We start from the raw sequence: 67321 nt of genomic DNA on the forward strand, positions 1-67321 counted from the left end.
GGGGAGGGTCTGAAGAAGTGCTGCATCTGAGAGGTGGGGTCTGAAGGGGTGGAGTGGGGGAGATGGAGTATCTAAAGGGGAGCGGTCTCTGAGCAGGAGGATGTATTTCAGTTTGGGTCAAAACGGGTGTCTGAGGGATGGAGTTCTGGGGTGGGTGTCTGAGGGGAGTAGATGTCTATAAGGCTCTGGGTGTCTGAGGGGATATCTGGGTGGTGGGTAGTGGGGGATCTGAAAGGGAGGAACTGCCTGGGGGAAAAGGTCTGAGAGAAAGGGTGAGGAGGGGATGGGGTATCTTAGGGGCAGGAGGTATTTGAGGAGGGAGGGGCGTCTGAAGGGGAGGAGTCTGACAGGGAGGGGCTGTCCAAGGAGGGAGGCACAACCCTGGGTGCAAGGGTGTCTGAGGGGCTGTCCCACTGGGGAGGCACAATCCTGGGTGAAGCAGTATCTGAGGGGCTGTGTGAGGGGGTAGGCATAGCCAAGCAGCAGGTCTGAGGGGAGGGGTCTGAGGGCTGACCAGAAGGTTTAAGGATCAGGGTGTTGTGTTGTGGAATCGTGCATGCAGGGTGCTGCTCAGCGGGGGGGGGGGGGGGGGGGGGGGGGTGGGGTGGAGGGCCTGTCCCCTCCCACCCTGTCCAAGAGGCAGCCTTGTGGTCCGAGGCCACTGGATGAAAGCAAGGGCTGCACAGGGCTGGAGGTGCCGCCGCCTGGGGGTCAGCCGGGCAGGCCAGGGCAGGGGGTGGGAGCACGTTTCAGAGCGAGAGAAACCTGGACGGCCAGAGAGACAGACAGAGGGAGACCCAGGGACACAGGGATAGAAACAGAGAGGTCAGACGACAGCCAGCAAGACGGACTGACTGACAGACGGGAGACAGCGGCAGGGACAGGGACCGGCGAGTGTGAGGGCGGCGAGTGTGAGGGAGGGAGGGGTGGCGAAGAGTGAAGAGGGAGCTGGGAGCGGCCATAGGCAGTGATGGAGGCGTGAGAGTGAGAAGGAGGAGGCTGCAGGGGAGGAGAGGCTGGGCGAGGGGCCGGGACAGAAGGGGGCTGAGGGCTGAGGGCTGCCTGTGGGAAGGAGGGGGCGGCAGGGCAACGGGGCAGAGGGCGGCGGGTAGCAGCGACCGGATGGGGGCCGGGCAGAGCGGGATGGCCCGGGCAGCACCCCGCCGCTGACCCGTCTGTTTCTCCTGCCTGCCCCGTCCCGTGTGTCTGTCCCGGCCCCTCTGCAGGGCCGGCTCTGCCATGGACTGTAGCTGCGTCTCCGACCTTCTCTTCGCCCCGCCTGCCCTGCCGGCTCTCTGGACCCCCGGTAACTGGCCCGGACCCCCCATACCTTCCCCCAGTCCTCAGTGAGTTGGCCCCCTACCCTGTTTCTCTCCACGTCTTTTGGATCTTCGTCAGAGTCCCCTGAATGAATAAGACCTCTTAAAGAGAAACTTGCCTAAAAACTTCCCAGCCAGATTTCCCTGCCACCTGCCTGCAGGGAGAGGGTCTTTTAGAGGGTGGTGACAGAGAGAATGTGAGGCCGGAGAGGGACTGAGCTCTGGGGCTCTCTGCCATGCCCATCTCAGCCCTGCTCCCGCTCAGGGTCTGCGGGCAAGGAGACCCAGAGGGGCTGGAGATAGGTACTGTGGACTGAGACTGGGGACTGAAGGGGGCACTGGGCCAGGTGGATAGACAGGACTTCCCAGGTAGGGGGATGTAGGGACAAGACCTGGCCAGCCAGAGCCAGGGAGAGCAGATGGCTTACTTGGAAGTGAATGCTTAGAACTGGGGATGTGGATGGTAAAGCCGCTTGGGTCTCTGAGCCCACGCCCCACAGATGGGCTGTGTGTGTGTGTGTGTGTGTGTGTGACACTCTGACTGCCTGGTCACACGTCAGTGTTTCTGGAAGAAGGGATCACACTGGGTGAGTACGTCGGTGCAGCATCTGGCTGTCTACGTGAGCCTGTGTGCCTGTACGTATATATGTGAGGCTGCCCAGTGTCTCTGACCCAGGCATGTTGCGTGTTTTGGGATACTGAGCATGTCTACTGGTTAGGATTGGGAGGGTGCTGTCCCCGTGGGGCGAGGAAGATGCCCTGTCCTTGCGGGTCTCGTGTGGAGTCTGACATTCTGAACCATGTCTCAGTGGTGCATTTGGGGCCATCTGAGTGGGTGCTCCCCTTGGGCCTCTGTGTTGTGCAGGGCCCAGCCCGGCATCATCCTCTGCCCCAACCCGCATGGCAGGGAGCCCCCCTAGCCCCCTCCCTTCCTGCACTGCTCTCACCTTCTCACAGACCTAGTGTTTGCCTGGGTCTGGCATCTCTGGGGAGGGGAATGGGACTGTGGGGTGTGGCAAAGAAGTGAGCACTGAGGCAAGACCCAGGGCCTGGGGCCTTGTGGATGGGAGATGAGATTTAGGGGTGGGTAAGACCCCCTCCCATTCCACCTCCCATTCCACCCTGCTGCTGGGGTGTTTGGATGATAGGGTGCGGGATCCCCATCTGGGTGGGCGATGTCATGCTGAGGCAGCTGTGGGTGTTACAGAGTCTGACACGTAGTGTCTGTGTGTGTTTGGGAGGTTGTTCTCTCATGGTGTCACCTGTGGGCACCTGTCAGGCCGTGTGTCTGGGTGCCTGAGGTTGTGTGGTGTCTTGAGGCTGCGTTCCCTTTCTCTGTCACATTGTGTTATTTGGGCCTTTGGGGTCCTGTGTGTGTCTGCCTCATGTAGTTGCGTTGTTAGCGGGTCCCAGTTCTGAGGGCCCTGGGGAGATATGTCATTGTTGTGATGGTTGTGCAGTGCTGGGTAGTTTGAAGAACATGGCCTCACGTCTCTGGCAGCTCCATGTGTGGTGTGTCTACCCTCGTGGTCCACTGAGTATGCTGTGTGCCCCAGCAGAAGTGGGGCACTCTGGTGTGTCTGGTCACACAGTGTAGCTAGGTGTCTTGTATGGGTGAACAGATGTTTGTGACATGTTGTCTGCCATGGGTACCTGTGGGTGAGTGCACACACACATGCACACTCATTCTTGACTGCTCTCGGATGGACACAGGGTGGATGTGAGGAGGGGACAGTGGGGAGACACGGGGACATGAGGTAGAAATACACAGATAAGCACAAAGACACAGACGTGCACACAGACCCAGCCTGGACGTGTTGGGGAATGAGGAGAAATGGGGCAAGGGACAGGCAAGAGGAGAGACAGTGAGACAGGGACGTTTCAGGGAGCAGGAGAGACCAGAGACCTCGCTGGGCAGGGCCGGAGTTGGAGCGGAAAAGGGCTGACAGTGTAGAGGGGGGTGCCCCATCCTGCAAGCTGCCTTCCCCTCCTCCCCATGAAGTCAAGGATGTAGGAAACTGGACTCCCCCACCCTCCAACCCTGGGGATGCTGAAGGAAGAGGATCAGGCAGGAAGTACCAAGCCAGGGCCCCCAGATGACGGAGTTCTCTTCCACTATTTGGGCCATTTGGGACTAGACACCAAGTTGGAGGGGGGGGGTCTGGGGGGTGGAAGCTTGGTCTCTAAAGATGTCTGCAGCTGGGTAGCTGCCCGTCCAAGACCTGGAGTCAGAAGGATCGGGTGCCTCTGGTTCCCGAGTCCAAGCAGGACCCAGAGCCTGGACTTGGCATCCTGACCTGGGGCCACTCCCCTGCCTCCGTCCCCAGGGTTTGCCTTCCCGGATTGGGCCTACAAGCCGGAGTCGTCACCTGGCTCGAGGCAGATCCAGCTGTGGCACTTTATCCTGGAGCTGCTGCAGAAGGAGGAGTACCAGGGGGTCATCGCCTGGCAGGGGGACTACGGGGAATTCGTCATCAAGGACCCTGACGAGGTGGCTCGGCTCTGGGGCATCCGAAAGTGCAAGCCCCACATGAATTATGACAAGCTGAGCCGGGCCCTGCGGTGAGAGGGGGCTGGAACCTGGACTCCCACTTCATCCCCTTCTCCCCTCCCCGTCGTGCATCTGGTCCCCTGGGCTCCTGGGTGCTTTCCCTCACCTCGGGGGCCAGAATTCCCTTGAACCCCCAATGCCCAGGGCTCTGCACCTGTATGTACTTGTAACTATTTATGAGTGGAAGGCAGGCAGGAAGGAAGCCCTGGGCTTTGAAGCCAGGATCCCAGCCTCTGCTTCATCCCTTCCTTGCTCTGTGACCCTGGTCAAGGGACTTCTTTGAGCCTCAGTTTCCCCAAATTGTTGTGCTCTGTGCCTGCCACAGAATATGTGCTTAGGAAACCTGAGACCCCATCCCAGGCTCTCCCTTCACCTCCCTAGGTGCCCCCTCCCCCCATCAGCCCCCACTCTCCCTCTCCCCACAGCTATTACTACAACAAGCGGATTCTCCACAAGACCAAGGGGAAGCGGTTCACCTACAAGTTCAACTTCAGCAAAGTCGTGCTTGTCAACTACCCACTGCTGGATGTGGCAGCAGCTGCCACTGGCTCCCCACTCTTGCTGGCCCCCGGCCCCTTTGGGGGCGCCCCCGGGCCAGACGCCCCTCCCCTCACCCCCGAGGTGAGTTCAGATGCAGGGGCCCAAACTGGGGCATCTGGTGCCTTTCTGGGAGGGGGGCCACCAGGCTAAGCAGCGCCACCTCTTTCCGCAGACCCTGCAGACTCTGTTCTCTGCCCCACGTCTGGGAGAACCAGGGCCCCGGACGCACCTGTTTACCCCCGAGACGGACAAGCTACGTTTGGACAGCCCTTTCCCATTCCTGGGCTCTGGTAAGAGCTCGGAGGTGTCAGTGTTGGTGAGTGGGTGGGTCAGGGTCGTGCTGCAGGGTCGTGTTTGAAGGATGAGGATGAGAAAACACTTGGGAGAAGACAGGAAAGAGGCCCAGGGCGAGGCTGCTTGTGCCTGTGCGTGTTTAAAAACCAGAGGATGCTGGTAGGGGTGCCAGGAGAAAGAGGGATCGGCTGAGAGAAGGGCTTTGGGGGTGCTACAGGAAGTGGGGAGACCAGTGGGGGAGGTAGAGATGGTGGGAGGCAGAGGAGGAAAATGCTAGGGGGCCATGTGAGGGTGGGGAGATGCCTGTGGGAAGGATGATGGGAGAATATGGTGGGAGGAGCACCCTTTACTAGTCCCCACGCAGGCGGACTCCCCATGGTGGAGGAGTGACCCACTGGACCCCTACCCCCCACCAGGTGCCACCGGCTATTCCAAGCCCCCTGGACTGCTGGGTCCTTATGGCCGCGCCTTCCCAGAGTACCCCTGGAACTTTAACCCGTATCTCACCGGCCCCTTCCCCAAGCTGCCCCCCTCTCTCTACCCCCCACACTTTTACCCCAATCCTCTAGCCAGTTCCCTGGGCCACTTGCCCTCGGCAGGGGCAGGGGGAGGCCCCACCGCTGCACCCCTGCTGGCTGCCACAGGGGAGGGCCTGGGCCCTGAGCGCCCCTCGGGCCTGGCAGTGGCCCCCCGCCTGGCACTGCCAGGGGCCAGAGGCTCTGAGGCCACGCTGGTCGGGAAGGAGGACAGCGACTCGGAGCTAGAGATTACTGACGTCAGTGGCTGCAGCTCTGACAGCGAGGGAGATGAGGGCCTCCCTGTGCCCCCCAAGGCCAAGGCAGGCAAAGGGGGCACCGGCAGCTGAGCTGTAGGGGCATGATGGATTCTGCCGAGGCAGGCACCAGGCACAGGCCCAGGCAGCCTCTTCCCAACCACCTGGCCTGCCTGCCTCAATGGCTTTTCTGGTTCTGCTCCCAAGGCTCAGGCCCAGCCCTCAGCACCCCCCCAATGCCAGGGTCCCCGGTCTCTGCCCCCAAGTACAGAATGGGGGGTCTCACCTCTCCCTCCTCAGAGGGGCAGGGAGCGTGATGGTCCCCAGCCTCCAGTTTGAGGGGGTCCCCACCTGGCCCCACTCCCAAAGTGCAATATGGCGCCCAGCCTCTCCACCCACCCCTGTGCTGTGACCTACGTGTTTGTGTGGCCGTGTCTCTGACCCCCTGTGCTGGTCTTGGTCCTGACACCCTCCCCACACAGGCCCCCCTGGGGACAGGGAGCTCAGAGCAATAACCCCGCCCCCAGCCCCCACCCAGGAGGGGCCCTTACCCCACCAACCCCCCATGACCCTCAACAGCCACCTCCAGAGTTTACTACAAAAATAAAAGAACAGAAATGAGAGTGGGATGTGGAGCACCCCTCTGTGTTGTGGGTGACCGTGGGGGGCTGGGGGGTGGGAGGGAGGGCGTGTGGGGAGAGACTCCTCAAACCCAATGTGTGTATGTTGGGGGTGCCTGGGAGAGATAAGTATTGAATGAACGAATGAACAACTGGAGAAGGGCAAGGGGTCTAGAGGCCCCGTGGTGGGGCAGACCCAGGAAAGCAATGCCAGGAGAGTCATCAAGGGCTCGGCAGCATATGAGGACCCCCACCCATCCCTTACACACACAGGCCTCTCCATAGATAATATATATTAAAAAATAAATCTCCGATCAGGGTATAAAAACAGAGCAAAGGCACTTGGGGGTGGGGGATGGAGGGATGGCCCCCCAGGCAATACTGAGATGGCCTGGAAAATGGGGGTCACTGTGGTGCCCCCTGGAATGAAGCCCTGAGTCCCCCCAGCAGAAGGCAAGAGGGAGAGAAGACCGGGGCCAGTGAGAGGGTGGGGGAGGCAATGACCCCAGCCAGGACTCTCCCAGGCATGACCCTGGCAGCGGCCCCCTCTTCACAGGCCCTGGGGGTGCAGAGATGCTGAGGCAGCAGTGCTGGTGGGCAGGGAGGCGGCCCCACACATCCTCTCCCCCATTCCCCATTCCTCTTCGTCCTTCTTGTAAAAGGCCTGAGGGGTGTAGAAGGAGGAGGGAGACAGGGAGAGAAAGAGAGAAGCTGACAGAGAGAGAGAGAGAGAAAACACACACACACAGGGACAGAAGGGGCAGAAAAACAGAGAGCCAGAGAAACAGACACAAAGAGAAGGAGACAGGGAGAGACACAGAGAAACAGAGAGAGAGAGAAACAGACAGAGAAGGGAGAGAAAGGGAAGGTAGAGAGAGCAAGAGCACAAGAGCCAGAGAAACAGATGCAAAGGTGGGAGGTGGCAGTGGGAGATTTGGAAAGACAAAAAGAAAGAGGTGAGGCTGTAGAGAGGGGAGCCCCTGAGATGCCCACTCAGGTCCCGCCTCTCCTGGCAGCACCCCACCTTCCCCTCACCCCTACTCACCTGTTGGGGCAGAATCCTCAGGTGCAGCCAGGCTGGGGAGCAGTGTTCCCACCCAGCTGAGATAGGAGGAGTCGAAGGCGGCAAAATTCCTCCTCCATCTCCTGGTGGGGGGAGGGGTCGTCAATGAGAGGGGTCCCCCACTAAGCCAGCCCCCCACAACCCACTCAGGTTGACTCCTTGGTCCCACTTGCCATACCTCCAGCCGCTTCACGGTCTCCTCCAGACTGAGCAGCTTCTCCTGGACCTTCTGGGTCTGCGATAGGCTCAGGGGACCACCACCCGGGACCCCATCCCCTTCTCGGGGAGGCCCTGCCCCGCTGTCTTCCTTCACAGGCAACAGGAGCTGCTTCAAGGACAGCACTGGGGTGGGTAGGTAAGGGGGATGGTCAGGAGAAGCAAGGGGATACAAGAGACGGGGGAGGCGTCCTGGGGCTGGAGATGAGGGCATCAGGCAAGATGAACTTGGGGTTAGGGCAGGCCTGTGCATGGGGTTGGGGACAGGAATAGGGATGTGGATCTAAGGCTGGGTCAGCACTGGCCAGGGCCACAGGGCATGGGAGGGAAGGGGGTGCAAGGGCTGGCACAGCGGATAGGGGTGGGCACAGGAAGAGACTGACTAGGGTCAAGGAGGGAATGGGTCTGCAGAAGAAGAGGGACTGGGGTCTACCCAGGATGGTGGTGCAGTCTGCGTGCCCCTCTTGTCTGTGGACTCTGGATTTGTAGTGAGGACGTTTTCTGTCAGCGGGGCACACAGTGAGTTGAAAACGGGGCACCTTTTTCTAGTTCACACTGAGGCACTTTATGGGCCGAGGGATCTCAGGGTGCAGGGCAGTGGGGGGCTCTTGGGGCACTGGGCGGGCTACCTTTCTGAAGGGCGGTGGCAGCGAGCTGGCCCTCAGGGCCTGGTCTGCAGAAGGGCAGGAGGTCACTGAGGATTCTCTCCATACGGCCTGCATGGGGAAGCAGGGAGGAGGCTCAGCTCCTGCTGGGCTTCCTGTGGACACGGCCCATCCCCTGAAACCCCCACGCCCCTCGGGTCTCACCATCAGGTGGAGGCATCTCTCTGCCACCGTTGCTGTTTTCAGAGCTGCTGAGCAGGGGTTCTCGAGTGCTGGGGAGAGGAAGTGCTGGGTGACCCCACGGCCCGGCCCCAGGGGACAGCAGGGGCAGAGAGACAGAGAGCGGGAGGTGGGAAGGCAGGGAGGTCCGGAGACAGACAGAAGTCAAGGCCTGGAGATGGGAGACAGACGATGGCCGTGGTGGGGTTGGCACATGCACATGGAGACAAGGTTGGGTGCAGGTTCTGGGGATGCCCCCCAACTCCCAGGACCTCCAGGCCCCTGCCTGGCCCCCTTCACCTGCTTGGGCTGGTCCGGGGGGGTTTTGGGCGGGAGGCGGGGGCGGGGACTTTCAGGGATCCAGCGGTCTCCGTGATGAGGGCACACCAGCTGAGGAGACAGGTGGGCCCCTGGGCAGTCAGGGCCCCCAGATCCTACACTGGGGCCTCCTACCCCACACTGCTCCACCTCCTCCCTGACCGCCCTCCAGGGACTCAGGGACATGGCCCTCCTCCTCCACCCCGTGCAGGGAACCCAAGCCCCCTCACTTCTTCCTCTCAGACACTGTCTGTGCCACCAGCTCATATATCTGGGCCTCCTGGTCCCAAGTGAAAATGACGTAGAAGGCTTTGTGATCTGTAGGGGGGCAGGGGGAGAGATGGGACTCAGAGCCAGAGTCGCCCCAATGTGGGCCATTCCCCCAGGTCAGACTGGACGCTGGGATGCCCCCCCCCACAATGGTGGTGCCCTCAGGGCTTACACGACTGGTCCCTGCTGGTTCAATTTATCCTGCTGATACCCCAGGCCCCCCATGTGCCCTCATCCTGAGTCCTCCCTTTCCCCCCTTATCTGATCCGGCAACAAGTCCCATCAGTTCCCCAAACAATCGCATCCTTGAATCACCCCACCTCGTAACCCTGGTGCAACCCCCCTTCATCATCTCATGGATATGTCTGCAAACCCCCCACCCCACTGTTCTGGCTACAACCTACTGTCTCCACAAGGCAGTCTAAGTGTCTTTTCAAAATACTGAACACAGCATGGCAGCTTCCCACCCGGTTTGATATAATGCCCCCGTCCTTGGCCCTTGGCGTGGCCTGCCCCCCCCCCTCCCCGGCCCTCGCCCCACCCACTTGGCTGCCCTGTCCTTCCCTTCGGCGGACACACAGGGCTGCTCCTGGGGCGCAGCGGACTCACCAGTGGCCACCTCTCGGGTCATGGCGGAGGTGAGCCGCAGCACAGGCCGCAGCATGGTCTTGCCATCTGGTGTGGGCGTCAGCGTGCGGCTGTGCGATTTGAGCAGCAGCCGCTCATCCTGGCGCTGGAGCAGCAGCAGCAGGTCATCCAGCAGTAACACATGAACCTCTGTGGTGGACAGCAGGTCTTCAGCCCCGTCCACTGGCCCGTGGCCCCGAACCTCCTCCCGGACCCCCTCCCCACAGCCCGGTGCTCACCCACAGCCTTGTCCTTCGTCACTCGCCATGTCAGCGGGCCCTCATGAACCAACTTTTTCTTGGTGATGTCCAGGTTCTGGGGGCCGGAAGGGACAAGGGTGGGGCTCAGGGACGAGGCAGGGAGGGGCAGAGGGTGAGACTGGCTAGGATCCTGGTCAAGGGCTGCGGTCAGGAATGGGCCCCCAGTGGGGACAAAGGGGTTAGGACTGAGAGGTCATTCTTACTGCCTGGGTCCATTATTAGACTGGCTGTGGCTGCCCCTGCCCCAAATCAGAGAGCTCCCAGGGCAGCAGGGTCAGGGGGGCCAAGGGCAGGTACAGGGCAGGGCAGGTGACTGGGCCCACCTTGAACTCGCTCAGCATGGGGTCGCTGCTCTGACGAAGGTGGGACAAGTCCAGGCGCCGCTGATAATCCTTGAGCCTCTGGAGCAGGGACAGGAGTGTTAGGGGACAAGCCAAGGGCCAGGGCTGACCCTGGTGAGGCTGGGAGGGAGCTGAGAGCCAAGACTAACTTCTAGACACTCAGTGTGCCCTGAGGGGACAAGCCAGGGCTGGGCCCAACACCTGCCCACGTGGTGACCCTGCACGGTGCTCTGGGGCCCAGGCTCACCAGCCAGGCCCAGGCTCACCAGCAGGTCCTCCATGTCGCGCACGGCCTGGTTGACGTGGTGCAGAATTTCCCGGCAGCACTCGGCCGCCCGCTCCACTTTCTTCCGTTCCGCAGGCTCTTCTGTGGGCAAGGGAAGGAAGAGCCCAGTGAATCCCAACCCCAGAGGCTCCTGGGTATCGGGCCAGGTGAGAGAAAAGAGAGCTGAGGCCCAGCAAGACAGGGCAGGCCCCTACCCACCCACCCGCCGGGGCCTGCTGGCACCTGTATTCTGTCCGATGCTTTGGAGGAGCAGGGGGTACTTGGTCAGGCGCTGCATCTCAGTGGGGATCATGTCCTTCAGCTGTAAGCGGCGACACCGTGGACGGCTCTCGGCATCCTGAGGGGACAGCAGCACTGAGGTGGCCAATGCTTTGGGGGAACCTGGATGCCAGTCCTCTCCCAGGAGTCTGGGCCCCCCAGCCTCCTCCTCCCTCAGACCCAAGAATCCAGGCCCACCTGGCCTCACCTGCACAAAGGCACAGAATCGAGGATCCTTGCGCTGTTTGGCTTTGAGCTGCTCTAAGGCAAAAGACTGCCGGCTGCAGAAGCGGGAGGAGATTTTCTGGAACCACGTGCCCTCAGCACCATCAAACTACAGTGAGATTCAGGCCAGGGAGGGTGTCTCAGGTGGGACTAGGAAGAGCAGGGACCCACATGGGGACAGAAGCCTTAAGTAGGAGGACAGGGCTGGGGTCCAGACCCTGGGCATTGAGAGTGGAAAGGGTTAGAGACCTGGCCTCTTGTCCTGAGGGAAGAGGGACTGGGGGCTTGGGTTCTAGGTCCTTGGCTGGGAGGCAGGGCTCGGGGGACTGAGGGGTGGGGATCCTTACCCGGGCCAGCAGCACATCCCCAATCTCCTCAATGAGGTAGCCACTATCCTGTCTCCGCTTCATCAGGCTATCAAGGAATAAGGCTGTGGGGAGCAGTGAGGAAAGAAGTTTGTGGAACTGGAGGGAGTCGGGCTGTAGGCGTGTCCATGACTGATCCCAGTGGACCTGTCCCCCACCACCATCTGCTTGTTGATGTGCCTGTGGTCCCCTCGAACACATGAGCTGTGGGGCCCTGGGACAGCAGACACGTCAACAAGAGCTGTTCACTTGAGTGTGCCTGGAGGCCGGAGGACACCATGGAGGGAGATGGGGCGGCAGTTGGGGAGGGGCGGGGCAGCAATGGGGTGCATAGCACTCACAATGCACCTCGATGAGCTCGTCCAGGCTGGGAAAGATGTTCTGCAGCTCATCCTGCGGGAAGAAGCCACCCTCCGCCATGGGCTGGTAGAAGAGGTCGTGCAGCACCCGAAGCATGCGCACGTGTGCCGCCTCCGTCACCAGCAGCTCTGCAGGCCACCAGGCAGGGAGCACCATTAGGAAGCGCGCAAACTATGGGGGCAGTCTCAAAAGCAGGCTGGGGTAATGAGGAGGGGGATGCAGCCAGAGTTGGTGGTGAACTCTTTCCGGAAGTTGGTGGGAAAAAAACCTCTCTTCTGGGTAGTCGTTTGTCCCTTACGTAACCTGTTGCCATGGAGTCAATTCCGACTCACTGCGACCCCACAGGGCAGAGTAGAACTGTCCCATATGGTTTCCAAGGCTGTAAATCTTTACAGAAGCAGGCTGCCGCATCTTTCTCCTGTGGAGTGGCTGGTTGGTTTGAACCACTGGTCTTTGAGTTAGCAGCTAAGCACTTAACTACTGCACCACTAGGGCTCCTTATCCCTCGCATAGATGCTCAGAATTTCTCGACCCACCACCCTTCTCCTGTTGCCATGGCAGCCAGCTAGGGTGACCCACAGTCCTGATTTGCTCAGCACTTAGGGGTTTCCCAGGACACAGGACTTCCAGTACTAAAACTGCAGAAGTCCTGGGCAAACGGGGACTAGCTGGTTGTCCTACTGCCAGCAACCTCACAGCTGAGCTTGGTCTCTAACCCTACAGAACTTTCTGAGCCTCTGTTTCTGGTACGAAAGTTTCTTCTACAGAGATTGATAACCTCAGATCCAGGGACCACCCCCCAGAGGGTGCATGGATGAGTTCCAGGGTCCCCAGGAGTCCCCTGAGATAAAATGCAGCATTCCATGTCTTGTGTGCATTTTTCTGGAGAGACTACAACACTGTCCAGCGTAGTAGCTGCTACCCACCTGGTGCTCTTTAGATTTAAATTAATTAAAATGAAATGAAATAAAAAATTTAGTTCTCCGTCAAACTTGCGTTTCAAGTGCTCAACAGCGATGTATGGCCAATGTCTACCACGCTGGACAGCACAGACATAGCACATTCCCATCATTCCAGAAAGTTCTACAATGCTGCTTAGGTTTCTATCACACCCTTGGGAGGACCTGCCACCCAAAAAGTATTCATCTACTACCCTAAAAATTGAATGAGGACCTTTCTTACTATTAATTCACCTGTAAATAAGCTACCAAGAAAGTTGTCTATTTTTGTCACTGTCCTCCCCACCACAATTACAAAGCACAGAAAAGAATCAAGACCAGAATGACACACCCATCCACAGAAGCAATCACTGCTAATATTTCCATGTATCTTCCCAAATTTTCCCCTATGGGAATCCTTTTTCCCCTATTAATAACCTCCCAAAATGAGGTCAGGTCAATTCTGACTTATAGGGACCCCGCAGGTCCCGTTAAAATGCTTCTACTCTGTACGCCACACTTCACACAAAACCTTTTATCTCCAAGACAATCTTTTGAGGTACAGGTTATTACTACCCATGCTCCACAAGTAAGGACTGAAGGCTCACACAATAAATACAGTTTTATATACCATTTTCAGCTCTTAAAGCCTAGCACTGTCCCACATTACTAAAAATTCTTTGGAAACGTCACTGTGTGACGGCCACATAACGTTCCATCAAGTGGCTGTAACAGGCTGCCCCCTGTTGGAATTCTCTCTGTGGTAAATAACATGGAGACAAACGTTGGCCTTCGTCTCTGCCTCTGCTAGAGCTGGATGGTGTCCCTGGCCATGGTGGGATGGTGGGGTTGGGGAGGGGCACACTCACCGCTAATGACTTCCTGCCGCTTCACCTGGCTCTTGGGCAGGCTGTGCAGGGTGTCCGGCGGGACCAGTTCCCGCCAGCCAGGGGGCTCCTCTGGCTCCAGCTCTAGTCCCAACCGCCCTGGCTCCCCCTCATCTCCAGGCTCAGGGCTGTGGGACAGAGCCTTGTTAGGGCCCCAGCTTGGGATGTCCAGGGAGGAGCCTTCTACTACTCCTTGGTGTCCAAGCCCTGTCTGTGGTCTCCGCGTTCGATGCCCCAGATCTGGTAGCCCACTTGGTAGACCAGCCCTAAAGCTCTAAAACAGAAGCATCCCACCCACCCCTCTCCTCTTCCAAGGTCTGTGACCACGGTGGGCCCTCAGTGACCTCAGTATCCAATGCCCAGTTCTCTGTGACTCTGGCTCCAGCCCCCCATCCTCCCTGACTCTCCAGGCTGCCTCGGTGGGTGGGGGAAGGAATGACGTACGTGGCTCGTCGGGCAGGGCCAAGCACAGCCGTGGCGGAGCTGGGGTCCATGTCCACGTCGCTCCGGGAGCGGCCCCCACCCCGGCCCTTAGCCCCGAGGCTGCCCCGGGAAGGCCGGCGGCGGTCACTCACCCGCAGGCTCTCCGAGCGCCCCAGACGCCCTGATAGCCTAGACCCCGAGGCCAAGACAGAGCCAGGCAGAGGCCAGAACAGAGACAAGGAGAGACCAAGACAAGGACAGAGATGGGAGAGACCAGGACAGGGACAGAGTCAGGGGAGACAAGGACAGAGATGGGGGGACAGGGACACAGACGGGGGAATAGGGACAGAAATGGGCAGACCAGCACAGGGACAGAGTCAAGGGGAACAGGGACAGAGACAGAGGATGAAGACAGAGACAGGGGAGACCAGGACAAGGACAGGGAGAGTCCAGGACAGAGATCAGACATGCAACAGAAGAGAGAAGAGAGAATCAGAGGAGTGGTGGGATTGTGGGGTGCTGGGGGGTCAGGAAGTATACTGAAATTTGGCTGGGAGAGGGGAGGGGAACCCTGCATGAGGCACAGGCCTGACCCCCTCCCTTCCCTGAGGCAGAGGGACAGAGTGGGGAGTGGAGAGGGAAAGGAGGAGTTAATACTTAGCTCTTCCACTGGGAGGGTGACGTCCCCAACCACCCCTCACAGGGGGTGGAGGGGAGGGGTGGCCCATGGGGAGAGGGGAGGGGCTGGGAGAAATGGGGGAGGGGCTAGCCCTCCACCCCACCCAGGGCCCAGGCACCCACCTCTTCCACCTTCTGGGGAGAGAGGGGCAGAGGGTCAGGGATGGACCCAGGTGGAACCCAACCCATCTCCCCACACCTCCCAGGGGTCCCCAAAGCAGCAGCACAAGGACAGGCAGGGGGCAGAACCTGCCCCCCCAACTGTGAGGGGGACAGGGCCCCCAGGGCATGGAGCACAGAGGGGGAGGGGGGTCATGGGAGGGGGTGCTACATGGAGGGGCAGGAGCAAGATGGGCAGGGGAGAAGGAGAAGGAAGGAAGAAGGGCTGAGAAAGGGAACGAGGAAGAGGGACAGGAGAGAGGAGAAGCGAAGGAGAATGAAGAGGGGGGAAGAGGACTGGAAGGAGGAGAAGGGGAAGAAAAATCAGCCAGAAGGAGAAGGGTAAAAAAGATAAACAGAAAGGAGAGAAAAGAGGCACAGAAGAAAGTTAAGAAAAATGAGCAAAAAACAGAGAAGAAGGAGGGGGAGAAAAGAGGAAGGGAAGGGACGGAGGGAGTGAAAAGGAGGGAGACAGGGAAGAAAGCGGGAAGATGAGAAACCGGGAAGAGAAGGAAGAAGGAACAGGACAAGGAAACCCCAGAGAGAAGCGGAAGAGGAAGACGGCAGAAAGGCAAGAGAGGCAGGCAGAGTGGATGCTCGGGGACAGGCAGATGCAGATGGCAGCGGCACCCCAACACACACCCCCCCAACACTCTTGAGCCCGGCACTGCCCCCCACACCCAGCCCTGGGCACCTCTCTGTGTCAGCACCCTCCTCAGTGCTCTCTGGGGCTGCCGGGGGCTCCAGGTTTGTTGGGCCCTGCAGGGGCAGGTCCCCCAGCTCCAGTGGCGGGTCAACACCTGTGGGGGCCGAGGGAGAGCCCAAGGCTGACTGGAAGGCCCCTATGGCCAGAGACCATCCTGTAAGGACCTTGGTTTCCTCTGCTGTGGAATGTGGAAGCTAAAGCTAAAGCCTGGCAGACACTAAGTGGCTGCTCTAACACTTAACTGGGGACACAGAGACGGAAAGATCTCTGAGAACAAGGCCATGGGCAGCTGGCGGGGATAGGGTGGGGGGGTGGTCCCAACCTGGCCCAGGAAACTCTCACCTGGTTCTCGGTCTGGGCTGTCCCCAGACAGAGGGTGCAGAGAAACTCCGAGGGTGTCTTGCCCAGGAACCCCGACATTTCGGTCTCGAGAAGGCACTGCCAGGCCTCCCTTCCGTTCTGTAGAGCCTTGCTTATCAGCTGGGGGACAGCAAGGGAGAAAGACGGCAGTGAGAGTCCAGCGATACTAATCCCCAAGGCTTGTGCTCCAGCCCCCTTCTCCCCATCCCCCAGGATCAGGAGTCCCCACCCCGCCTCCCACCTCCCTCAGACCCAGGAGTCTAGGCCCCCAGCCCTCGCCTCCCTCAGACCCAGGAGTCCTGGTCCCCAGCCCCCTCTCCCTCAGACCCGGGGGGTCCAGGCCCCCAGGAGGGACACTCTGGTTTCAGGACAATTACCTTCAGCCTCGATTTTGAGGTGTCGAAAATCTGGCACTGAAACAAGAGAGGGCAGGACAGTGAAGTGGGTGGGGCTGGCAAGGGAGCATGCGCAGGCAGAGGCCAGGGCACTTTACCCTGGGGCTCTCCCCGGTTCCAGCGGGCGGCATCCAGGATGCTGCTCAGTCCTTTCTTGGTCTTGGGAGGCTCATCTGGCCGCCGGTTCTGGGGGAGGATCGGGGGGAAGGAGAGGGATGAGAATTTCTGAGACTCAGATGAAGCTGAATTGGACTCTAGGTGTCGGATGTCATGAGGCATCCCATAGGGAGGTCTCTGGAGAAGGACCAGGTTTGGGCGCTCAGGGAAGCACCTTTTTCCGGAAGAAGTTCCTTCCCGATTTCTTGTCCCCGCTCTTGGTTCGCACCCCAAGGTGGCGCATGTACACGCTGATGGCGTTGACCACAGCAGCACTGTGAGGAAGTGATGGTGAGGGCCCTGACACACACACTCACATACACACAGACACACACACTCAGACACACACATTCAAACACACGCATTCACAGACACTGGGACCACGGTTCCCATCAACGTTCAAAGGCACGCACTTACACAGACACGCATACACTACTGCCCCCTAGAGGCAGAGGCCGTGTCCTCATCCTCCTGGTTCACTTCCCACCCCAACCCTACAACCACTTTCTGTGTTTCTGCAGGAAGAGGAGAGGGTTCAAAAGCTCAGGGGCCAGGAACGTTGCTCAAGCCCCCAGGACCCTAGAGTCCAGATCTCCAGCCCCCTCCTCCCTCAGACCCCAAGATTCAACGCCTCTCCCTGCCATCCTCTGCATCCGTCACCTCTTTTCTTCATCGGTAGAGATGGTGGGTCTGTAGAGAGAAGAAAGAAGTTTGTAACGAATTTGCTATGCCTGGAGTCTCAGCCCACCCACTACAAACATCCAGGTTGCTGTCCTCTTAGAGGTGAGGGATAGTGGAGTATGAAAGAACCTAAGACAGGAAGAGGAAGAAAAGGCAGAGGGGAAACTCCAGAAGCAACTATGAAAAACAATTAGGACTGTCATCCAGTGGGGGCGGGAGTTACAAGGACAGGTTCTAAGTGCCAGGTGGGAACACAAGAGCCATGGAACAAACCTGGACACTGGGAGGGAACCCCAAAGCTGAGGAGGAAACCTTAAAGCCAGGATAAACTCAAATGCCAGAGCCGGGGGCCCAAAAGCCAGGGGAAGAGCCGAAACACTAAAAAATGCACCCTGAAGCTGAAGGGGGAGCCAGAAAAGCTCTTGTGCCAGGTCCAGCCCCACTCACTGCATCTCCTCAAGGTGGGTCAGTAGCCGCTCGGCCGTGAGCCGCTCCCGGGCCTCATAGGTGGTGCGGTCCCGTCCAGCCCAGGCCTCCAGATGGGCCAGCTCCTGCTCCCAGGGCGTCATGCCCATGAGCCGCTTAGAGCGGAAGTCCTCCAGCTGCCGGCTGATGGCCGCCTGCTGGCTCTGCACCACCTCCTGCACGAACCGCCGCTGGATGTCCTCAGAGATTAGGTCAGGCCGCGTACGGTCTGCAGGGACATGGGCGCTTGTGTCAGTTCCCTGGGTCCTGGGTCCCCCGTCACTCGGACCACAGTTCCCACCCACTCTTGGGTTCCTGGGTGGCCACTGCCAAGAAGGAATGAATGAATCTCCACTGTCGAGCGGGAGCATGGGAGTGGTGGTATCCCTCCCTGGGGCCTCCCTGCTAGAAATCGCCCCCCCATCCCTCCTCTTACCAAGTTCAAAGGCGACGTTGGCAGGCACTGACACCCGCAGAACCTGCTCAAGAGAGAATGCGGTGAAGAGAATGGGGCTGGCAAGTACCAGGCCTGACTCGAGTTGTAGCCCAGGAAGCGTGATGGGAGTAACAGGTGGAACTGAGGAAGGTCCAGGGTGGCAAAGAGTCTCCCAAGGCCAGGTCCTTCACACTGCCCTCTGCTGGGCGGAATTGGGAGGTGCATGGCAGCTCTCCCGGGCCAAGGGGAGGGCAGGGGCCCTGCGAGGGCATCTTACCGCTGTCTTATCCAGGAAGCTGTGGTAGAAGTCAATAAAGGCCTTCTTGAACTCCTTGGGGCCCAGGGTGCTCAGCATGTCCGCGTGGAGGCAGCAGAGCTGAGGGAGACACAGAGGGTGACCTCTCCTCCTTCCCACCTCCAAACCACAAGTTCCTTTGGAAAGCCTGGGAGTTTTCTCAGCCTCCTGGCTGCCCCATGGCTGAGGGGCTCAAAAGCCACCTCCTCTGGGGAGAGCTCCCCTGACCCTCCCCTCTCCTCCACTCAGAGAGACCCTCGCCTCCCTCAGTGATTCCCTAAGGCCACCATGAGCATTTTCTAATTTTCTTTCCTGTGGTATGGCTCCTTGTGGTTCTGTCTCCTCCGTACTACTATTACTACTGCTGCTACTACTGCTACCACTACTGCTAAACCTACTACTACTGCTGCTACTGCTGGTACTGCTACCACTACTGCTAAACCTACTACTACTGCTGCTAGTACTGCTACTATTACTGGTGCTGCTACTATCACTGCTGCTAGTATTACTACTACTACTACTGCTGCTAGTAATGCTACTATTACTACTGCCACTACTACTACTGCTGCTGCTACTACTACTAAACCTACTACTATTGCTACCACTACTGCTAAACCTACTACTGCTGCTAGTACTGCTGCTACTGCTAGTACTGCTACCACTACTGGTAAACCTACTACTACTGCTGCTAGTACCGCTACTACTGCTGCCGCTGCTACTACTACTGCTGCTGCTAATACTGCTACTATTACTGCTGCTGCTACTACTACTGCTAAATCTACTACTACTGATGGTAAGTAATGCTACTATTATTACTACTGCCACCACTACTACTGCTGCCGCTGCTACTGCCACTACTACTACTGCTGCTGCTCCTACCGCTATTACCACTACTGCTGCTGCTCCTACCGCTAAACCTACTACTACTGCTACCACTACTGCTAAACCTACTACTACTGCTACCACTACTGCTGAACCTACTACTGCTGCTAGTACTGCTGCTACTGCTAGTACTGCTACCACTACTGGTAAACCTACTACTACTGCTGCTAGTACCGCTACTACTGCTGCTGCTGCTACTACTACTGCTAAATCTACTACTACTGATGGTAAGTAATGCTACTATTATTACTACTGCCACCACTACTACTGCTGCCGCTGCTACTGCCGCTACTACTGCTGCTGCTCCTACCGCTATTACCACTACTGCTGCTGCTCCTACCGCTGTTACCACTACTACTGCTGCTGCTCCTACCGCTGTTACCACTACTACTGCTGCTGCTCCTACCGCTGCTACCACTACTGCTGCTGCTCCTACCGCTGCTACCACTACTACTGCTGCTGCTCCTACCGCTGTTACCACTACTACTGCTGCTGCTCCTACCGCTGTTACCACTACTGCTGCTGCTCCTACCGCTGTTACCACTACTACTGCTGCTGCTCCTACCGCTGTTACCACTACTACTGCTGCTGCTGCTACCGCTGTTACCACTACTACTGCTGCTGCTACCGCTGTTACCACTACTACTGCTGCTGCTCCTACCGCTGTTACTACTACTGCTGCTGCTCCTACCGCTGCTACCACTACTGCTGCTGCTCCTACCGCTGTTACCACTACTACTGCTGCTGCTCCTACCGCTGTTACCACTACTACTGCTGCTGCTCCTACCGCTGTTACCACTACTGCTGCTGCTCCTACCGCTGTTACCACTACTACTGCTGCTGCTCCTACCGCTGTTACCACTACTACTGCTGCTGCTCCTACCGCTGTTACCACTACTGCTGCTGCTCCTACCACTGTTACCACTACTACTGCTGCTGCTCCTACCGCTGTTACCACTACTACTGCTGCTGCTCGTACCGCTGTTACCACTACTACTGCTGCTGCTCCTACCGCTGTTACCACTACTACTGCTGCTGCTCCTACCGCTGTTACCACTACTGCTGCTGCTCCTACCGCTGTTACCACTACTACTGCTGCTGCTCCTACCGCTGTTACCACTACTACTGCTGCTGCTCCTACCGCTGTTACCACTACTGCTGCTGCTCCTACCGCTGTTACCACTACTACTGCTGCTGCTCCTACCGCTGTTACCACTACTACTGCTGCTGCTCCTACCGCTGTTACCACTACTGCTGCTGCTCCTACCGCTGTTACCACTACTACTGCTGCTGCTCCTACCGCTGTTACCACTACTACTGCTGCTGCTCCTACCGCTGTTACCACTACTGCTGCTGCTCCTACCGCTGTTACCACTACTACTGCTGCTGCTCCTACCGCTGTTACCACTACTACTGCTGCTGCTGCTACCGCTGTTACCACTACTACTGCTGCTGCTACCGCTGTTACCACTACTACTGCTGCTGCTCCTACCGCTGTTACTACTACTGCTGCTGCTCCTACCGCTGCTACCACTACTGCTGCTGCTCCTACCGCTGTTACCACTACTACTGCTGCTGCTCCTACCGCTGTTACCACTACTACTGCTGCTGCTCCTACCGCTGTTACCACTACTGCTGCTGCTCCTACCGCTGTTACCACTACTACTGCTGCTGCTCCTACCGCTGTTACCACTACTACTGCTGCTGCTCCTACCGCTGTTACCACTACTGCTGCTGCTCCTACCGCTGTTACCACTACTACTGCTGCTGCTCCTACCGCTGTTACCACTACTACTGCTGCTGCTCGTACCGCTGTTACCACTACTACTGCTGCTGCTCCTACCGCTGTTACCACTACTACTGCTGCTGCTCCTACCGCTGTTACCACTACTGCTGCTGCTCCTACCGCTGTTACCACTACTACTGCTGCTGCTCCTACCGCTGTTACCACTACTACTGCTGCTGCTCCTACCGCTGTTACCACTACTACTGCTGCTGCTCCTACCGCTGCTACCACTACTGCTGCTGCTCCTACCGCTGTTACCACTACTACTGCTGCTGCTCCTACCGCTGTTACCACTACTACTGCTGCTGCTCCTACCGCTGTTACCACTACTACTGCTGCTGCTCCTACCGCTGTTACCACTACTACTGCTGCTGCTCCTACCGCTGTTACCACTACTACTGCTGCTGCTCCTACCGCTGCTACCACTACTGCTGCTGCTCCTACCGCTGCTACTACTGCTGCTGCTACTACTGCTGCTACTACCACCACCACTACCTATACTAAGAAGGCTTAGTGTATACCAGGCATCATTCTGAACTACTACATGCTTTAGCCCGTTCAATCACAGGGACTGTCATTATCCCCATTTCAGATGAGGAAACTGAGGCACACAGAGGCCAAGAAGCATGCTCAAGGTGACACAGCTCATAAGTGGCAACGTTGGGGTTTGAATCCAGGCAGCCTGTCTCCACTCCACTGCCTAGAACTACCATTAGCAACTTGTGGGTGTGTTTTGGGGGAGTGGGTTCTAATTCACCTGTGTTACAGACAGGTGTTGGATAGTGGGGGGCTTCGTAAATAAACAGCTGGACAAGTGGGGTTCATTTATTCACTCATCAAGAATTTCCTGAGGTTGCCTGTGTGCCAGACCTGGGCTCGGTAATGCTGGCAGTGGGGACTCCAGCCTGTCACGCTTTGCCGGGGGGCGGGGGGGCTCTTGCCTGGCAAGGGACATGGCCTCAGTATGGCAAGGGCTTGCCTCAGTGGGGGCGGGACTGTTTCTCCACTTGAGACAGGTTCAACAAATTTACATCCAAACTTCCCACCCACACATACACAAAATAAAGCCAAACTCCACAAGAGGTCAGCAAGCAGCAGCCCAGGGGCCACAACAACCTCCAGATGAGACAACAGAGTGGTGTGAGAGCAAATCTCAAACTTCCAAAGGCCATTGTGGGCCATCTCAGGCAAACCCCTGGCCTCTTAGGCCTCGGTTTCCACATCTGTTAAAGAACACTGCAGTCAGCACAATCCCTGGACTGAGTTCCAGAAGCTGGAGTTCTCAAGTTCTAGAAACCCCAAGGCTCAGGTGGGGGACTCCCTGTCCAGAGCATCCATGCAGCAGGGAAGGGGCAGCTCCTTTCCAATAGAGAATTCCAATAAGGAAAGATACTGGCAATTTCCCAGTTTCCAGAAGCTTTAGCGTCTCCTGCCTTCCCGTCCACGTGCCTTTCCTTCTGCATCTCCCAGGCATCCCTCCCCAGTATTCCCACCCATCTCCTTGTTTTCTGGAGGGATGTGCTAAGTATTGGAGCCCTGGTGGTGCAGTGGTTAAGAGCTTGGCTGCTACCCAAAAAGTTGGCAGTTCGAATCATCCAGCTGTTCCCTGGAAACCCGTTGGGGCAGCTCTACTCTGTCCTATAGGGTTGCTATGAGTCGGAATCTGCTCAAAGACAACAGGTGTCGTTTTGATTTTTGGTGCCAAGTATGTAGAGTACGGCACTGTGCCCCAGACTACCCCTGGCTTGTGGCCTGTGCTGGGCAGCACTGGGTCTTCTTTGGATGGGACCCTTTATATACAGACCTCCTGCCCACCAGCTTTGTAACTTCTGAATCACTTTTCCTTCCTGCCTAAATCACCTGCCGAGTTTTCTGGACTCTGCAGGTGTTTCTGGGTGAAGTGGGTCTGCATCCACATCTCCTAGGAATCCTCTGCCTGCTGCAGGAGGCTTTTGCATCATTAATTACGTTCTTTTTCCCTGTGGGCTGCCTCTAGCGGCTTTCTTGTTTCTGGCTCAGGGTCGGCGTCTGGACCTGAGATGGCTAACAACTTTCTCCCAAGAACCAACCCTGCCGAGAAGGCCACATACAGGACTGCGTTCCCCTCCAGAATTCATGGGGAAGGGTGCCATCACAGATGGGTGGTACACGCGGGCATGGCGGGACAGGCGTGGCTGTCAGATTCTCTGCTGCTCATCGTGACCTGCCGTGAGATCTATGTGGGTGCCTACAGTCTTCCCTGGGTGACACAGCAGCCTTTCTGGCTCTTGTCCACAATGCCCTCTATTTCTAGATCCCATGCCAGGCTGTTTTTCCAGACCCTCCGGCTCATCACTGGTCTAGCTCACTGGGCAGCTGTGGGCCTGTCCCAGCTCCACCCTTGCCCGTGCCTACTCAGTCTTGCCCTCACCAGGGGTGCCGGCTCGAACTGCAGGGCCACGTGCTGCAGGAGGGCTATGAGGTGGACTGGGCGCCGCTTCACCTGCTCCAGGCTCTGGAACTGGCTGTTCTGCTCCTCTGCATTCTGGGAGATGGAATTTCGGGGTGAGTAGAATGGGGAGAATGGGAGGGGCCTGGGCTTGATCGTGCCCCAAGGTTAGCACTTCCCAAAGGATGCAAGCTGGGAAGATCCTGGGAGTAGGGGTGCAATGCTGGGCAGCAAAGGCAGGTGTGGGGGGGAATGGGTGAGGTTTAATGCCATATGGTGGGTGATGAAGACAGAAACGGGGATCTGTGCTGTATGGGGGAGCACAGCGGCTGGGGGCAAGGGAGATGAGGTACCAGGAAGAGAAGGAAGATGGGCAGTGGAGGAGGCAGCAGGGAGCATGTAAGGGTGGAGAAGTGGACCTCCAGGTGGAAGGGGATACTAAGGGCTGGAATGAAGGGCTAGGGCCTCAGGGAGCCCATGACAGAAGTTCTCCATGCAACTCAAGCTCACCGTCTCCAGCTCATTCTCAAAATCTTCGTCCTCAGCCCCGATGATGCTGATGGGCACCAGGCCAGGCCGGGGGGGCCCTGGGGCCTGTGGAAGGGGAGGGGTGGCTCAGCCCATAATGCTCCCCACCACGTGTAGCCCCAGCCCCGACCCTTCAGCTGGCATCACTCACCGCCCCTCGGGCCATTTCTTCCGCTGCCTGCATGGGTTCCACACGGCTGAGGGAAGAGGAGGGGCCGTGGTTAGGTGGTGGGAGGAGGCAGCAGCGTGGTTATTCACAGATTCCTGGCCCAGGTGTGAAGGTGAGTAAACAGCCTCCCCCCATCCTGGCCTCCTCCTCCGCAGCTCAATGGGGCCTCTGTGTGGCGACAAAGAGCCCTTCAGAGACCAGGGAGGCAGAGAGTCCAAGCACAGGGAGCCTGGGGGGTGGGGGTGGGGGGGAGCTGGAGGCCCATGGGCCTGGGTCCATGCGAGGGCTGTGTTTGTCTGGGAGCCTATAATTTTGGGTCCCTGATGGACGAGGGGACTTCGACTCCTAGGTGTGAGGGAAGAGGGGGCTGGAGCTGGTTCTTAAGAGGACAGGGCCTGCAGGCAGCAGAGTTGGGAAGGTTAGAGGGGAGGTAAGTGGGAGCCAGTTGGGGTGTGGGGGGCTCTCCTCTGATCAGTGACAGGCTTGGGGCAGGATGTTGCCTCTGAACCCACCAGCCCCACTTCCTGTGGCAGGAAATCACACTGGCAATTCCCCCAACCCCCAACTCCCTCCACATAAGAAAACAAAATTCTAAACCCTTCTCCCTCAGGGATCAGAAATTCTCCCACCAAGAGGTCCTGTCCCTCTCAAGGACCTCATAGCTTCCTGGCAGCCTCAAGTCCCAGAGGCCTCAAGTCCCAGAAAATGAAGTGTCCTCGGGCAGCTTGTCCCCAAGGTGGTGTCTGCCTCCCCCCCCGTCCTCTGTCCCTCTGGCTGTCTCTCCTTTCGCGTCTCCCTAGCTTTCTCTCCCTCAAAGCTGTCTCATGCCTCTGCCCCTCTTCTCCTGGTTTCCTCATATTTTTCTTTCCCTTCCTCCAGGCCTCTCTCATTTTTCCCACCGTCTCTGCCTCTCCTCTCTCCTTCTCTCCACCACAGTCTCTCCCCTCTCAGACAGTACCTGCCTCAGTTGCTTGGTCTCCCTGTCTCTGTGCCTGTCTTCCTACCTTGGGCTTCTGCAGCCACCAACTCCACACCTCTGAATGGCTGTCTCACGTGCTGCCTCTCCTTGTTCCCCTCCAGCTTTCTCCCCCATCTCGTGCTGTCTTTCCCATCTTTTGCCTCCCCTCGAGTTGCAGCCTCACCCTGAGTCTTTCCACTAACATCCTCTATGTCCTTAACTAGTCTGACTAATGCCACAGGCGCCCATGTCAGGCGGGAAGGAGCTGTGGAAAGAGGGTGGGGTAAGTGGGGGGGGGGGTGCCCAAAGCTATTTATAACCCTAGTTGCTTAGACCCACCCTTCTCTCTCTCCCATAGGCCTCCTTCCTAGTAGTCGATAAATGGTCACTGGTTCTAGTTATGGTTATTAAACGACGATCGTTTCTGGAGTATCCAAAGCAATCCTATAGGGTTACCTCAGTAGGTAGTTTTTATTCTTTTCAATACAGTGTACGTGTTCAACACCCAAGCTCGGGTAAATTAAGATTTGAGCATTGTTAAGGTTTCCAGAAATAAATTTGGAAGCCCAGACAGAATAATAATGATGGTTATTTATCATGAGAGCTAAACTTACATGGCATGCACAGTGTGCTAGGTGCGGCTCTAAGCGCTTCTCCCGTTATTAACTCATTTCACCCTCAACTTACAAACACCCCAGGCTATTATTAGGCCCAGTAAGGGTGGGAAAACTTTTGCCAGGCCAACAGCTGCAACTTCTGGGCTGAACAATGTGGCCACCCACGGGACATGGGAGGTCCTTGCTCATCCCACTTAGGGGTGGGGAGGTTCAACGACTTCAATGAGGAAGAGGAGTGGATGCACACTATCTGAGCCACTGCTTGGTACCAGGCCCTGAATCGTGCATTTGACACATATTATCTCCTTTACAGAGCACTGGAGGCGCAGTGGTTAAGCATTTGGTGCTAACCAAAAGGTCGGCAGTTCAAATCCACCAGCTGCTCCTTGGAAACCCTATGGGGCAGCTCTACTCTGTCCTATAGGGTCGCTATGAGTTGGAATCAACTCGACGGCAATGGGTTTATGAGTTTTATCTCCTTTACCCTCATCACAGTAACATAACATTTAATGTGCACTTACGATGTGCCAGGCATAGCATTACAACTTTCTAGAGGTATTAGCTCATTTAATCCTCTCGATGACCCCAGGAAGTAAGTGTTATTATCATTCTCATTTCACAGGGGAGGAAACTGAGGCACAGCTCGTAAGGCACAGAGCCAGGATTCGGACCCAGACGGTCTGCTCCAGAGTTGATGCACTTAATCACCAGCCTATGTTGCTTCATAGCATGGGGACCCCCACCCCACTCTTAGGGAACACAAATCTGAGCAAAGCTCTCAGACACATCAGGTCTCCTATGATGCCTGGGAAAGCCAGGGGCATGTGGAGAGGTGTTCAGGCTGGACTCAGCCACTCCACAGAGGCCTGCAGCTCAGAGGGGACTCTGGGGCCACTGGTTGTTTAGGAAATGGGCGTGAGGAAGACCCACAAAGGTCGGGAAATTATAGTTTGAAGCTGTCAGGTGGTAGGTAGATCTATAGGCAACTGGCAGGGCTGGAGAACAGCAGAGGGGGCGTTGTGTATCTGGCGAGGGTTTAGATTCATAAGGGTGTGGGTCCTACACCAAAGTGGGCATGGATCAGGGACCACATGGACATCTAGGTTCTCTGCAGGGCCAAGGGTCTACAGGATAGTGAACAGATGGTCCAGGGTCTCCAAGGACCTCTGGGAGCCTTACGGAACCTAAAATACAAAGGGCTCACAGTGAGCCTATGGGAGATCATAGAATGTATAAGACCCCAGATTCTACCTGATATTCAATAGGTCTACATCAGGGAATCCCTGGGTGGCACAAACAGTTAAGTGAGCAGTTAACTGAAAGGCTGGTGATTCGAACCCACCCAGAAGTGTACAGAAGAAAGGCCTGGCAATCTGCTTCTGAAAGGTCACAGCGTTGAAAACCCTATGAAGCAGTTCTACTCTGCAACACACGGGGTCGCTGTGAGTAGGGACTGACTCGATGGCAACTGATTTTTGGTTCTGAGTCTAAATTAGTGGTTCTCAACTGGAGGTGATTTTGCCCCCAAGGGGATCTGGAGCCCTGGTGGCACAGTGGTTAAGAGCCACTACGATTTTTTTTTTGGGGGGGGGCGTTTTAGTTTTTCATTTATATTAAGTCTGCAGGGTTTTCTGTTTTGTTTTTTACGACACACAACAAATACTTTAATATAATCTAATAAAATAGTTGAACAATTTTTTTTTTAGATTTACATTTGTATAGAAACAATCTGTGGAACTCCTCAAAACAAAAGTGTCTAAAATAATTGGTTAAAAGCTGCAGTTTCCATTCTCAGCTGAAATATGTCTCCATGCAGTTTCCCTTGGTCCAAAGCTTAAGGCCTTGGGAAGGTGGCCAACCTAACCAAAAGGTTGGCAGTTCCAATCCACCAGCTGCTCCTTGAAACCCTATGGGGCAGTTCTACTCTGTCCTATACGGTTGTTATGAGTCAGAATCGACTCGACGGCAATGGTTTGGGTTATTTTTGTTTGGTTTGGTGACATTTTTGGTTGTCTCAAAAGGAGGTGTGCTAATGACATTTAGCAGGTAGATGCCAGGGATTATGCTAAACATCTTTAAATATACAAGATAGTCCTGTCCCCCTCAACAAAAAACTATCCGGTCCAAATCGTCAACAGTGGGGAGGTTGAGAAGCACTGGTCTGTAGGCAATGGACAAGGCATGGAGCACAGCAGAGGAGGTAGGGTAGGGGCAGGGCAGGTTTAAAAGGTCCATAGGTGCGGGGGTCTTAGAGCAAAGTAGGCACAGATCGGGGACCACATAGGGGCCTGGGTTCTCTGCAGGGTCCAGTGTCTACAGGATATTGAGCGGATGACCCAGGGTCTCCAAGGACCCCTGGGTGCCTTCAAGATCCTAAAATACAGAAGGATCAAGGTGAGTCTATAACAGGCCCTTAAATATGCATAAGGCCCCCGATTCTATTTGACACATGGTGGATCTACAGGAATTCGGGGTTCATACGGGGTCAGGATTCAATAGGGGAAGTAGCCAGTCTATGGGGCCTCTGAAGACTTAAAAGGGCCGCAGAATTCTATACGTGCGTGTGGTGGGTCCAGAGACTCAGGTCTATGGCGCTCTGGATTCTAGAGGACGCTCTTGATCTAAGTGGGCCTCACGTCTATAAGAAACCGGGTCTCTACGGGGGCCTAATAGGAACCTGGAGGGTATGCAAAACCTTGCAATCTATCTGGAACGTGGCAGGTCTACAGGAACCCCAAATCTTGCAGAGGACGTGGCGGTTCTATCTATACAAGCCCCAAATCCTACAAAGGACTCAGCGGTGTACGGGGCCGGGCCATGCCGGGGCGTACGTTGGGAGTCAGACTCTGACCCCCCCGGGGCGGGGTTCCTCACCTGCTCCAGGTCCGAGAAGCCGCAGCTGCCGCTGGAACCGAAGCCTCCGCACGCCCGCTCCGGACTCCCCCCACCCTCACCGCCGAGCCGCTCTAGCCACCTCAGAGTCCGCCTTTGCGCTCAGCTCTACTCCTCCCGGCAGGCGCTCTAGCCCGGCTCCTGCCTGGCTCATGCCTCAGCGACTCCACTCCTCCCGCCGCCCGCTCTAGCTCTCCACCGCGCCACGCTGGCCAGACAGGGCCGCTCTGGCCAGCCTTGGAGGGCTGGGGTTTCCGTATCTCGACTGCCCGCGTCACTCTCCCGGGCCCCGCCCCTCAACCCCCGCCCGGAGGTGGGGATGGTTCCAGCCCGCACAGCAGAGCCAAAGGCGAGGTATCCGAGTCGCCTGGGCCCTGGGTCCCTGGATCTCGGACTGGGGCTTCCTCCCTATCCTGTCTCCCTACTTGTGACGAGCTGAATTCTCAACGCGTGTACATCCCCCAGCACTTTCCTTTGGGGCTGGAAAGCAAAAATCCTGGGTTCGAGCCCAGTTTTGTTTCGGACATGCAGTGTATCCTGGAAGAAGTCTCAGTCATCCCATCTGTACAATGGGGGAAGGTCTTCAGCTCTCTCCTCTACACCCATCTCCTAGGACATAATTAATGACCTCCAAACGCTTTAAAATTTTTTTTTTTCTTTCTAAACGCTTTCAAACACACTCCATTGGCAACTATCAGTTTCATCAGCGGCCTATAGCCTTGTTATTGTTTTTCTTTTTAGACGGCCCAGAGCACGCGGGGTTGGAGCAAGGCGCTTAGCGGAAAGCACCTGAGAGTTCAAATATCAACTCAACAGTTTCGGGATGTGTGCGCCCTCGAGCGAGTCGGTTCGGCTCCCTGGGCCTCAGTTTCCCCACCCGTGCAACAGGGTGATTATCCGTCCCCCGCTGAGCAATCGAGAGGCATTGACCCCGGCCGCGAACCCTTTATCCCCATCCACTGAGCGCTCGGCTTGTATTAGTTTCCCTCTCGTTGCCCCTTTGACAGATGGGAAGACTGAGGCCCAGGGAGGGGCAGCCGCCGGCGCAGTGGAGCCCTGGAGAGGCCGCTCCACGGCCTGCAGCGCCCCAGCCCCTCCACCTCCGTCCCTACTTCCCCCAGCAGCGGAGGGGAGGGGGGCGGGCGGGGCCGGGGACGGTGTACCTGGTGTCCGCGCGGGGAGGTGACCGGCGGGGCGCCCGGGGTCGGGCTCGGCGATCCCCGGCCCTGCGTCCCGGCTCCCGCTTCCTGGCTCCGGCGGGGCAGGAAGTTGGGGCGTTTTTCCGGAGGCCCCCGCCCCGCCGCCCCTCCCCGCTTCCTGCCCGCGCCCCGCGCCCTCCCGGCACCTCCGCTTCCTTCCCCTTCTCGCCGCTTGGGTCTCCGCAAGTCCCGGCCCCACCCTGGCCCCGCCCGAGCTCTGCCCGGCTTTGTCCGTCTGTCGGTCCGCAGGGCGCGGGCTCCACGCTGCTCATATCTCTCTGTCCGAGTGTCCGCCCGCACAGCCCTGGCGGGGAGGGCCGGGCGGGGGGTGAGTGTCACTGTCCGCCACCGCAATCGGAGCAACACCCTCGCCTGGTTTCCTCACCGTGGTTCGGCTTCTCCGCCCGGTGTCGCTTGGTCTCCCTCTCTTGCTTTGCCTCTGTGTGTCTCTCTCGCTGTTGCCTTTTCTTCTCTGTCTCTAGTCCCTCTCTCACCCCCTTTCTTGGTTAGGGTCTTTCCCTAGCCTCTGCTTCTCCCTGTGTCTCCTCCTCCTCTGTCATTTTCTCCCTCAGAATCCTTCTCTTCCCATCTCTGCAACTGTCTGTGTGTCTGTCTGTGTCTTTCTGCCTCTTCGTGTCAGTTCTCATCATTTCCCCAGTCTTGCTGGCTCAGTACCTCTAGGCCCTTCTTCCTGCTCTCTCCCTTTCTCTCTTGGTCACTCTTTCTCCCTCTCTATCTGCCCTCGTGGCTTTGTCTCCCTTGAAACTCCAGTGTCTCTTTACTGTCTTTTCCTTCACTTGCTCAGTGTCTCCATCACTCTCTCTCTCTGCATCTCAAGAACTTAGTACCTATCTCAGGAACTTTGTATCACTGTACCTTTCTGTCACTGCCCCCTGAGTGTCTTCACCAGCCTCAAGTTAGGAATACAGATGCTACAAATCACCCTTGCACAAGTCCACCCATAGAGAAAAGGTGTGGCCAAAGTCAGGGAATTCAATACTATCCCCCAAGATAGTCCTCCAGTTTGCAGGGCTTAAATGTGCATAAATATGGTAGCCTTACCCCCGCCCCCCACATCCCCAACATATATGCACAACACAGCCCCCTCCTGCTCAGGGACAGGGCCTGGGGTGGGGCCCTGGGTGGGGCCAAACCACTCCTTTTCATTGGGGTGGAAAGCACCCCAAGACACTTCCTGTTTCTTTCACGGGAGTAACTAAGCCTGGCTACCTGATCCCAGTTGTGGGGGATAGACAGTGGAGAGCTGAGACCCAGAATCCAGGAGGGAGCTGGGGACTGGTCTTCTGAATCTGAGAGAGAAGGGGGCTGGGAGCCTGCACCTCTAGGTCTGAGGGAGGAGGGGGCTGGGGGCCTGGACTTCTGGTCCCCTGGGGTGGGGATGGCTCAGTCCCCATGAGATCCATGACTCCTGCCAAATGCTGCAGTTGGGAAGGATTTATTATCACTAAGTGGCCATGACAGAGCAGGGGTGGGGAGTGGAGAGGGGGGTACTAATAAGGCTGCTACTATCAGCTCCCCTTGAGGCAGCGATTAAGGGCTCATTACCCGCCAGGGAGGGAGCAGGGAGCTGGGAAAGGAGGCAGGGTGTGTAGAGGGAGTGAAGACAGTGTAGAAGGAAGAGCTGCCCCCTGGGCAGGGTCTACGTGTTTCAGAGTTCCAGGAGACCTAGGAGGGAGAAGACTCCTCTAGGATACTCCCAAAGGGGAAGATGACTTTCAGGGAAGAAGGTGAAGAGAGAGAGAGAAGAATGTTCCAGGGGGAGTGAGGAAAGACCCTAGAGTTGGGAATACAGCAGGCAGGGCAGCTGGCCAGGGTCACGGCTTCTCCAGCTGGACGTCTCCGACGTGGAGGCTGCCCACGTCCTGGTAGGTGCCCTGGAGGCCCCGGGAGATGTCCTCGTACATGGAGCAATCATCGATGTTCAGGCCCTGGGGTGGACGTGCAGCAGTGGACATCAGTGCCTGGGGTCTCTACCGCAGCCAGCCCCAGGGAGGAGCCCCATGTCCAGCCCCCAGTGCACCTGCTCTTACCCTGTCCCCACCCTCCACTCACCTCGTACAGATTTTCATCCTCATAGTCATCATGGATGTCCACCCTGAACTTCTCATTCTGCCATCGTTTCTGGGGGGGGGTGCAGTTTGGGGGCCTCAGTGAGCAAAGGGAGGCTGATAGATTCTAAGACCCTCCTGGATGGGAAGGGGTGCTTTACCAGCGTGATTCCCCTGAGTGCTGCCTACAGTCACCTGGGGAGCGAGCTCTGACCACTTCCCTTTACAGGAGGGGAAACTGAGGCTCAGGAAGGGCAAGGGGTATGTCCAAGGTCACATCTGTTGAGTGGCATGTCTCTCTGGAGCCAAAGCTAGTGAGTCTCATTTTGGCTCTGTTATTTGGCGTTGTTATTCTCCATGAGTAAGAATCCTAATATAATAATAATAGCAATCAGTGCTCTGCTGGTATGAGTTGAGACCAGGCAGGTCAGAGACTGTAGGAGAAACCCAGCCCCCATCTTCCCAGCCTTGGCATCTGGGGGCTACTTTCGAGGAGAGTGAGACAACTGAGGGGGGGAGTGAGGATAGCTCTGGGGGGTAGAGTGAGGACAGCCCTGGGGGGAGAGTGAGGACACCCTCCAAAGACACCCCTGACTGGGGGAGAGTAAGCAAGGAAGCACCTCTGGACCTGGCCCCACTCTGAGTCCTCTCATTGTATTAGCTCCTTTAACCCCATAGGCCCTGTGATGTGGGTGCTCACATTCTCCCAGGTATTCTCCCAGGTTTTAGAGGGGACCCTCAGAATCAGGGAGGGCAGGTTGGGCACTGAGCTGTGCCACCCTGCCCTCATCCAGCTGGCCTAGGGTCCCGGGGTAGCTCACCCTGAACAGCAGCAGCGTCCCAGGCACCACGGCGCAGAAGAGCAGGATGATTCCCTCGGCTGTGATGATGCGGTTCTTGGTGCCCTCCCCCATGTCCAGGAAGGGTCTAGGGAGCGGCTCTGCAAGGAGGGGTGCTGCTTGGAGCCCCGGTGCCTCCTGCCCGCCCCTCCCAGCAAGGCCCACAATGCAGATGAGAAACTCCTGCTGTGTCTGAGCCCGCCCCAGCCAGAGGTGAAGAACTGGCTCTGTCCCTACTTCACAGACAGAAACCGAGCATCCCCCTTGGGGCAGTGGCCAGCCGTGGCACCAGGACCCGGGACACTCACCGCGCACACGGAGGTAGGTGCCACAGGATTGCCAGGTTTTGTTGTCTTGTTGCACCCGGCACTGGTATATGCCCCCGTGGCTCTTGTTCACCTGTGGGATGGTCAGCCTGCCGTCCGGGCCCTCGCCTGAGCCCAGGAACACGGGTGGCCATGTGCTGGTGTAGTTGCCAGAGAGGATGAGCCACCATGTGACATTGGGGTTACTGCCATTGTTGGGGCACTGCAGGTGGGCCTCATTCCCCACGATCACTGTCACTGAAGGTGGGTCCCAGGCCACCCACAGGGCCTGGCACCCGGGGCCTGCGGAGAGGAGGGTGTGGATCAAAGACTAGGGATGGGGACAAAGGTCCCCAGCCTGAGCTGCTAGGATGCAACACTCCTGGGTGCAGTGGGGAGGAGTATGAGACACCCTTGGAGGGGAGAGTGAGGACACCCCTGGTGGGAGGAGAATGAATACACCCTTGGTTGAGGGAGAGTGAAGACACCCCTGGCTGGGGTAGAGCGAAGACACCCCTGGTGGGGGGAAAGTGAAGACACTCCTGGTTGGGGGAGAGCAAATACACCCCTGGTAGGGGGAGAGCGAAGACACCCCTGGTTGAGGGAGAGCAAAGACACCCCTGGTGGGGGGAGAAGACACCCCTGGTGGAGGGAGAGTGAAGACACCCCTGGTGAGGGGAGAGCGAAGATACCCCTGGTGGGGGAAGAACAAAGACATCTCTAGTTGGGGAAGAACAAAGACACTTCTGGTGGGGGAAGAGAGAAGATACCCCTGAGGGAGGAGAGCAAAGACACCCCTTGGGGGAAGTAAGATGCCCCTGGGGTGGGAAGAGTGAGGACACCTCTGGAGGAGGGAGGGAGGACGTTCTGGGGGAGGAGAATGAGACACCCCTGGAGGGCCCTACTCTATTCTCCAGTGCCATCTCTTACCCCACACCCCACTTTATGCTTTGACCCCACTGAACTCTTTGGCTTTGGGATGTTTGGTTCCTTAGCACCGGAAGTGACCCTGCCCACATAAACCAAAATAACCCTGTTGCTATGGAGCTTATTGCAACTCATAGCGACCCTGTATGTCAGAGTAGAACTGCCCCATAGGACTTCCAAGGCTGTCATCTTTACGGAAGGAGACTGCCACATCTTTCTCCCACAGAGTGGCTAGTGGGTTCAAACCACCGATCTTTTGGTTAGTAGCCAAGCACTTTAACCACTGCGCCACCAGGGCTCCTTCCTGCCCACATAGCTCCTTCCAAGACCAATTTCACGTCACCTCCTCCTGGAGGTGTTTCCTGTGGCCGCTTTCCCACCCTCAGCCCCTGTCTCTCTGTAATCTGCACAGAAACCTTAGAGACAGATTCTCCCATCATCACCTTTTTACAGGTGGGACGGCTGGCTGGCTGAGGCCCAGGGAGGGCACACAGCTTACCAGAGTCCCCAGTCAGGGGTGGCACCGAGTTCAAACTGTGGTCTCCCTGGGCCTCCTCCCCTGGACTGAGGGGTCAGTCTTTGGATCCTGCCTTCCCTTGTAGCCTTGGGCCCCTTCCTCTTCCTCAGTAATTTGTGTCAACCTGGGGGTTGGGTGAGTTCAGTTTTGGGGCTGGCCTGGGGGCTGGGTGGCGCAGCAGGGAGTTGGTGTGAGGGAATCAGGGTGGCCTACCTAGGCTGGCTGTGGTATCTGAACATAGCTCCGCTTGGCTGTCAGGGGAAGCTCTAGTACCCAGCCCTCCCCAGCCAGTCCACACCACCAGCTGCCCTATCTTGAAGAGGCAGGAGGTGGGGAAGAGAGAAGGAGGAAGAGGTGGGGAAAGCAGCCAACCTCATGGTCACAGGCTTAAGACTCAGGCAGATGTGGGCTGCAATCCCTGTGACCCAGTATGACCTTCCTCTCTGAGCTCTTCTGTCAAATGCAGTGGGCACAGCCCCTGCCTACTGGGGTGATGGGAGAGAGGCATGGATGACCACCCCGACTAACATCACAGAGGAGTGGCTGAGGTTCAAGGTGAATCAGGAGAGAGCATTCCTCAGCTGAAGCTGAGTGCTGCCTCCAAGTCCCCTTCTTACTCTTCCTGCCCCCAGTCTCAGCTGGATCAAGATCAACCTTACTTCCTTATTTTGACTTGTGGGGACGAGGGGGTGGGGAAGGTGGCTCTCGCTCCTGCCTCCCTCCAGGGGGCCGTGGACGGCCCCTTAACTTCACTGAGACCCCCACCAGACTCACCTCAGCCCTGGCCTGGACAGTCAGACAGACAGATGAAATTTTACTTGGGGCTTTCCCCAGCTCCTCCCTCCCTCAGGCGCTCCCCCTCCCCGCGCCCCGCGTGCCCTTGGCTCTGCCTGTACTCCTCTCCTCGGCCTCTCTGGGAACCCTGAGCACCCGCTCCTCGGCCACGTACCCAGGCCAGCGGCAGAGAGCAAGAAGAGGAAGATGGTGGCAGGTGGAGCTCGGAGGAGCCTTGGAGCCCCGGGCATCTTCTCCCAGTGGTGGGTTAGTCTGGTGTCAGCAGTCCTGGGGTATCAGACCCCACCTTGACCTGGCCCCAAACCCCGCCCCACTTCCTGCCCAGCCCTGCAGGAGATGGGCTCCACTGGCCCCCACTGCCGGCCTCTGGCTGTCAGGCCTGGGGACAGCCCCAGCCTGGATGCATGTCAGGCCTGGAGGGGAGAGGAACTGCTGCCTGCACCTGTGGTGGCCACAATTCCCCTGAGGGGATGCAGCTTGGGTGGGGGAAGGCCTGGCCTGTCACTGTCACTCATGAGCCTTGGGAAGGAAACCAGAGGTCTGGGTGCCTTCTGTGGACAGACAGTGAGGTATGGTGCTTCTTAGCTGGGTCTCTCCCACTCGATGACCTCCGGCAAACTTTGGCCTCTCGCTGAACCTCAGTTTCCTTACATCTTAGGATTGGGGTGGGGATTTCAAGAGCTTGTGCACTTGTGCACTGAACACAGGGCCTGGTACATACCTGTTGTTAGCTGCCTTTGAGTCAGTCCTGGCTCATGGCGACCCCACGCACAACAGAACGAAGTGCCGCCCAGTCCTGCGCTGCCCTGTGATTGCCTGTGGATTGGACCACTGTGATCTGTAGGGTTTTTTTGTTTTTTTTTTTTAATTCATTAATGAGGGTAAAGCTGGTTTGACAGAGGACACAAGAGACCGACTGTACGCATAGTTAGTGGAAAGGAAAATGCTGGAATAAGATTGCAAAGTTGGATACAAAACTGGTCACTATCCAACCAGACAATAATATTGTAACCTTTGACATTTTTTTTTCTATAAGATAAAAATTATTTGCAGCTTATCAATTTCCTACAAGTGAATGCCTAAATTTGGAGCCCTACACATAATAAGTGGTCAAACAAAGCTGTCTTACCTAAAGCATCTGATGGTCCCTGGATCCATAGGGTTTTCCTTGGCTGATTTTTGGAAGTAGATTGCCAGGCCGTTCTTCCTAGTCTATTTTAGACTGGAAGCTCCACTGAACCCTGCTCAGCATGACAGCAACATGCAAACCTCCACTGACAGTTGGGCGGTGGCTATGCATGAGGGGGATTGGTCAGGAATTGAGCCCGGGTCTCGCAGTGGTTAAGCCCTTGACAGCTAACCAAAATATTGGCAGTTTGAACCCACCAACCCCTGCACAGGAGAAAGATGTGGCAGTCTGCTTCTGTAAAGATCACAGCCTTGGAAACCCTATAGGGGCAGTTCAACTCTGTTCTATAGGGTCATTATGAGTCGGAATTGACTCGACCAAAATGGGTATAGTTTTTTTTTTGGTTTCTCCTCCAGGGAAGGTGAGAATTCTACCGCTGAGCTACCAATGTCCTCTTGGTATGTAGTAGGTGCTCATTAAGTGTTACAAACCAAACCCACTGCCGCTGAGTCAGTTCTGACTCATAGCCACCCCATAGGGTTTCCGAGGCTGTAAATCTCCACGGAAGCAAAGCACCACATCTTTCTCCTGTGGAGCCGCTGGTGGTTTCAAACCACCGACCTTTTGGTTAGCAGTTGATTGCTTTAACCAGTGCACCACCAGGGCTTTTATTAAATGTTAGTTAATATTAGTAATGTTCACGAGGAATAAATATGGCAGGTAGGCCAGCCACCAACTAGCTATATGACTAGGGGTCACCTGCCTTCTCTGAGCCTTGCCATTTTTAATCCATGGAATAGGGATAAGAATATCCTTCTGGTTTTGTGGTATGCTATGTTCCTGGAACCCAAGGAGTTAGAACCATGATGATATCTTTCTTGGTATTCTTTCATTTTGGCCTCCTCACAACTGGGCAGGCTGGCCCACCCCCATTTTACAGGGGAGTAAACCGAGGCACAGAAAGGCGATGTCATTTGGCTGGTGTCATCAAGTCAGGGAGTGGTGGAGCAGGGACTCTCATGTTCTTTCACATTTTAGACCAGGTAGGAGGGAAACAAGGGCTGGGGAATGACATGAGGTAACTGAGATGTTTGTGAGCTGTAAGGGAACCCTCACACACACACAAGGAGACAGAGAAAATTCACTGCAGGGAGATGTTTGGTAGCAAAAACTGGGAAACAGACTGAAAGCCCATTTGCAGGAGAATGGATGCACAAATTGCAGTTTAGGCAGCCAACGAAATCCTATACAGCAGGGAGAATGGCAGAACTTCCTGTGTCAACACAGCTGCATCTCAGAAACAATTCAAACACGAGGAAAAGACTGCTGTAACATAGTACAGTAAAAGTGTACAACCATGCAGGGGAATGACAAACACCCAGTTTCTGGGAGCTATCTCCCCTGGGGGGGAAATGAGGACAGTTGTGATTGGTGAGGGGCAGACAGAGGGCTTTGCTACTCTTGGTGTTATTTTTAACTTCTTAAACTGGGTGATGGGTTCATGGGTCTTTGTTACATTATTACATACACTGCTTTGCATGCTTGAGGTACTTCATATTTTTTAAAAAGTGCAACCGTCACTCACACGGAAAAACATGAACAGTCAGAGAGGTGTGAATCCCAGCTCTGCTAACTCACTGGCCCTTTGAGCCTGTTTCTTCTCCCCGTAATATGGATATAATTCTCCCGCCTTGTGAAGCTTTAAGGATATTATGCGCGCTGCGCTTAGTATAGTTCTCAGGACACTGTTAGTTCTCCTTCTGGTCGCCATGGCCCTCCCCATCCCTCCAGGGTCCCAGGTGTTCCGTTGACCCCCGCCCTCCGCTGTATGCCTTGGGGCAGGTCGTTAGTCTTTCTGCATCTCAGTTCCTCCTTACAACCTCCTCCTGGAAGCCTGGGTCCAGACCTGGCAGCCCTAGGAATTTACCTCCTCCTTCAGCGACTGAGCCCGTTTCCAGGCCCTCGACTGCCCCCAAGTGGCTAGAGAGGCGCGGTTGCCGGATTGCCGGCACACTGAGCTCCTAACTGGGCACCCCCGACTTCCGCTAACCTAGTATGTGCCTGTCGCTGCGGGAACACTTGACGTTGAGTTCTCGTGAGAACCCTGGGGAACGTTTTCATTTTCAATACACGAAACAAGAACCTGGACTCCATACCAAGGAGTAACCCTCTGGCGTTTCCCCTGCTTCCGAGGGTCTGCGCAGTGTAGCTAAGAGCCCGGAGATCGGAGCCACGTTGCCTGTGTTCAAGTGCTGTCTCTGCCACCTCCCAGCAGTGGTGTTAGTTGCCATCAAGTCTATTTCAAGTTACATGGCGACCTAATGTGTGCAGAGCAGAACTGCACTCTATAGGGTTTTCAAGACTTACCTCTCGGAAGATCGCCAGGAACCTCTGGGTGGGTGTGCACCACCGACCTTTTGGTTATTAGTCCAGCACGTAACCATTTGCATTACCCAGGAAGTCTTCCTAGCCATGCTAAGTAGAAGTATTTAACGTCTTATTTTCCCCATCTCCAAAATGACAGTGCCTCTTGGCACCTACTTCATAGGGTTGCTGCATGTAGTTTGTAAGACGCCTGGAACGTGTTCTTTTTTTTAAGCAAATCTTCCAACACCGAAAACCTCAGTGTTGGGAAGGACGACGGTTTCATTTCCTACCGGGTATAAAATCTTCGGCTTGGCATTTTTCCCACTTCAAACATCTCAGACAAACTTGGAGAGTGCCAACTGATGCCTACCAGGTGTGCTAACCTGGGCCAGGGATTTGTTATCTCAATGACTAGGCTCAGAGGTGGAATAAGGTGCACAGAGTCACGAAGAATTAGGGTTAGTTGGGATTTGAACCAAGTTCCTCGGATTTCACGCCCCAGGCTTTGCACGGGAGGGAAATGGGTCGCATGTGAGGAACTAACCTGGGCTAGGGGAAACCAGGGTCCTTGGTCAAGCCGGTGCAGGATCAGCACCCCGGGGGATGGGGGCGTGCACAGAGAACACTGTTCAGGTCTCCCGCCCCCAATGGCCCAATCACAGCCAAAGTTCCCGCCCATTTGTGCCTACAGCCAATCGCCGTACAGGAGTGGAGGTTATGCCTTGTGAAGAACCGTGTGGGGACTCTGGAAGCTGGGCCCCACTAGGCCCCCCCATCCTGTCCCCGGGGGTCTCAAAGTGGCAGCCGTGCCAGCTCAGTGCCAGTCTGCGTCTTCACCACTCTTCACTCTCACAACCCAGGGGCAGGTACTTCAGCTCCATTACTCAACCTGAGCCAAGGTCACACCTTTGCACAAGAGGCTAAAATTCAGAAAGTGAAGGCTCAGGCAGGAATGAGGGGCCACAGAACCCACCTAGTAAGAGGCAAAACATAGGCACCTTGGGTTGGAGGGACTTAAGGGATCCTTGCCAAGGGCCACATGGAGTGAGCTCTGCGTGTTTCCCACAGCCTCCGTTCAGGCTGGAAGCACAAGGGGGGCAGGGCAGCAGGGCACTCCAGCAGCACCCTGCAAAGTAGGTGGGTTCACAGGCTGCAGCCAAGGCCCCCAACTCAAGCTACTGCCTGAACAGCCACTCTCAACTTCCTGACATGTAACTACAAAGGCAGGATGTAGGGGAAGTGGCCTACCCGCCACCCCCATCAACAGGCCAGCTGGCTGTGGACACCACAACACCTAGCTTGCTAGATCCCTGGCTCTTTTGCAAAGGAAACAGAGTGCTCTTCCTCACCCCACCCCCAAACCGGGAGGGAAGCAGCCTAATCAAGACAGGCCCAGACCAGGATTACGAACGAGGCAATTTATTAACCCAGCATCCTTTGTTCTAATGTTTCTTGTTGGCAGCTGCCACCTGTGGGAAAAGATGGAAGAGAAGTAAGTCATGGGCTCTGTTGTGGTTCTTTGTAATAGTAACCTATTATACACTCACCACCACTGGACACCAGGCATCCTGATTTGTGGTTTCAAATGTATTCACCTTGCCTAATCCTTACAAACCCTGGGTATTCTCCCATTGTAGAGAGGGGCAAACTGAGACTACACAAGGAAAGGGAGTGGTAGAGGGTATCCCAATTTCTCCCCACTGCCGTGTGAGGGAAGAGCCAGCCCTTACACCACGGCCAGGTCCTGGGCCACGAACCAGGCAGGAGCTGCTCTATCCTGGAAGAGCTCACCTCCCATTCTTTTGTGACGCTTGACTAACACCGCAATGCTTAGGTCTGAGTCAATGACACAGAAAGAAGGAATCAACAAGGAGCCCCTGCCAGGCCCTGGGGACCCCTGGTGTACTACAGCCCACTGAAGCCCCAACCCCTAGCCCCTGCCCTGAAGTGGGCAAGAGGTCCACTCTATAGACAGGGAGACTGCTGCTCCAGAGGTGGACCTCCTCTCGAGGCTTGGGGCGCCAGCCAGTCAGTAAGTGTCTAGATGAAGACCTGAGTTCCAGGGCCTGAAATGAGGCCCTTCTCAGGACCTCCACCTCACCCCCAGGGGATGCTCAGTAAATACAAAGAATGAGGAGGAAACACTGCAGGTGCAATCTGTGAGAATGCCGACCCAGAGCGGGAGCTGTGTGTATTGCAGAAAGAAACCCAGTGCCCGCTCGGGCTCTCTCAGCGCCTGAATCCCCAGCCAGAATCTTTGTTCTGCTCCAGGGTCTCAAAGCAAAGTGCTCCTCTGACCCCACGACCCTGTGACAAAGCAGGGGCTCAGGAGATGTCCATGGAGTGAGGGATGACCGAGGGACCCAGTCCTGGACCATACCCAGACCTCACCTGTCCGGCGATTCTGTCCAGATCTCTCTGTCCCTGAGGTGTCAGTTTGCGGCCCCTGTGGGAGAAGGGTCATGCAGCCTGGTGAGCCCTGGCTCTCAGCCCCACCCTGGCATCTGCCGCTGGGACCACACAACTCCAGCCAAGCCCTGCTGAAGGCCCTAGCCGACACATTCTAACACGCTAGGGGCAGGAGTGGGAGACCCCTGGGAGCTGACGGGGTGTCGTTTGTGCAAGCATTAGATCAAAAGCCCTGAAAAATCAATTGCGAGAAGTTAACGAGTAGGCTAATGAAAGCGGACAGTCGCTAAATTACCTTCCTGGAGCGCGGGGTAGTCAGCCAGAGAGGTCAGGGTGAGGCCCTATGCTGCTGGCTCTTCTGCAGAATCCCCACCCACCTCTGGGGGTAGGTGAGGGTCAGGACTGCACACCTGTACCTCTGCAGACTGTGTGTGGGGACAACTCACTTACAGGGGATGATGTGGGCAGTGACAATCTGGCCCCACAGCTCTCCCATCAGCCCCTCTCACTTACCCATCTTGATCCTTCTCCACCATTTTGAGCCCCTCCAGGGCTTGGAGGACCCGGCGGGCCACACTCTTGGAGCCTCGGCTGAAGTGGCTGGGCATGACGCCGTTTCTCTGTCGCCCCCCGTAGATCTTGGTCATGGAGCCAACCCCAGCACCACCCCGGAGGTACAGATGCCGTGCTGTGGAAGCTGGGGGTGGGAGAGGGAGACGTGAGGACTCTCCTCAGACAGGAGATGAGCATCCTCTCCACAAAATGACGTGGGCTGAGGGGAAAGGTCTCGCTCACTGTCACACAGCTCCCTCTCCAAGGGTTGATTTCCTTGGCTGCCCTGAGGCCGAAGCTGAGGTACTGAGTGGAGCCTAGCAGATACTGAGCAAGCTGCGATCATCTAGACACACCCCATGGTGGATGCTGGCATGTTAAGGACACTCTTAGATGTCTGCCAGGCCCTGTGGCCTCGGCTAAGCCATCTAGACTTATCTGATGGCCTGGAGTAACAGTCCCTTGCCTAGGGTTACTGTGAGGATCCAATGGGTACGTGTCACGCCAATCCTCCTTTACAGAAAAGGAATCCTAGGCTCCAGGGGGACTGTGGTTTTCTACCCCAGGGAGGCACTGATGTTTGAAGGAGCTGGGGCCTGACATGCAGAAGTGCCTAGACACTGACCATTATACGGTCCTGTCTGGCTGGGGAACTTCAGATAAGAACCCCAGTTCATCCCTTGGCCCCCAGAAACCAGCATTCGAGAGTCTGCCCAAGTGGCTTCTTTCCTGTAGTACTCAAGATCAACTGGGGGCACCAAGGATGCATTCCTTCGACAACTCCTGAGGAAGAGCCAGGTGCTGGGCCACGTTCTGGCCAAGAAGATCCCAAATCCCTGGCGCCCCGAGCTCCCCCTCCAGCCCTCTGTGAGCTCTGTGGGAGGAGTGGGACTGACTGGGTGAGCGGGGGCCTCCCTTCCTGCAAGTGATTCTTCCACCCCTTATTCCCAGCCTTTGCCTACCCTCCAAGATGTCTCCCCCATACAAAATGCACTTCTGGGGGTCAACAGGGCAGCCCAAGCCCTCGCCACCTCTCTAGGACCACTGCGTGAGCCTCTCCGTGGCTCTCCCTGCCCCTAGCCTCCTCTACACTCGCTCTGCTCACTATAAAACAACTCTCCTTTCTTCTCTCCAGACAAGCTCCTTGTACACGCCACCTCCACACAGTTTCTACTAGGGGAGGGACTTCACTGGAAAACTCCACCACCCTTCAAGAATAGTTCAAATGTCCAAGAGATACCCTGCTCCTCCTGTGCTTGGCCACACTCAGCTCACTGGGCGTCCAGGTGGAGATGTGTTCTCCCACCTGGGTCGTGACCAGGGTGAGGAAGGCAGCGCAGCCTCAGGAAGGGGGAAGACACACAGGAACCTCCTGAGGCTATACGCTCAACCTTGGACAGAGCCACGACCAGCGCTGACCCTAGTCTTGGTCTAGAAAGAGGTGGCTGAGCTCAAAGCTGTCAGATGAGGTTACTGAAGGGGGCAACTCACTTCAACCTTGAGCAATGACTGACAGAGTGAGACTAACTAATGGTAGGCAGCATTGTTATGTTACAAGGTTTCCCCTCTCAAGTTCATGCTAGTTGTTGAACCAGAATGGTGAGAAAGAGGAGTAACTCCACAAACTGGAACCTGTGAGAGTGGAAATACCTAGTTCTACAAAATACCAACCACTTTCTCACCCCTTTCCTTACACCCAGGTCCACAGCCCCACCTTCTGAAGTGGGGCTGTCCTGAGCAAATCCAGGCCATCTGTGCTGGCTTTGACCAGGGCTGACAGAGAGCCAGGGGCTGTCACAGACGGCTTCTCCTTCAGCCCCATCAAAGGCCTTGGCTCCTCCCTGGTATGCCTCTGCAGATGACAGCCCACTCCTTAGGAAACCCTATCCAACAGTTGGACAACCTTGAACTAAAAAGGAAGCGCCATCTGTGTCCCCCAGACTCTGAGTCCACCATCAGGGAAAGCAGCTGCACGTTCCAGGCCAGTCTCTCCTGCTATGCAGACCTGCTCAGTCCAGGGCCTGCCTCAGAGCCCAACAAGGGCTGGGACGGGGGTTCACTTTGGACTTGAGCATGGACAGGCCATCAAGCCTTCTCAAGAGTCATCCTGGTGCAGCATCTCAATAGCTTGTTTAAGTTCAAAAAGGCACCTCTTCATGACCTACCAAATCAAAAAAAGTGTGAACAACTACCTCCCTTCGCCATGAGATCAGAAAAACTGGATAATGGCTAGTTACTATTACTGGACATTTGGATCAAAAATTCTATATAAGAATCCTGATCAAAAGGGCGAAAACACAGAAAAGAATTTCTAATTCTCATGGACGCCATACCTTCTGGAGCCCTGCCCTGGGCAAACCCCTCGAACTACTGCCCTGAAGTCATCTTTAAATCTTAAACCAGAAGTATCCATTGAAACGTGCTTAAAACCCACCAATAGTTTAGCTTAACTAGTAAAAACGTTTGCCTTAAACGTTATACTGTTCTTAAATAGACCTACGAGAGCAAACTGGTGACAGCAACTCAAAAGACGACACAGCAATGCTGCGGGGCACAGCGTGTGTTCACGGGAGAGAAACCACTCAGAAAGGAGCGTGCGAGTGACTGCAAAGCAGTGGGTGCCCGGCTCTGTGCAGGAGTCACAGGAGGACCAGCCTCCATGCCACAGGGAACAAGTATGTTCAGCTACCCCAGTTCAGCAACTGCTCAGTGCCGGACATCCACCAGGATACCACACTGGACTCTCACCTCCCCTGCCTTCTGCCACAGTCCTCTTCACCTCGCACACTCCAAGATCAAAATCTGTTCTGTCCATTCCATGATGCCTCCTACCCACCGCCAGAATTTGCCTCAGCTCCCCCATGGTCACAGTCCTGCCTCTGTAACCCACAGAAAAAAGCAGACGCAGCACGGACTCTGGTTTTGGACAGACTCAGCCCACCTTGCTCTCCCCATGTGACCTTAAGCAAGGCAGTTCACCTGTCTATGCCTGTTTCCTCTCTGGTAAAAAGGAGTAATTTCTACAACTCCAACTTGCCAGAGCATGAGCTGCCTGCCCCCTAGATGCCAGAACAGGGGCTTATAAACTTCCTGTAAAGGGCCAGAGAATAAATGCCTTAGGTCGTATGGTCTGTTACAACTACAGCTCTGCCACTGCGGCAGATATGCCAACTAATGGGCATGTCTACGTTCCCAAAAAAAGTATAGAACAGCCACCACACACTTAACGGACACCGAACTCTAGTCTAGAACACGATCACCCTATGCTGCTGGGGTGGCTGAGAAAGGATTTCAAAAAGGGACCTTTGGAAGCCCCAAGTAAGGGAGACCAGAGGGACAAGCAAACATTCATCAGTGCATGATGCCAGGACAGGGACAGGGGGAGCAGAAAGGGGCACAACAACCATGAATTAACCAGCAGACTCATCTGGTTTATTAACCAGGGTATTGATCTTGTTCGGTGTTAATCCCTCCTCATATTAAAAAAAACCGAAAACCCAAGACAGAGGACCCACTTCGCGGATGACAGGACCAGACCGGAGAGACCGAGGCACTTTAGCGCAGTCCTGCTGGGAGGCTGCAACCTTGGTGCACCATTGACCATGCTTCCCAGTTGGGTTAGGCCTTCGTGGAGATGACAGCTTATGGAACCTTGAGATGGTACAGACAGGTAAGAACTAGCACTGTGCAGTCAGGAGCTACACGTAAGCTGCCATCACCAGAAGATTAAACAGTCACAGGATAAAGGTCTGGATGCTGTCTTTTGGGCACTTGGGTGTCATGTCAGGTTTGGAATGAGTTGGGCAGATCCCCAACTACTAACAAACAACTTATTAAAGACACGGAAAAGACTAGCATGGTAACATAAGCAGTAAGAAAAACGATAAAACAGTTGTCTTTTCCTGATTGATTCTGACTGCATCGTTAGGTGTTGTTAAGTCAGTTCCAACTCACAGTGATCCTATGTACAAGAGAACGAAAACACCGACCACTCCTGTGCCATCCTCACAATCGTTACGCTTAAGCCCACTGTTGTAGCCACTGTGTCAATCTATCTCGTTAAGGGTCTTCTTTTTTTTTCCGCTGGCCCTCTCCTCTACCAAGCATGATGTCCTCCTCCATTAACTGACTGCATTAAACTCATTTAATTCTCACAATAATCCCATATTGTTACACTCCTTAGCCCCATTTTAGATTTGGAGAACAGAAACACTGAGATTAAGTAAATCATTTGAGATCTAACACCTAGTTAAAAGGCAGACGTTAGCCTAGATGCAGAGAGCGACTCTGGAAATAGATTATCCCCTCTCCCTAAACTGAACCACCTCGAAGACAAACACCAACACTCATTTATTCCTGGGCTTCCCTTGCAATTCAGCCAGAAGCCACAGGTCTTCGCACAAACCTCTTACAAATGGACAAACAATAAAGTTACCAGAAAAGTGAAGTTACTGGCTGTCACATAAAGCATGCAGTCATCTTCTTCCTCCAACGGGGGGGGGGGCTCAAGAAAGGCAAGGAGGTATGGTCTAAGCCAGGGGTCACCCAGTCCCCCGCTCTGCAGTCAAGTGTCCCAATTCCTCACCAGCTCGTGTGTAGAACCAGTTCTCGTCGTAGGGGGCAAGCTCTTTATGCTTGGCCAGCTTGACAGTGTCTACCCATTCAGGGACTTTCAGCTTCCCGGACCTGGAATCAAGACAGTAATTAAGGCATGATTCAGAAGTCTCCACAAACTCCATCCCCTGACGCCCTCCTCTGCTCAACACAGCTGTACGTTAACAGACATACAATAATTCCTTCTAGGATATAAAAAAAAGGGTCAGAGTCAACAACCCAAGGAAGTCCCGTACAAATCTCCGCTATCAGGACAGGCAAACACGGAGGCCTTGAAGGATCAGGTAAAGGTTCGGTCCCCTTTGAACCCCAGTCCCACACTCACTTTTTGAGGAAGGCTGCCAGAGCTCTGACGAACTCCTGCTGGTTCACGTCTTTTACAGTAACTCCAGGCATCTGCGAGAGAAGGATCACGCACGTGTGCTCAAGGCCTGGAGGACGGAGGCTGCCAGGGCTGGGGTTCAGAACCAATCCCGCTCTTGGCGACCATAGCCGGCCCCGTTACTTCCGAAGGTCCTACACTTCAACTGCAGGCCCCTAAGGGCCCCCGCTCCCGTAGGTCCTGCAGAACTCACAGACGCCCCCGGTCTCTGTGGGCCCCACCAACAGCCTGAACCCCGTTTGTGAAGCTCCTACACGAACTCCCCGAGCCCTGGGATTCTGAGGGCTCCACGCACCCCTCGCCGCCCAGGAGGCCCAGTCTCGGTGACTGGCCCGCGCCGTCCGGGCATGCCCGGGCCCGTCGCTTGCACGTGGCCGCGGCTCCGGGGGGCGGGGCGGCCCCGAGCTGGGCGCCCCGGGGCCCTCAGGCACACGCTCCCGGGGTGGTGAGCCCCGTCCTGACGCCCCGAACCGAACCGGACCCGGAGCGCCCGCCTTACCGTGCGGCCTCTGCGCTGCCAGCCAGGGGAAAGGGAGCGACGGGGTTTCCCGGGCGCACAAGTCGGGCGTCGAACCTCGCGAGAGTTCCGAGAGCTCGCGAGAGTGGGGTTAGGAAAGGCGGCCCCGCCTCTCTTAGGGCGAGTGTGGCTTCGTCTCCGCCTTGTCGGGGGGAGGGCGGGAGGGTGTACGGTGAGCGGCGGCAAAGAAAAGGGAAAAGCCAGGGGGACGGGCGTGGAGAAGCCCTGTCTTTTCTCTCTGTCCTTCCTTCTCTCAGAGCAGAACAGAGACAGGAAGAGGGAGCGCCCGCCTTGAGCTGGGGGGCGTTGACTTCATTTGCGTAGCTTGTGGCTGCAGTGAACAGCGATGAACACTATGATGGTAGAAGTACAGGGGAAGCTGAATGGACTGGAAAAGTGGAAAACACTGGGCCATTGTCGACGCTCTGAGCGTGACAACCCCTTCTCTGGGTGGAAGTGATTTTTCCCTGGACGGAAGTGGAGGTAGTAAGGGCGGAAATGTGTCGAGGAACCTAGGGGGAGAGGGCGAGGAGGAAACGTGACCCCCACGCTCCCTTTTTCCTCTACCAGCACTCGCGATAGCAGAAGGGGACGGAAGCCACACCCTTCTGAGGGCGGAAATTGCTTCGCCAGGGCCGAGGGGACCGTTGTGGGAAGGAGGCACTGGAGGCGGGGAGGAGGCGATAAGGGCAGAGACTAAGAAGCGGAGGCGGGACTTTCAGAAGTAGGTTCAGCTCTGCCTGCTGGTGCCCGAATCTGATCGCTTCGACCTTAGGCTTACCTTGCTCACTTTGCTTTACCTGCCCCGTCAGGGCTTTAGTGTCTCCATTACAAGTAAAACAAAATAATTAAAAAGCACCTTTTAGAAATGGAGACGCTGAGATCCTATTTGCCCCTTTTAAGTGCCTGGTCCTGCACATGGTGCATCACTCATTCAATTCTATCATATAGTTTTTTGAGTGCCGCTTCTGCCAGGCACAGGTAACATTATCTGGGTGTTTATTATGTGGCTGTTACTGTTGTTGCTAGGTGCTATTGAGTGGGTTCCGACTCATGGTGACCCTACGTACAACAGAATGAAACACTGCCCAGTCCTGTGCCGTCGTCATGATCACTGTTATGCTTGAGCCCATTGTTGCAGCCACTGTGTCAATCCATCTCATTCAGGGTCTTCCTCTTTTTTGGTGACCCTCTACCAAGCATGATGTCCTTGTCCAGGTCACTTCTGATAAAATGTCCAAAGTACATAACACCAAGTCTCGCCATCCTTGCTTCTAAGGAGCATTCTCACTGTACTTTTTCCAAGACAGATTTGTTTGTTCTTTTGACAGTCCATGGCATATTGAGCATTCTTTGCCAACACCATAGCTGAAAGGCGTCGGTTCTTTGGTCTTCCTTACTCATTGTCCAGCTTTCACATGCATATGAGGTGATTGAAAACACCGTGGCTTGGGTCAGGTGGATCTTAGTCCTTAAAATGACATCTGTTGTGCATGACTGTATTTAATCTTTATAAGGTCTAACAACCAAAGAACATGAGGGACACACCTGTGGTCCAATAAAGTTATGTTGATTACTTTACTGCAAAAAGGAAACAAGTATGTGTAGCTTTTTTTTTTTCAATTGTGCTTTAGGTGAAAGTTTACAAATTAGTTTCTCATTAAACAGTTAATACATAAATTGTTTTGTGACATTGGTTGCCAGCCCCGTGATGTGTCAACACTCTCCCCTTCTCCACTCCAGGTTCCCTGTTTCCATTCATCCAGTTTTCCTGTCCCTTCCTGCTTTCTCATCTTTGCTTTTTGGCTGGTGTGCTCATAAGTCACGTATACATGACTGAACTATGAAGCGCATCCCTCATATTATTGTTCCCCTGATAGACCTGTCAAATCTTTGGCTGAGGGGTGAACCTCAGGAGTGACTTCAGTACTGAGTGTCCAGGAGCCATATTCTAGGAATTTCTCTGGCCTGTTAGACTAGCAAGCCTGATCTTTTTTTGCGAATTTGAGTGTTTTTCTACATTTTTCTCCCGTTCTGTCTGGGACCCTCTATCGTGATCCCTGCCAGAGCAATTGGTGCTGGTAACCAGGCGCTATCTAGTTGTTCTGGGTTCAGTCTGGTGGAGGCTGTGATAGTTGTGGTCCATTAGTCTTTTGGACTAATCTTTCTCTTGTGTCTTTGGTCTTAAATTTTTCTTTGCTCTAGGATGGGATCTGTAGATGTATCTTAGATGGCTGCTCAAAGGTTTTTAAGAACCCAGTAACTACTCACCACAGTCAGATGCAGAACATTTTCTTTATAGACTATGTTATGCCAGTTGAGCTAGATGTCCCCCGAGACCATGGTCCTCAGCCCTCAGCCCAGTAGCTAGCTCTACCAGAGCGTTTGGATGCGTCTGTGAAGCTTCTGTGATTTTGCCCTGGTCAAGCTGTGTAGCTATTTTCTTATGTTGAAAAGACTTTAGAGCAAATAATATTAAAATTTTTTCCATGGTAAGATGCTGAGTATGCAAAATGCCTTAATTATTAATAAGCCAACATGTTTTGATACCAGTATCTGTTAAAAATTAATACTATGTTTCTGGCACAATAAAATATTTAAATGAGGGGTTTTACATTCATGTAGAATGTTGTCAAAACTTATTTCACACTTTTTTAAAACTTGAGAATATTTTTAGTAGCTGTTTTTTTTTTTTTTTTTGCCAGAATCAGCATATCATATATGTGTATAAATATGTATCTGCTGAAAAAGCTATCCTGCTTAACTGGAAATGTCCGTGTACTTGAGTAACTTACATTCACTTTTTACACATTTCTAATATTTTCATTTCTGAATCATTTAAATCTAATTAATTTGAGTAAATTCACTAGATAGTTCTTTAAAAAAAAAAAGAGCAAGCTCTCTAGAGGAACTGTAGAGTGCCTCACCAAAGGGTTCATATAGGATTTTGGCAAGGGTGGAGCTTAGGTAAAATTTATATTAGGCAGAGTTTTGATGGACTCAATAGAAAGAAGGCCTTGTGTAATGGAGTCAACATCATCCTCGGCTGAGAAGCAGATCCAGGGACCTGTTTCCTTGGAAACTACCGAGTTAAGATAAATAGGCTGTCTCCAGAAATCTATCCTCTGAAGATCTGCACCTGGGCTGAAAATCACACTTGCTTCTCTGTGTCAAAGTGACTCACATTGCTGAGATCCTCCAGGCAACAGTAGAGTGTCCCATTCTCACTACTGATATGATTTCAAAGAGCAGACTGACAGTCTATGATTTTAAATAACATGGTTTCTCAGCACTATCTCCTGTTAATTTGTACAGTTGTTTGTACAGTTTCACAATCAACAACTCTGTGAGGTGGTTATAGGCCAGGCAACTTAGGCTTAGAGAGTCAAGTCACTTGTCCAAGAACATGTAAGGTTAAAGCCTGAGCTGGGATTTGAACCCACGACATATGACTGCTCAAGCTCTTTCCAATAAATTCTGTAAATAGAGACTTTTTAAAAAGGCGATGTAGGGTCTCTGATCTTGATAGACTGTAAAACGTCTTTCTGACCCTGCATTTTTCCTGTTCCTGGGGCTCATCTCACACTTTTATGTCAGATTCTCCAACTTGGGACCTTGGAATCCCGCTGTAAGGCAACAAACAGATATAGCCATATCAAACAAGAAACGCCAACGTGTGATGTTTTTCAATATGTTCAGTGGGGGACATATGAAGAGTTTCCTGAAACCACCCAGAATGAATTTTTTTTTGTTTTGTTTTAAGATATATTCAACACTCTGTTGGGCGAGGGAAACATCTTTCTGCACCCTGCAATGGGAGTGGTGCATAGTCCATTAGCTGTAATCTCCGAGGGCTGGCTGGAGGCCAGGAGCCCACTGGCCACCCACAGCCACAGGTGAAAAAGTGTGCTGCACTCCAGATGGCCTAGGTACAGGAGCATGTGCTATCTCCTTTTCCCCAAGGCAGACCACCATAGAAGCCCCACCCCTCTTTCCTCTGGCACCAATGGGGAGACCTACAGGATTTGATAGCATCGGCATGTTATACATAAGGTCGCCATGAATTGGAGCCTACTGTAAGGCACCTAACCACACAAAAGGCATAGCCAGTGCTTGGTGTGAAAAGCCCTGCCAGGTCTGGCACAGAAAGGGAGGTGGGCTGCAGGGAAATGGGAAGGGTCTGTAAAGAAGGGCCTGCTCCCTGTTCCCTCCCCCAATCTCCATCACTTTATATTTTCCTGGTGATTAACAGCTTGGCTGCTAATCAAAAGGTTGGCAGTTAGAAATCACCAGCCACTTCTTAGAAACCCTATGGAACAGTTCTACTCTCTTCTATAGGGCTGCAGTGAGTCGGAATCGACTGGATGTCAATGGGTTTCAACAGGTCCCCTTCTCATGACACATTTTTTTACTCAGCCAAGCTGTGTGACCTTGATGTACTAGGGACTCTTGGTCAGCCCTGAGTAGCAAGCAGTGTCTTAGCCATGTTCCCTGTCACAATGCTTCCCCTCTTCCGTGACTACGTGGGCTTGGTCATCTGTCACTGGGAGAGCATGGCACAGCAGAGCTTAGGCAGGTCTATTATAACTAGGGGAGGGAAGGAAGGTGTGAAATGGACTTCAGTCTTTTGAAATTTTGCTGTGTCCTGAGAAATGTTGCAGGTTTGTTATGCTGTAATCTATTAGGGAACAAACGAAGCTCACTATCTCAAGGCCCAAACAAGAAAGAACAAGTTGTAGTTGGATGCCATCACTATCAAAGGGATGTAGGTGATACCAGGAAAAAGAATCAGTGATCAGGCATCTCCCTTGAGCTTTCTGTCTGCCCCTTCTAAGGGCGGGGCTGGGGGATTGGGAGTCTCCGGGTCTTCATATCTTTAAGATAGCTCACTAGATCTTCATATATTTGGAATGGTGCAGGGAAGACTCAAGAGCAGAGGAATAAGAAATAAATGCAAGTAAGATATTATTATTACTGAATGATATCTCGAGTAGAAAAATAAAAGACTTGAAAAACCCTCTGGCTCATGTCTGTCTGTTGGAGTCCTGAATCATTAAATACTTAATAAAAATTACTTGTGAATTCTTTTGGGGCCTGGACAAGAAGTAGAGACTGTCCACTAATCTTTGCCTAAAAATTTCTCCTTACAACACTTGGGCAAGTCACTTATCTATTTAAGGTTGTTGTCTCATTTGTAAAATGAGAATTATCCGGTATAGTTTATTACTTCTGTGAGGATATATGTGAAGTGCATACAGGGGGCTCTCAATAAATGACAGTGATGGTCTCTAATATTTTATGGGTCCTTCAAAACTACACACACAAGTCTCTGTAATTCAGGATTAACCCTTGATAAAGACTAACTTTATCCTTCCTGTCCTGATTGGCCTCAGCTTCCCTACCTGAAAAATATGCTAAATTAGCATCAAACTGGCATTCCATTAGCCAAAGCTGGCCTGAAGCTATGTTTCGTTTGGCCCACACAGGATTTAAAGAACACACCCGACATTTGAAAATTAAGATAATTTACACAGAAATCCAGATTTCCAGCTTCTCTTGAAAAACCGGGGGTGTGGCAACAGGGAGCTCACATTCCTGCCTGGCAACAGTTGGCTGGGCCCAGGGGAGGCTGCCCCTTAGGTAGGCATGCACTCTCAGCTTGCCCGAGCCCACAACACCTGGCTTTCTTTACTCATTTTACACAATCTGCTTTTCACTTTGTGGCCCCCTGGAGAGCTGGAAACTGCCTATACTTGGCACATCAAAAAAAAACCAAACCTGTTGCCGTGGAGTCGATTCCAACTCATAGCGATCCTATAAGACAGGGTAGAACTGCCCCATAGGGTTTCCAAGGACCGTCTGGTGGATACATATTGCCGTAGCTCTTAACTAGGGTTTCCACTTGGCACACAGCAGACGCTTAACTATTGAATCAGTAAATCTTCCATTATCAGCTTCTACCACTCTTTCTTATCTGGACATAATAAGAAATCACAGTTTGTGTTTATTTGTGGTAGTTATTGAATAACTGATTCTCACTTTGGAAAGTGAATTGAACAAGTCCTTTCTGTCAGTCAAGACAGACTGGGCTAGGCTGTGGTAACAAACAATCCCCAAATCTCAGTGGCTTAAAACAACAAAGGTTTATTTCTTGCTTACCCACACAAACCTAGATATAAGATTGAAATATGTTTCAGTTTTCACATGCATGGAGACAGACATAAGAGCAGAGGTACCCACAGAGTCACATGTCAAATAAATGCCCTGGGACATGACCTCATGCAAAAAAAAATCAAAAGCCCATTTAAATACTCATCAGCTTAAATTACACAACTGCCTCTTTAATGGGGATTTAAACAGCCCCCAGGATCCTGGGGGGAGGGGTAAGAGAATATCCACCCGCAGCTAAGGAAATGGCCCCTGTTATTAAAGGAACTGAAGGCTAACTTAACACCTGAAAACTTAAAAAAAAAGTCGAAGCTTCTACTACATTACATTTCATGCATAAATCCTTAAGTACAATACCAAACATGCAGTGCCTGCAGGCTGTGGCCCCCCTGCCCCAGAGAGGCCTCTACCTCTGGACTCCTAGCTCAGGAGAGAGATGGACCCTAGACGCCCAATACGCAGAGCAACGGAGGCGGCTGGGCTGGGTCGGAGAGAGGGGCCAACAGGCTGGAATCCTCTTCCTCCAGCAGCAGCTGCAGGAAAGAAGGGGGCAAGGCCAGGTCATACCCGTTTCTCCAGTCCCCTCTTCTCTACACCCCCTTCCACCGGGCCTCATCCTTGCCCACTTGGATTATTGCACAGACCTCCTCCTTGCTGATTTTCCCATCTCCAGTTTTGCTTCCTCCAATCCCTCCATATTTCTCTTTCTACAGCTCAGGGTCTCTGAATATGTGCCTACCTAATTCGGGAACATTCCCTGGCTCCCCTTCTAGCACAGTTGAGTGTAGACCTAAACCCGGCATATCAGAGACTCCTAAGCCTCTCCAGCTTTATCTTTCTCTGATCCTCTAGATCAGTTTCCTTACCCACACCATGCCCAATCCCCCATTTGAGTTAGAGAATTCTCAGCCTTCTTTCCCTGTCTCCCTAGGTGTTTCTCATTCCTCAAGTCTCCTTCAGTCCTCTCCAGGCTTGTCACTGTGCCTTGTGGAGGCATCTAGGTTCCCCAATTAGAATGGAAGCTCCTTGAAGGCAGTTATCAGAACTTCTCCCAGGCCTGACTCTCATCAGCTCTTCAGCCCCTCTCCAGATTTCAGCAGGCAGTCCGGGCCCACGGAGAGAGCCTTGGCATAGAGTCAGAGATCAGGCTCTGCCATTGTCTTGCTTTATGCCCTTGGGCAAGTCCCTATCTCTCTCAGGGCCTCACTTACCTTGACATTATGGCACTGGACATTTGCTGGTGAGTGCAAAGCTCAATGTGAATAACTCTCAAGTGTAATCCCAGGGGCTAGGCTGAGGAGCTTGGGGGCCTGGGCCTGAAGAGGTACAACCTGCTGACTCTGATCTCCTTGGTTAGTCCCTGCTCACTGTAGTGACCTCCACCACCCATACGTCCCTAGTCCATTGTCTCCCAGGCCCCTACACTGGTCCTGGGGAGGAAACGGGTTACCTGCTGGGCCACAGGGGTGGAGCAGGGAGATCCAGGCAGGGTTAGGGGGGATAGAAGGGGTCAGGCGGGGAGCCTGGGATGAATCTTTCAGCCCCACAAGGGCCTCTGCTGCCTCCCTCTGAAGTTGCCGTTCTGAGGGAGCCGATGTCCAGGACAGGCGAGAGGCTCCAGAGACCTGCAAGGAAAGTGAGAGCAGCATACTGGGAACACCCACTTCTGTCCATCCTTTAAGTGCTCCCGCAGCCCCTGATTCCTTCCCAGACCCCTGCTCTTCCCTCCCACAGAGTCCTGAATCCCCTTCTTCCTCAGGACCTGTGGCTGTAGCAGAAGAGGGTCTGGGGTGCCACAGGGCTGGAGGATCAGAGTCGAGCATCTAGAAACAAGGAGAGAAGATGCCAGCGGGGTTAAACACAGGGACTGATGTGTACACATAAAGCAGGATTTTGCTTTATCCTGATCTGGGAAGCCGAGTGTCTGTTGGGCCATTAGGTTTTGTGGCCTTGGGTAGGTCCCTTTCCTTGTCTTGGCCTGCTATGTTTTCTGTCAACTGAAAATCTCTGCCAGCTTTTTCCTCCCAAGGCTACTGTGAGGATTATGGGAAATCATTGGTATCAGTTTTTAAAAACACCTGGAGGGACTGGGATTACTGTCCCTGCCCAGAGTCTGGTTTCCCTCCCCCACAATCCCCCAATCCCCAGGTAATCTGAAGGACTAGCTTGGCCTACCTTTAGGAAGCTTTCTCTAATGCCCTCTGCGGTGCTCCCCATCACAGCCCCCCATTTCAGCAGGCAATTCTACCCCATCTTACATGTTTAAGTGGATGCAATAACCACCATTTGTTCAAGGCCAAGGCCTGTGCTAGGTGTATTACAAACACTATTGCTAATTCTCAAAACAATCCAAGAAATAGTGTCCCCATTTTCTGATACAAAAGCAGACTCAGAGAGATAAAGTTATTTGTCCAATGTCTCACAGCTATCCTATTTGTCTGAGAAATTCTCTTCTTCGTCATCCATTATGGCGTCCAGCACAGGGTTAAGCACACAATAAACATACATCTTTCTCTCTCCACTCACGTGCGGGGCAGGCCAGGGGGTCCTTGGGACTCTCCAGAAAGAGGAGCTGTCAGTATCGGGCGAGGTCCTGGGCAGGTTGGGAGGGGCCCATGAGTGGGCAGGCGGAGTGAGGTGCCAGGATCAAAGCCTAATGAGGGGGAAAAAAACAGAGACAACAGCGAGACATTCTTTCCAAAAAACAAAGAAACTGAAACTGATCAAGTCTTTAAATCTGTGTCATTTGCCACACTTGGCTACTGGGCACTTGAAATGTGGAGAATCCTGACTGAGATGTGCTATAGTTCAGTTCTACTCTGTAACATGTGAGGTTGCCATGAGTCAGGATCAATTCTACAGCAATGGGTTTGGTTTTTTTGGTTTGTAAGCATAAAATACTAAACAGATTTCTAAGATTCAGTACAAACAAAAAAGAATGTAAAATTTCTCAATAATTTTTATATTGATTGCATGTTAAAATGATAACATTTTGGATATATGGGGTTAAATAAAATACATTATTAAAAGAAAGCCTAATAAGAGAGAATGCAGAATGTACAGGGGTCAGAGGTCAGATCTTCTGTCCTCCCTCTCCCTACTGTGTCCTTCCTCTTCTCTCTTGATACAGCAGCACGCTGTCCCTCAAATATCTGTTAAATGAACAAATGTTGATTGACCATCTTACCAGGGAAGGGATGCAGAGGGACAGCAGGTTCTTGGCAAAGCAAGCGGCACACCACTGGGGGTGGCATGGACAGGCCTGGAGGCAACCAGTGCCCAGAAGCCCAAGGGCCTGGAGGCAGCGGAGTCCAGGGCAAAGGCAAGGCTTCTGGGGGACGACTGAACAGCAGAGGCCCATGTGAGTTCTCCTGAGGAGCAGAGGGTAAGGGATGGAGTCAGGTACAAGGCTGAGCATGGGGACAAGGAATGGGTATGTTTTTAGATATAGGTTGGACCCCAAAACATCAGAGCTGGGAGGACCTTAAAGTTCTGCACCCCCATTTTTGCTCATGGAAGAGAAGTGATTTGTCCAAGATTACAAAGTAAGTCAGGGCCAGGGGTAGGACCCAGATGTCCAGGACACAGAGGAAGGGGTCTGGGCAATGGCTAGGGTGGGAGCCCTTCCCTCTGGGTCCAGAGTCTCCTTACCTTCCCAGGGGGTGTCAGAGCCAGCGGGATTGCCCCACGGGGGGTCTGAGGCTGGGGTGCTATGTTCTCCTTCCCAGCTGTGAGGAACCAGGGAGAGCTTTGGTGAGCACTTTCCCATTCTACTCCCAAACTGAGTTCTTCCTTGCCCGTGGTCCTTTTCTACCCCCATCTCACTCCATCCTCCCAACACCTGATCACATTTCATAGTTGGGGAGGCTGAGCCCAGAGAGTAGAAATACCTTGCCCAAAGTCACACTGCAATCAGTGGTAGGACAGGAACTCTTTTCTCTACTTTTGCTTTCCACACTCAAACCCCTGCCCCATCCCTGGACAGACACTCACGGGGGACCCCTGGTTGAGTGGCTCCCTTCTTGACACGGCTGGCAGCTTTGGGGCTCATCAGTCCCTGAGCCAGGTGCCTCTTTAGCTGTGCCTCCTGCTGCCTACGCAAGGCCACCTGGGCAGCCATGACCCTTCGGCGCTCCCTAAAAGTGGGGGGGGGGGTTGTGAGTCAAAGGTCAGCCACTCTTTAGAAGAGGCTTGTCCGCCTCCCTTCCCTGAACCTCATACTCACAAGATTAGGACACACTTGTGACACTCGCAAGCCTGGAAGAGGCAGAGGCGCTTGTGTCCCTTGAGGTGGGCAGTGACGCCGTGGTTGCGGCAGCGGGCGCAGGTTGGAGAGCGACTGACAGTTCTCCTGGGAATGAGCTCAGTGCCCTGGGAGGCTCCGGGCTCATCCCCTGTGGCAGAGTCTGAGGGGCAGTGGTGGACAGCAGGCATTTTATTGGGTTCCATGGATCTAGAGTTAGGAGTGGATGGTCACGATGGCCATGTGGACCCTCCCCTAACCAACCTCTCCACTCCTGGGAGGCTACACCTGAGGTGGTTCTCCATCCCACCCACCATGGACTCAGCTTTCACCCTCCCTTCTCCCTGGACTTCTCCCCTCTTCATCCTTCTACCCTCCTCAGGTATCCTCCTTCCTAGGAGCACTTTCTTCCTAAAAAACCCCTCTCCTCTTTCCTATCTGCCCTTCCTATCCAAAGCTTAGCCTCTTTTGCTCACCTTCAGACTTCCCCACTCATAAATCCCAGCATCAGGCATACTCATGCACTGTCATGCCCCCCACAATTCTTACACCCTCTTTCTACGAGCACCCTTGTTCGCCTAACTGGTATTCCTGGCATCCTCTTCAACACTTATCACCCAACATTCCAGCATTTATTCAATTCCTACAAATATTTTTATGCACCCACACTCGCTTCTATTATTAGTCTCATGTGTGACCTGCAATTCAATTTTCCCATTGTACTACTTCCATCTGGTTTTGTTCTTGGGCCCCTTTTAATCAGAATACTCTCTAGTACCCCCCAGTAATTCCACTATTCTCATGGCTCCCTTGAGCTATTTTCACTAACTTATTCATTCATTCACTCCATAAATGTTTACTGAGTTCCTTCCCTGTGCCAGGCCCTGAAGCCCTCTTCTCAGGCACAGATTCCTCTATTGAACCCACAGGACATCCAATCTTTTATGCAAACCCAAGCAGTTGTTGCGCCCTTTGCTTCATGTTCATTTTCCCATTTACAATTAATTTCATGCATTATCCCTCCCACCCTTTCAGTGCACCACCTCCCCGTGCAGCACCCCCTTTCAGCAGCCACCCCCCCAACCGCTGGCCAGTAGCCCCACCCTACGGTCCCAGGGAGGGGGAGGGGCACGGGAGCGCGCGGAGTTGGGGAGGAGAGGCGAGGGTCGCGAGGAGCTCCACAGGGCCAGAGCTGATGGGAAGGGGAAAGGATGCTGGCGGGGGGGGGGGGGGGCGCGGGTCCAGCGCAATAGAGAAGGGGAGAGGGGACAGAAAGGAAGGGGTGGTGTTCTGCCGCCAGCCCGTGGGTTACCACAACCTCGAGCGGGGTCAAAGTCAGGAAGACGCGATCAAAGCGGGTAAAGAAGTAGCCTGAGGAACGGCTGCGCTCTCGCTGTTTTCCCGCCCCTTACAACAGGGACCAATCAGCTTCAAGCACCGCCTACTGCCATAGGAGGGGGCAGCCAATGAGTTTCAGGATTCAGAACTGACGGCCTGCCCCCTACCTCCCGCTCGCTTCTCTTTAAACCAGACTATCAGGCCAGCCAATAGCGCGTCGAGTTGAATCTCGCGCCCCTTCCTCCTCCCCAGTGGCCTGCCTTCTCAGATTGTTCCTCCCCTTTTGGAGGAGGTGACCAATGGGGCGTCGAATAGCGCTTCCAGAACCAAGGCTGGCGCTGCCCCCCCCCGGAAAGGCCCATAGTGGCCCCGCCCCAGGCGTTGACCTGGGCCTGTCTGCGCAGGCGCACAGCCTCGCCTTTCTGGCCTTGCTGCGTGCGCAGGCCACCTGCTTTCTGCCTCTGAGTTTTGGACTGCGCTCAGCGGCTCTTCCTCGGGGCATCCTGTGTAGACGCTTCCGTTTTCTCATCGCTCCCCTGTGCCCCAACTCCTGATCTACCGCTCTCCTTGTGTGCACCTCCCTCCTGTGATTTCCCATTTAGCTTCCTGGGCCCGTCTTCTCAGGTTGTCTCCGCTCCCTGCATCTCTTTCCTTGTCTCTGATTTTCCTGTCCTCGATTTTCTCTCCCCTTGTCTGTCCTGCTGATTTACAGACCCCATTCCACCCTGTGCCCTGCTCCCTACCTTCCTGGCCCCTTCCCTGCCACCTTTTATCCCCGAGACCGTTCTGGGGGCTCCAGGGGGCTCCAGTCTGGTTTTTCTGTCTTTTTAGCTTTTTCCGGCCTCACTGTGCGACTCCTTCCCGATTTCATCCCGCTCTCAGGGCTCCATCCTGTACTTGTCTTCTCTGTGTATCTCTCATAGGCCTAGCTTCACGTTTTCCCACACCGTCCTCTGTGTGTAATGCCCTTTTATCTGTGCGTCCTGCCCTGTCTCTTTTTCTCTCTTTCACTCTCTGAGATTGTCTCCTTGTCCCCCTGAAGGTCACGTCTTTGTGTTCCTCCCCTCATTCCACTGCCCTTCTGATTGTGCTCTCTCTGCTGGCCCTCCTCTCTCCTCCCCGCAACGTTCCATTCCGTTTGCCCTTCCGTCTGTGTATGGTTTCTCTTTTCAAGGAGTTGCTTTCCCTCTGACCACTCCATCCTTTTCTCCTTGAGGAGTTGAATCTTTCTGGTTGTGTCCCTGTTTGTGCTCACATTGTTGGGTTCTGCCATTTTTGCATCCCAGGCTGGTATGTGCCATTGTTTCTCATTGGCCTAATCCCTTTGTGTGATCCTTCTTCAGCCTTCATTTCCTCTTGCCGTGTCCCATCTTTTCTGGGGGTTTTAGCCCCTTTGCTATAGAGTTCTGGGTGACAGAGCCTGTGTATCTGTGGCATTCTGGGCAGAAAGAAGTGGCACAGTTGACCTCTAGCTGGACTAATGTGCAGGGGAACAGTACTAGATAAAGTTGGAAAGGTTAGAAAGGTGGTTTGGGGCCAATCTGGGGAGGGGCTTGCTGGCCAACTGAAGAGATTGAACTTGATCCTTTAGATACTGAGGAGGGAGACAGGAAAACAGATTTTTTTTTGTCTTTTTTATTGTGATTTCGGTGAAAGCTTGCAGACCAAATTAGTTTCTCATTAAATAGTTAATACACAAATTGTTTTGTGACATTGCAGGAGAACAAATATTTATGGAGAGTTTAGCATATGCCAAGCACTTTATATTATGATTTTGTCAATTCTCACCATGATCCTATGAGATGTATTATTAATCCGTTTTATAAACGAGGAAGCAGGTTCTGAGTTCAACAAATTGTACAAGATCACACAAGTAATACCTGGATGAGTAAGGTTTCCAACCTTGGTTTGTCTTTGAGTTCAAAGCCCACTAACTTTGTACCCTCTACATTGTTTTAGTTATTTCCTTTAATCCTGATTCCCCACTTTAATTCCCTGACCTTCCCATAGGCAGTCATTCTAAGGTGGTTATTGTGTATCTTTGGTTTGTGTTTTCTTGTAAGATGTGTAGCGTTTTATGTGCTTGAATTTTTAATTTATGCAAGTGATATTGTGTTATTTACTATTTAACATCATCAGCACTGTGTTTTTATGATGCATCTTTGTTATGTGTACATCTAACAGTTGCTTCTTACTGCTTCATGGTCTTGGGGAGGGACACTCACATTGCCTCATTTCACCACCACCACCGATAATGTTGCTTCTCATACGTATTCATCGGTAGACCAGGATAGACATTTCTGTTATGTAAAGCTAGGAACAGAATTGGATATCTGTAAACCCAGTTAAACTGAGTATTGCCAGCTTCCTCCCTGCAATGCTGCTGTGGATCCAAAAAACTGCTCAGTACTCTCAACTTTTCTGTTCCTCAGGGTCCAGAAGAAGGTCTTAAATTCCCCCAAGTTATGCCATGAACAGCAGTGCACAAGAGTCCTTATAGCCCTATATATTGAATGATGCAGGAAACATCAAAATAAAATGGAAGGAATGTACAGAGTAACTGTACCAAAAAGGATTGATCGATGTTCAACCATTTCAGGTGAAGGAAGAAGTCCAAGCTACACTGAGGGCATTGGCAAGAAACAAGGCTCCAGGAATAGACAGACTACCAATTGAGATGTTTCAACAAACAGATGCAAAGCTGGAAATGCTCACTTGTCTATGCCAAGTAATTTGGAAGACAGCTACCTGGCCATCCATATATGTGCTCATTCCAAAGAAAGATGATCCAACAGAATGCGGAAATTGTTAAGCAATAACAATATCAGTAAAATTTTGCTTAAGATAGTTCAAAAAGGGTTGCAGCAGTACATCAGCAGAGAACTGCCAGAAATTCAAGTTGGATTCAGAAGAGAATGTGAAGCGAGGTATATCATTGCTGATGTCAGATGGACCTTGGCTGAAAGCAGAGAATACTAGAAATATGTTTACCTGTGTTTTATTGACTGTGCAAAGGCATTGGACTGTGTGGATCATAACAAGTTATGGGTAACATTGTGAAGAATGGAATTCCAGAACATTTAATTGTGCTTATGAGGAATCTGTGTATAGACCAAGAGGTAGTCATTCTAACAGAACAAGCAGATGCTGCATGGTTTAAAGTCAGGAAATGTGTGTGTCAGGGTTGTATCCTTTCAACATACTTATTCAATCTGTGTGCTGAACAAATCTGAGAAGTTGAACTATATGAAGAAGAACACGGCATCAGGATTGAAGGAAGAATCATTAACAACCTGCAATATGCAGGTGACACAATCTTGCTTGCTGAAAGTGAAGACGACTTGAAGCACTTACTGATGAAGATCAAAGACTACAGCCTTCAGTATGGTTTACACCTCAACATAAAGAAAACAAAAATCGTCACAACTGGACCAATAATCAACATCATGACAAATGGAGAAAATATTGAAATTGTCAAAGATTTCATTTTACTTGGATTCACAATCAGCGCTCAAGGAAGCAGTAGCCGAGAAATCAAATGACATATTATACTCGGCAAATCTACTGCAAAGGACCTCTTTAAAGTGTTAAAAAGCAAAGATGTCACTTTAAGGACTAAGCTGCTCCTGACCCAAGCCATGGTGTTTTCAATTGCCTCATATGTAAGAGAAAGCTGGACAGTGAATAAGGAACATCGAAGAAGAATTGATGCATTTGAATTATGGTGTTGGCAAAGAATATTGAATACTATGGACTGACAGAAGAATGAACAAACCTGTCTTGGAAGAAGTATACCAAGAATGCTCCTTAGAAGTGAAGATGGAGAGACTTCATCTCACATACTTTTGGACCAGTCCCTGGAGAAGGACATCATTCTTGGTAAAGTAGAGGGTCATTAGAAAAGAGGAAGACCCTCACTGAGATGGATTGACATGGTGGGTGCAACAATGAGCTCAGACATAGCAATAATATTGAGAATGGCATAGGACTGGGTAGTGTTTTGTTCTGTTGTACACAGGGTTGCTGAAGTTGGAACTGACTTGACAGCACCTAAGAACACTTCATGAGCATCAGTGCATGAGAGTCTCTATATTCCCACATTCCTGCCAACACTTACCTTGTCCCAGCTTTCTGATCTTGGCCAGTCTGGTAGAAGTACAGTTAAATAGATTGCATTTCTGTTACGATTGAGTTTGAGCATCTCTTCAAATGCGTGTTAGCTTTTCTGGTTTACTCTTCTGTGAATTGCCTCTTCATATGCTTTGCTCATTTTTCTACCGAGGTTGCTCTCTTGTCAGTTTGCAGGAGACCCTGGCACATTCTTGTCAGTTGAAGACTTTCCATATACTTATCTTATGTCAATTTTTGCATTTCATACTCTTAGAAATTTATCCACTTCATCTAGTTTTCCACATTTATAAATGTAGAGTTGTTCATGACATTGTTATTATTTTTAAGACATTGGGTTCTGTTACTTCCCATTTTTCACTCTATTTAATTTTCATTTTCTCTTGATCAGTTTTGCCAGAAGACTCTTAGCAATCTTTTCAAAGAATGAGTGTTAGGTTTTTAAAGTGATCTTTTCCCCCCTATTTCATTAATTTCTGCCATTATCTTTATTCCATTCTTTTTTTGAGGGGGAGAGGGGAAGGTTGCTTTGTTGCTCTTTTTACAACTTCTTTAGGTAATTCAGGTAATCTTTTAATGCTTCTTGTTTCCTGATAAATTTACTTCTAAGTATTGCTTTAGTTGTGTCCCAGATTTTGACTTGTAGCTTTTTTTTAAAAAAACTTTTTATTTTGAAACGATTATTGGCTCACATAAAGTTGCAAAAATAGCATATAGAATCACTTGAACCCTTCTTCCTGCTTCCTCATGGGGACATCTTATATAACTGCAGCGTATTAGCAGGAAATTGACACTGGTACAAAACGCTTAACTACAGGTCTTGTTCAGTTTTTATCAGATTTTATATGCACTAATTTGTGTGTGTGTGACATGTTGTGTCATTATTATTCAGTTCTAGATTATTTTAAATTTCCCTTTGGAACCAAGGGTTATTTAGTAATATGTCAGTTAGTTTCCACACACTCAGGGGTTTTAAGCGTCCTTTGTTATTCTGGTCTCATTGCTTCTGGTGGGAGAACAGCCTGTATAATAGTGATCCTTTGGATAAACGGTGTCCTCTGCGTGCACCATGTTCCAGTGGGAGGACCTGGAGGAAGTGAGAACTGCGCTTTGAGAAGCTTAGGTGGTGGGTGAGGATTAGGTTGGAGGGGAGACTATGGAGATGGGAAGAGCTGCATCCCAGAAGGTCTCAGGGAGGCTATGTCACAGAAGCTAACCCAACCAACTTTCTCTCCAGACAGTGACTCAGAGGCAGGTGGACAGAGAATTCAAGGACTGAGGAGAACCCAGTTTGGGACCTAGACTGAAGTTGGTTCCAGACTGACCTCTAACATCCCGGACCCATACACAAGACCATGGGACTCCAGCATTTGAGCCTTGTGAAGCTGCTTTGCCTCCTAGGAACTGTCTCTACTCTGCCTCGTATGTCACATGGGGTTGGATGTTTTGGGACCCCAGAGGGTGAGGGGTTGGATATCTGGATCCCTCAGGGGACAGGATCTGTGGAGGCTGAGTTCTTGGCTGCCAGTCCTGGAAGCTGGAAGAATCCAGGGGCTGAGGAAGCAGTGCAAGGGGCAGATGACTGGAAGAGCATTCTCTTTCTAGGGGCTGGGGCTCTTTTGTGCTATGAAGCAACAGCCTCACTCTTCAGAGCAGTTACTCTCCATAACTGGTACTGGCATCTGATGAGGAGTATGGTGTGCCAGCTGAGAGAGGGCTGCGAGGAGACACTGCTGTTCATTGAGACAGGTGACGTGGGAGTGGGCTTGATACCTTTCTTTTTGCTTGTTATTTTGCCCCCCTGCACCCAGGGATTCTGGACTGGAGTTCCAGATATTTACCCCATTATACCTTTGGGGCTAACCTCAGGACAGTGGCAGGAGACCCAGATGGTTGTGGCGTGGATTGAATAAGAGGGCAGGATGGAGGTGGGCAGATCCCAATCTGGGGGAGAAGAAAAGCGCAGGGTGAACGGAGAGAGGAGCAGAGGGGCTCCTGTGGTGAGAGGAGTGAGGAGATGCTGACAGAGACCCAGCATTTGAGCCCCGGGTAGCTGCAGTGACCAGGTACTGGGGGTGGGGCAAAGCTGGCCATGGGGCAGGGTGGACACTGGAAAAGCAGGGTGTGGGAGGGTGGAGTCTGGGTGGAGCCAAAGACACTGATCAAAGCTCTCGAATCCTCTGCTCCTCAGGGACCAAAAGGGGCGTTGTGGGTTTTAAAGGCTGCACCCCAGCCTTATCTTATCCCCCACAAATCGCTTACCTCGTTTCACCACCCGGAGTGTCCATTGCCTCCTATAGCCGCGTCTGCCGAAGCTATCTCTGCAACAACCTGACCAACTTGGACCCTATTGTGAAACTCAAGGCCAGCGCTCCTTTGTCTATAGAGTTTTCTTCTCATACTTGCCCCACCTGTGTGGGTAAGCACACTGAGGATTGCTTGCCAAATTTTGTCACCACTGAATTTTGCCCCATGGGAGCCTCTGTGTGCTACAGTTCCACCTTAAAATTTCAGGCAGGTGAGAGGAGGAAACTGGTTGTCAAATGCTGACTCTATTTCAGGTGTTGTCTAGTACCTTTATGTCTGTGAGAGAGGCTGGTGGGATCTGGAGGTGGGATTGGGGCTGCAGGGACTCAGGCACATAAATTTCCTGAGGAGGAAGGGGTAAAGTGCCTAGTGCCCAAGCCTTTGGTGGGAGAGCAGTTTCCATTTTTTGAGGGGCACCTGGAAAGAGGGGCAGGACACGTGAGTCTTTTTTATTTTTTATTGTACTTTAGATGAAGTTTTACAGAGCAAATTTCTCATTAAACAATTAATACACATATTGTTTTGTGACATTGGTTGCCAACTCCACAAGACATCATCCCTCTCCCCTTCTTGACCTCGGCTTCCCTGTTACCTGTTTCCCTGTCCCCTCCTGCCTTCTTGTCCCTGCCCCTGGGCTGGTGTGCCCATTTAGTCTTGGTTTATTTTATGGGCCTGTCTAATCTTTGTCTGAAGGATGAACCTCAGGAGTGACTTCAGTACTGAGTTAAAAGGGTATCTGGGGCCATAGTTTCCGGGTTTCTCCAGTCTCTGTCAGACGATTAAGTCTGGTCTTTTTTTGTGAGTTAGAATTTTGTTCTACATTTTTCTCCAGCTCTGTCCAGGACACTCTGTTGTGATCCGTGTCAGAGCAGTTGGTGGTGGTAGCTGGGCACCATCTAGTTGTGCTGGACTTAGTCAGGACATGTGAGTCTTGAAAGTGTTCCTGACTACCCTCTCTCTTTCTTGCAGGGCATCTCAATACTACCTTCCTCCTTATGGGCTGTGCTCGTGAGTATCAAAGGCTTTTAGCAAATTTTCGGACAATAGGGAGCATCCGAGCGACTGAGGTTCGTAACATCTTGGAGAAGGCCCAGATTGTGAGTGGGGAGCCCTCCAGTCGGGATCCTGCATGTGTCATTCTCTTAGGCCTCCTGCTTACCTTCAGGGACTGACCGTCCAGCTGGACCAGACAAACAGCCTGGCCCCTTTGCAATGATCAAATAAAGTCACAGAGTTGTCCTTTATGCTTTGTTCTGTGGTCCATGAGATTTGTGGAGGCATGGAAGGTGTGAGGAGGACCAGAGTGCCCAGGCAGGTGGGGCCCCATATTGGGCAGCATGCATGGCAAAGATATGAGGGCGGGGAGGGGGGTAGGAAGAGAGGAGGAAAATATCCAGTAAAGTGACAGCATTCTAGGAGGAACTCAGACCTTCCTTTTCCCCTCCCACTTCCTCTGGGGACCTGAGCTCTAGCCTGGGTCCATCCCCTGACTTATGAGATCCTGGCCAAATCCCTTCCCTTTTCTGGGCCTCAGTTTTCTCCTCTTTAAAATGAAGGGCCTTAGGAGTTAGCACTGAGCCTTAACAGGGTGATGTGCAACTTTAAGCCTGGAATTATGTTTTCAAAGATCGCCAAGTGTCTATTGTGTTTGTGTCAGATACTGTGCTAGTATTTGAGCTCATGTTTTACATAGAGGTGCTCATTTCATCCTCACAAGGCTTCTTTGAGATGGGTTATTTCCCTTATTTTACAAGGAAGAAACTGGGTCTAGAAGGTTCCCCTCAGATCTCTGTCCCTGCTGAAGGAATTTTACTGGGAAACTTGGAGACCTGAGCTGTTTTCCTCTGCTCAGTAGGTGTTTCTTTATGTATGTTGGCAAATAAGGATGAGAGAGAAACTAGGCAGGACGTGGCTAGTTTTCACCCTAAGTTCAATTTCCTGACTTTGACCTAAGCCATGGTATTTTCAGTTGCATCATATGCACATGACAGCTGGTCAATGAATAAGGAAGACGGAAGAAGAATTGAAGCTTTTGAATTATGGTATTGGTAAAGAATATCGAACATACTGTGGACTGCCAGAAAGACAAACAAGTCTGTCTTGGGAGAAATACAGCCAGAGTGCTCCTTGGAAGTGAGGATGATGAGACTTCATCTCCTGTACTTAAG

At 53.4% G+C, this 67321-nt stretch overlaps 6 protein-coding genes across 10 annotated transcripts; 2 read left to right on the forward strand and 4 right to left on the reverse strand.

Moving 5' to 3' along the window:
• The first annotated feature begins 1239 nt into the window (after positions 1-1239).
• ERFL (ETS repressor factor like) lies at positions 1240-5569 on the forward strand. Its single transcript, XM_049900720.1, has 5 exons — positions 1240-1306; positions 3647-3881; positions 4296-4491; positions 4583-4700; positions 5121-5569. Exons 1-5 carry the CDS (start codon positions 1240-1242, stop codon positions 5567-5569), a joined length of 1065 nt encoding a protein of 354 aa, XP_049756677.1.
• A 1103-nt stretch (positions 5570-6672) lies between these two features.
• ARHGEF1 (Rho guanine nucleotide exchange factor 1) lies at positions 6673-29734 on the reverse strand. Of its 4 annotated transcripts, none has more exons than XM_049900947.1 (30): positions 29512-29734; positions 23864-23909; positions 23695-23778; positions 23167-23280; positions 18071-18169; positions 17794-17836; positions 17340-17586; positions 16872-16901; positions 16387-16486; positions 16154-16241; positions 16038-16073; positions 15643-15780; positions 15289-15394; positions 13779-13946; positions 13317-13462; positions 11491-11637; positions 11132-11214; positions 10768-10893; positions 10524-10638; positions 10282-10382; positions 9998-10075; positions 9654-9729; positions 9397-9564; positions 8748-8835; positions 8500-8589; positions 8185-8252; positions 8005-8091; positions 7338-7501; positions 7142-7242; positions 6673-6760 (listed from the first exon to the last, which is right to left on the reverse strand). In XM_049900947.1, the coding sequence occupies exons 2-29, from the start codon at positions 23894-23896 to the stop codon at positions 7159-7161; spliced, it is 2907 nt and encodes a 968-aa protein (XP_049756904.1). In that variant the 5' UTR covers positions 23897-23909; positions 29512-29734; the 3' UTR covers positions 6673-6760; positions 7142-7158. The 4 variants fall into 4 exon arrangements, 3 of the variants coding, with proteins under 3 accessions (XP_049756904.1, XP_049756906.1, XP_049756905.1); XM_049900948.1 differs by having other exon boundaries at positions 6721-6807; XM_049900949.1 differs by lacking the exon at positions 13779-13946.
• A 1056-nt stretch (positions 29735-30790) lies between these two features.
• On the reverse strand, positions 30791-35308 carry CD79A (CD79a molecule). Its single transcript, XM_049901704.1, has 5 exons — positions 35154-35308; positions 32764-33063; positions 32438-32556; positions 31621-31689; positions 30791-31496 (listed from the first exon to the last, which is right to left on the reverse strand). Exons 1-5 carry the CDS (start codon positions 35227-35229, stop codon positions 31383-31385), a joined length of 678 nt encoding a protein of 225 aa, XP_049757661.1. The 5' UTR covers positions 35230-35308; the 3' UTR covers positions 30791-31382.
• Positions 35309-39898: 4590 nt separating this feature from the next.
• Positions 39899-46995, reverse strand: RPS19 (ribosomal protein S19). Its single transcript, XM_049901382.1, has 6 exons — positions 46952-46995; positions 46396-46466; positions 46042-46142; positions 41418-41601; positions 40887-40941; positions 39899-39964 (listed from the first exon to the last, which is right to left on the reverse strand). The coding sequence occupies exons 2-6, from the start codon at positions 46464-46466 to the stop codon at positions 39938-39940; spliced, it is 438 nt and encodes a 145-aa protein (XP_049757339.1). The 5' UTR covers positions 46952-46995; the 3' UTR covers positions 39899-39937.
• A 6562-nt stretch (positions 46996-53557) lies between these two features.
• DMRTC2 (DMRT like family C2) lies at positions 53558-57586 on the reverse strand. Its single transcript, XM_049901450.1, has 8 exons — positions 57363-57586; positions 57131-57273; positions 56789-56865; positions 56325-56505; positions 55664-55790; positions 54900-54960; positions 54588-54762; positions 53558-53670 (listed from the first exon to the last, which is right to left on the reverse strand). The coding sequence occupies exons 1-8, from the start codon at positions 57584-57586 to the stop codon at positions 53558-53560; spliced, it is 1101 nt and encodes a 366-aa protein (XP_049757407.1).
• Positions 57587-64201: 6615 nt separating this feature from the next.
• LYPD4 (LY6/PLAUR domain containing 4) lies at positions 64202-66325 on the forward strand. 2 transcript variants are annotated; one of them, XM_049901817.1, is made up of 4 exons: positions 64202-64268; positions 64452-64595; positions 65038-65364; positions 66123-66325. In XM_049901817.1, the coding sequence occupies exons 1-4, from the start codon at positions 64202-64204 to the stop codon at positions 66323-66325; spliced, it is 741 nt and encodes a 246-aa protein (XP_049757774.1). The 2 variants fall into 2 exon arrangements, with proteins under 2 accessions (XP_049757774.1, XP_049757775.1); XM_049901818.1 differs by lacking the exon at positions 64452-64595 and having other exon boundaries at positions 64202-64307.
• Positions 66326-67321: the final 996 nt, after the last annotated feature.

The sequence above is a fragment of the Elephas maximus genome, chromosome 11, assembly GCF_024166365.1.
Source record: "Elephas maximus indicus isolate mEleMax1 chromosome 11, mEleMax1 primary haplotype, whole genome shotgun sequence".
Classification (NCBI taxonomy): Eukaryota; Metazoa; Chordata; class Mammalia; order Proboscidea; family Elephantidae; genus Elephas; species Elephas maximus.

Excerpts from the sequence above, each read along its gene's own strand:
- ERFL (XM_049900720.1), top strand. The coding sequence starts at position 1,240 with ATGGACTGTAGCTGCGTCTCCGACCTTCTCTTCGCCCCGCCTGCCCTG. Across the intron at positions 3,882-4,295 it reads AAGCTGAGCCGGGCCCTGCG|CTATTACTACAACAAGCGGA; the intron begins GTGAGAGGGGGC and ends CTCTCCCCACAG. Across the intron at positions 4,492-4,582 it reads CCCCTCCCCTCACCCCCGAG|ACCCTGCAGACTCTGTTCTC; the intron begins GTGAGTTCAGAT and ends CTCTTTCCGCAG.
- RPS19 (XM_049901382.1), bottom strand. The coding sequence starts at position 46,466 with ATGCCTGGAGTTACTGTAAAAGACGTGAACCAGCAGGAGTTCGTCAGA. Across the intron at positions 41,602-46,041 it reads CTGGTTCTACACACGAGCTG|CTTCCACAGCACGGCATCTG; the intron begins GTGAGGAATTGG and ends TCCCACCCCCAG. Across the intron at positions 40,942-41,417 it reads GTGGAGAAGGATCAAGATGG|GGGCCGCAAACTGACACCTC; the intron begins GTAAGTGAGAGG and ends CTTCTCCCACAG.
- ARHGEF1 (XM_049900947.1), bottom strand. The coding sequence starts at position 23,896 with ATGCAGGCAGCGGAAGAAATGGCCCGAGGGGCG. Across the intron at positions 8,836-9,396 it reads GACCCGAGAGGTGGCCACTG|ATCACAAAGCCTTCTACGTC; the intron begins GTGAGTCCGCTG and ends GCCCCCCTACAG. Across the intron at positions 8,253-8,499 it reads CCCCGGACCAGCCCAAGCAG|CACTCGAGAACCCCTGCTCA; the intron begins GTGAAGGGGGCC and ends TCCTCTCCCCAG.
- DMRTC2 (XM_049901450.1), bottom strand. The coding sequence starts at position 57,586 with ATGGAACCCAATAAAATGCCTGCTGTCCACCACTGCCCCTCAGACTCT. Across the intron at positions 56,506-56,788 it reads CTCTGACACCCCCTGGGAAG|AACTCACATGGGCCTCTGCT; the intron begins GTAAGGAGACTC and ends GCTCCTCAGGAG. Across the intron at positions 54,763-54,899 it reads CTCTTCTGCTACAGCCACAG|GTCTCTGGAGCCTCTCGCCT; the intron begins GTCCTGAGGAAG and ends CTTTCCTTGCAG.
- LYPD4 (XM_049901817.1), top strand. The coding sequence starts at position 64,202 with ATGGGACTCCAGCATTTGAGCCTTGTGAAGCTGCTTTGCCTCCTAGGA. Across the intron at positions 64,269-64,451 it reads AACTGTCTCTACTCTGCCTC|GGGCTGGGGCTCTTTTGTGC; the intron begins GTATGTCACATG and ends TTCTCTTTCTAG. Across the intron at positions 64,596-65,037 it reads ACTGCTGTTCATTGAGACAG|GGACCAAAAGGGGCGTTGTG; the intron begins GTGACGTGGGAG and ends TCTGCTCCTCAG.
- CD79A (XM_049901704.1), bottom strand. The coding sequence starts at position 35,229 with ATGCCCGGGGCTCCAAGGCTCCTCCGAGCTCCACCTGCCACCATCTTC. Across the intron at positions 33,064-35,153 it reads GCTCTCTGCCGCTGGCCTGG|GCCCCGGGTGCCAGGCCCTG; the intron begins GTACGTGGCCGA and ends TCCTCTCCGCAG. Across the intron at positions 32,557-32,763 it reads CACCTACCTCCGTGTGCGCG|AGCCGCTCCCTAGACCCTTC; the intron begins GTGAGTGTCCCG and ends CCCTCCTTGCAG.